Genomic DNA, 70,139 nt, shown 5'->3' with positions numbered 1-70,139 from the left:
TCAGGATCAAGAGATGATACCAGTGGTCTAGATGAAAGAAATGTAATTCCTAAATTTCGATTATGCAACTGATGGACTGTGTTCTCCCAAGCTAGTGTCTTATCAGTGAAAAGCTCTATGGAAGGATATTTATCTGCTTGGTCCAAAGCATTTTTCTCTAACCAGTCAATAATCAACTGATATTCCCTAATATAGCTTTCAGACTTGTACAAATTTTCTATAACATCTTTCTCAGAAATATAATTGCTATTCGCATGTTCATCATGTTCCATTTGAGTAGACATACTGGCACTGGTTATACGATTTTGATAAAGACAATATATCAGTCTCCAGATATTTCTTTCACTTTCTAAAGAGGTTTCCTCTTCTGCTATTTCAGTATTTTCAACTTTTGACTGCATACCTACAAGAAACTATGTTTCAATATAGTGTGTTTGATACATTGACATATTATCATTGATATATCACATATTAAAATAATATCACAGGATGAGATAATATATGAAATGATACCTCTTATTATATCCAATGTGTCAGTACAATTCTGTATAAAATCTGCAATAGTGTCAAATACTTGCGCTTCAGAAAAATGTGCTTGCATGCTCTGTAAGAAATCATAGTAGAGCTTAGTCTTGGCTTCTCGCCATGGTTCATTTGCTTTCAAAATTATTCCAGTTGCTGTGCTGTTTTCCATCATTTCTCTGAAAGCGATATCATTATTTAACTTCAGAAACGATGTTTGATGAATATTTTGCTGACCCAACAACCGAATAGACTGATTAAGGTTGCTTTTAGTATCATTTAATATTTCCATTTTTTAAGTATTATAATATACTGTTGATAATCAATAGAAAAATCCTTTAATTAGTATATAAAAACTATAAACTTTGTAGAAAAAGATGCAATTATTCTACAAGAAACAAATACACAAATACGCGCGCTTCCCGTCGCATGTGTTCAGTTGGCTTTGGTTGGCTTGTTCTTTTTCAAAGAACTAAAGCACAGTATACAGTAACGACAAACTTTACGTCTCCAAGGCTAGACTGCACATGCGCGGCCGTGTTCCAAAATTCACTGCTAATACTGAAAATATATAGTTTGTGTCACGCAAACTATAACTTTTCAGCGCTGGCAGTGAATAGCCAGTAAACACGGCCCTAATAGCGTTATAGATATCTTTTTTATCTCCTTTCTCGCAGAAAAAATATACTATATGTCTCACTCTAACTTATTACACTTAGTTCAGCAGTGCAGCTAAAAAGTGCAGACCATCTTTCTGTCACAATTGTTAATTTCAATTTCTGTTCTCTTTCTCTCTTTTCTTCTTTCTATATATTTATTTAATTTTTTTCAGAGTACAATTCATTAAATGTTGTATTAGGTGTACAAATGAATAATCCAAATTATTTTAAGCAGTTATGACATTAATTTTAAATTGAATAAATTTTCCCGCTCTTTTGTGATTATGCAATGTTGACATATAGTTATTAAAAAGAACATATAGTTTGGCGAAAGGCCCAACATAACCTTCAAAAGTATTCAGTTCAGTACAGTCGAAAATGGCAACAGATAAGGTGCATATCCGACACTGCATTCTTTACGAATTCCAATAAGGAAAAAATGCTGCAAGAGCGTGCGAATTGATTTGTTCCTTTTTCGGCGAAAGTGTTGTATCGTACGATGTGTGCGCATTTTGGTTTAAGCGGTTTAAAAGCGGTAATTTCAGTCTAATTGACAAACAATGTTCTGGAGGCCCTCCAAAGTGCGATAATGACGACTTGGAACAACTCGTTGAGAATTCGGCACAAACATAAAAAGAGCTTGCAGAACAGTTGGGAGTAACGCAGCAAACGATTTCCAAATGCCTACATGAGATGGGAAAGATCCAGAAAGAAGGAAAATGAGTTCCGCATGAACTCACTGAAACCAACAAAAATCAACGAGTGGCAGCGTGTCTTTCTCTTCTCAATAAGTAGCGTCGAAAGTCTTTCTTGTGGAAAATCATTACAGGCGATGAGAGATGGATACTCTATGACAATCCGAAACGCAGAGAGTCATGGGTAAATCCCGGCGAATCATCAAAATCGGTCGCAAAACCCAATCGCTTCGGAAAGAAGGTTCTTCTCTGCATTTGGTGGGATATCAAGGGTGTGCTTTATTATGAGTTGTTGGAACCGGGTGAAACAGTTATTGCCGACTGCTACCAACGTCAATTAATCTGCTTGAGTCAAGAATTGGAACGAAAACGCCCATATACTGGCAAAAGAGAATGTCCAGTGAAATTGTTGCATGACAACACCAGGCCACACATTGCTTCCAACACAAAAGACACCATAATGAGTCTTGGCTGAGACGTCTTGCAGCACCCGACGTATTCAACAGACATTGCTCCATCCGATTATCACTTGTTCCGGTCGATGTAACACGCCTTGTCCGATATGCACTCCCAATCAGTGGATGAGATCCGAAAATGGCTTGACGACTTTATCATGTCCAAAGACATAACATTTTTCCGAGATGGAATTCATCAGCTGCCTGAAAGATGGCCTAAAGTTATAGAAAGCAACGGCGAATACTTTGAACAATTTAATTTACTTTCTTTTAAAATAAACCTTGAATGTAGCTGAGAAAATTGGATTATTCATTTGTAAACCTAATAAATGCTTTGAACACCGTATAATAACCTTTTTTTAGCATTCAAAGCGTTTATAGTCTCAAATAGACCCTGCTTGCTATTGGTTAGGTTAGGTAGCGAGGTTGCGCATGTGCAATTCATTTTTGAAGATGCTAACATCAAAGGTGCCGACAGAGAGCGTCGCTACTGTGTATACTATACTACTGTGTGACTAAAGTCTATTCTTTTTAGCTGTAATAGACTACGTTTATACGGCTTCTAACTTCGACTTAAAAACGCTAATGTTATGGGCCAGAGCACAGATTTCTGCATAATACATAATACATAACACATAAAAGAATAAACACATAAAAGAATAAACCAATTGGTTTTCTTCATTTCTCTCCTCAGAACAGAAATGAAGAATTCTGATTGATTGATTCTCTTATGCGTTGTGTATTATGCGTTATGCAGAAGTCTGTGCTCTTGCCTTGTAACTCTTACTTAGGGTGAGTTGCGTTTACACATTTACGCTTATCTTATTGTCACCAATCTGAAATAACATAACTTTCGAGTAAAGTGAATCAAGGATTTCCATTAGTACCAATATAAAAAGACGAAAAATTAAATGATTGTGATTGTATTTTGAATATAAAAGAATTAGAATATAAAAAGAATAGTATGCAAATAAATCAACAAATAAAGTGAATTTTTAGGTTATATTATGAATTTGAAAATTATAAAATATGTATAGCGTCTGTTTACACGTCTTCTTTACGTCGATGTAAAAACTCAGAAGGCCCATCTACAATGGCTGCAAGAATAAGGTTGTAAGCGTAAGCAGTAAAAAATGGACCAACCATAATCCATTATTCTTATAATAATCGATTGTGGTTGGTCCATTTCTTACTGCTTACGCTTACAACCTTATTCTTGCAGCCATTGTAGATGGGCCTTAAGCCTTTTCACCAAATGATTTTAAGTTACTACATCAATGTAATAACTTCGTCGTAATGGAGCGTTTACACAGCATCTAACGTCAGTAGTTATAACATCGATGTTACAACTTTAGCGTAAATTGGGCTGTGTAAACGTAGTCATAGTGTTGCATTGTCGGGGCTCCCAATTCGACACAGTACAATTAAACATAACCAATATGTGTAAAGCTTTTTCTGGTAAATTACTAGATCTAATTAATTATTTTTACTAGAGAGAAACCTACGGTGTACCTGGTATTCATAGTCAGGTCTTATATTGAAGATCGCCTTAAAGCTAAGACTCCATGCATGCGGTGAGCTGCGACAAATGCTGCGATGACCAATCAGGAGGGAGGCGCAAGTTCGGTTGCGGCAAGCTCCGGCATGCGTCTGTCTCCTGATTGGTCACCGCAGCCGTTTGCCGGAGCTTACCGCATGCATGGAGTCTTAGCTTAAGTTGATCTTCAGATACTTCGTAGCCAATGAAATAATTTGTACAGCATCTGAAGATAAATTTGAGACGGTCTTAAATATAAGATTCGACTATGAATACCGGCCTAAGAGCGGCTACCAAGCCGATTACGCTATAACGTTTTCAATCTAAATTTGTCTTCCCTAGAATATAATTCTCCAAGACCAAGTCGTTAGAGCTTACCAAATCTTTCCTAAACCTATCCAAACTCTACCTTTTTTTTGTTTATTGTAGTATATAAGAAATGGCGCTAAAATCGAGTTCATACCGCCTTACATGAATCAATATATTTGCATTAACGACTAATTTTATTTATTATTTGTACAAATTACACCTTATAGTAATATGTTTATATGAGCGGTAAGCTCCAAAACTGGACGGAGCGCTTATATTATAATTAGTGACTCATCTCGTATAACCAGAGAGAAACCTGAGAGCGGCCAATACGGCATTTTCTTTGACACCGACTTTCCGCACTGGGAAAGGACGCCATCTGCATCCATTTTGAGAGGGGAACTACGATGCTACATCCACTTTCAGGTCTCTGTGGTAAAATCTATATGTGGTAAAAGTCCGTGCTACATCCACTTTCAGGCGGTTTATGTCCGTGCTGCAACCATTGCCGGCCGCGGGGCCGCGTCCATGTAGCCGTCGTTCTGTCGCCTAGCCCCGTCTCTTTCGCCCCGAGGCCTCACCATCTTCGCTGCCAGCCGCGGAGTGTCTTCGCGGAGTTGTGTCTTCGCGGGTATAAATTTGCAAAGTTGCGCGATGTTGGATTAAACACTCATAAGACCAAGAACGCGACAAACGTAGATTCCGCCATGTTTTGGACATTCTTCACGCTTCTGCTAGCCACTGACTACGTTTACACAGCCCAATTTACGCCAAATTTATAACACATCGATGTAATAACTACTGACGTTAGATGCCGTGTAAACACTCCTTTACGACGAAGTTATTACATTGGCTGCGTTCAGCAGAACAAAGTGATCAGTGAGCGCTTAGTGATTCTCGCTCCTGATTGGTAAATACTTCTGGGTCTATGAAGAATCTAAAAGAATGCTCCAATCACAGACAATAATCACTAAACGCTCATTGATCATTTTGTTCTACTGAACGCGGCCATTGATGTAGTAACTCAAAGTCATTTGATGAAGAGGCTTAGAGTTTCTACATCGACGTAAGGAAGACGTGTAAACGGACGCAGTGTAAATATGACAATAATACCAATATAAAAATTGAATATCTTAACTTGATTGTAAAATTGATTTATGTCGTGAAAACTGTAATAACGGTCCGAGATCAAGCAAATGATTTGGTGGTGTTAAATTCAACAAATGTTGTAATATAATTTCTTTCTGACGCTTTCGCCGTTTAATCAAAATATTTCGTACATATAGTATATATTGCATTGTCATATTTTCTACTATTTTCAAATATATAGCAACAAACGAGCGTACGCTTTCCATACTTTCCATGACTAATTTTTTCCAAAATTGATAACCTAAAATTTTAATTTCATTTTTAGTTAAATATTATATTTTATTATATAAATTTTACTATATAGATATATACATATTTTATAATTTTCAAATTAATAATATAACCTAAAAGTTCACTTTATTTGTTGATTTATTTACATACTATTCTTTTTATATTCTAATTCTTTTATATTCAGACTACAATCACAATCATTTCATTTTTCGGCCTTTTATATTGGTACTAATGGAAATCCTTGACTCACTCGAAAGTTATTAAGTTATTTCAAATAGATAAGCGTAAATGTGTAAACGCAACTCATCTTAAGTAGGAGTTATAACATTAGCGTTACTCAGGGTCCGTTCCATTTCACGCATTAACTGCATCGAGAACCGTTCCGTTTCAGCTAATGGGTGCATTGGTGGCGTATAGAATTCCCTAGAATCCCCCCACCTCTATCGCATTGAGCACGCATCAGCTACTACAGCTCGGACTAGAAGCAGTTGATGCGAGCATGCGCAGATTAGTATTTATAATCTTTTATATAACCCTACTTAAATACTAACAACGTGACGTGACGACTGATATATTTAACGTACCGATATTTTTTGATTTTAAACATACAGATAATCACAGATACGTACAATGGACAAAGTCGATAAAGTTGAATTCCCCGTATTAGTGGATAACGAAATGATCACTATGTTTCTCGAAAAAGAGATCATGTTAAAAGCATCGAAAGGTAAAATTGAAATTTTAAAGTTTTAGAAACAATTCAATTGTATTTTTAAATTAATGCATGTGTGTGAATATTTTTCTACAGATCAAGATTTCTTGATAAAATATAGACTCACTACTACTACTGTTATTACTGCTGCTAATTCTGTTGTCATCATTCACTAATGAAAATAAGGCTATTGTTGTCAATGTTTCGATGTCCATTGTGACCATGGTAGCATCCATTTTTCCTTTCACATCAAACGCAAAAGTCGTTCCGTTTCCAAAAGCGCATAAGCGCATTAACGAAAATGGAACGATATCAATGCGTGCAACGCATTGATTGCGATCGATGCGCTCGATGCGTGAAACGGAACGCAGCATAAGTCGAAGTTAGAAGCCGTGTAAACGTAGTCAATGGTTGCGTTCAGAAAACAAAGCGCTCACTGAGCGCTTAGTAACTATTGGTCCTTATTGTTAGATCCTTACATTCAGACCAATAACGTTGACGAATTACTCAACCGTTGTGTAACCGTTGTGCTTTCTGAACGCAGCCACTGGCTGCGTTCAGTAGAACAAAATGATCAATGAGCGCTTAGTGATTATTGTCTGTGATTGAAGCATTCTTTTAGATTCTTCATAGATCCAGAAGTATTTACCAATCAGGAGCGAGATTCAGTGGAAAATGTAGTAATGTTGCCCAACTGTTGAGTTTGCTGAATGCAGCCAAAGTCAAGGCTATTGCCGGGGTAACGCGACAATTTCCCGAAAAATGGCGGAGATAAGATTGGTATCAACGAAAACCTCTAGACGACATAGTTTTAATTCCTATAGGTTAGTAATACTGTTTAAATGGTAAGCTAGTTTGTGCAAACTTTTTGACAAATGTGCGCACGTATCACAAATATTATGTTAAATTATAAATATAAAATATTTTATAGTGTTAAATAAAAATGACAAAATAAAAAAAAATAAAATTAAAAAACAAAATAAATATTTTTCGTGATTGTCATTTTGCTCTTCCGTGGCATTGACAGATGACATCGTTTATAATATTATTCTGCATATTTTCTTTATTTCGCCAAGATGTCAGATCAAAATAAGTGTAATAATAATATAAGGATATAACAGCCAAAATTATGTGCAGCAAATTATGAATAAAATACGAAGAGAATTATCTTATATGTGTGGCGACCAGCTCCCGCCATCTACCGCGGCGCCATCGGACCCGCTTCAGCAGAGCTGCCGAAAGCAGGTGCTGCAGCCGAGGACGCTTTTTTGTTTCTTCGTTCGGCCACGTGCGATAGCGCACGTGCCCAGTTCAACTGTTCCAGCGGTGCTACCAGTGCTACAATAACAGTCAGCTGTTGTCATGTGACAATCGCGCAGTTTTCTTGATTCGCGGGACTGAAAAGTGTTCTCTTCGCGATCGTCTAGCGTGGTCCTCAACGCGATCTTTTCGTGCCGGCTTAGCGCGACCCTCGCAGTCCGCGCGCCTCGTCGCAGCCACCGGTGTGCCAGCATCACCTTCGTCACAGGTTGTCGCCACTCGGTCGCCCAACGAAATGGCCGCTGGCCTCAACGCAATCGTCGTCGCCTCACCGCGGGTCGCCTCTCCACGGACACCGCCGTGCAGCACCAACCGACCGGGGCCCATCGAGCATCATCGCGGGACGGCCGCCGCAGCGCAGTCTTCCCCGGATTTCTCCACCCTGAGCCGGTGAGCGAGGATAGCGGTTGCGTGAATCCTACTTCCTCGCGTCGCGACAGCTCGCGCCTCCAGGTACTGCGTACGCCCCGCGCGGCGAGTGCGTTCCGCGAGTGTCACCACGTGTCACCCATTGCTAGCACGTGCGCGTATCGAGAATGCATCCTAGGGAGCTATCGCTTTTGTTCGCGCGATAATCGGGCATGCGTCACGCGCCTGCTGCCTCGTGCGCATCGCGCTTTAGTGCGCCGACTGTGCGTGCATGCTGCGCCATTTATATTGCCCTAGCCTTTCGCGCGCGTTTTCGTGCGCGCGCCTGCGCCGTTAACATGCGCCCTTCGCGGTCGCACATCGCGAGTGCCGTTACACACTCGTCATTGTAGCGCGTCTTCGAGAGCGCTTTTGTGTGCGTACGTCTCTGGCGTGCGTATTTTCCGGGCGTGCGTCACGTACCGGCTCTTCGCGTGCATTCCGCGTTCTTTTCCGCACGCAGACCGTTGCGCGTGCATTCTTGTGCACGCATTTCCAGCGCTTCGCGCGCGCCGTCGCACAGTGGAACGAAATGTTCTAAAACCGGACATTCGGACAAAAAATCAAATTTCTAAAAACTTCTAGGTTCGGTATGTTTTCATGTTCTGTACACTTAAATCTATTTAAAAATATCTTTGAAATATTAATTTTTATTAATATTCCTATTGACAGTATTTAACTAAGTTCACACTTGGAACAACTAATGAAGTTTCATCGATTCAGTACATATTGTTTTAGAAAACTTTCATATACACGCATATATATATAACAAATATATATCTTTTATAATGTTGTATGTATAACAGGTAAAAAACAATATAAATTTCTATATGGAATACAAACAGCTTTTGTACATGTCATTATAATCAAACAATGGTCAAACAAAATCAACAAAACCAAAAATTGTATATCTGACCATTCGTTTCCTACAACAATGTTAAAATGTAGTGAGCATTATAGGATAATGCTCAAGTTCTACTGGATGTAATAACATTTTGCAAAATGATTCTGTTATTAATAACGCAAATATCTTCTACGCATAAAACACGATTATTTTTTAAATAACAAAAACTATTTTTAATTTGTTTCACTGAAAGTGTAAACTCTTTATACGCCCTACTGTCGTAACAAGACATTTTTTTTGTTGCAGACCTTATGCTATTAAACTTATTAACTTTTGGGGTAAATATAGAGAATTTAGGCCTATACGCCTATTTTGATTTTGATGAGACTAGGCTTATTCGATGCGTTTTTGCACGAGAAACAACTTTTTCCTCTGGCAAAATCGGCGGTCTGCCCCACGAAGCGAAATATTAAACGTTAAAGTTGGCAATAGGGTAATTATGCACTTTAGAGGATGCAGTTGGTAAAGTGACGGCGGGGGGCGGAGCCCCCCGCCTTCTTAAAAAATAACCTAACCTAACCTAATCTAGGTTCACATTTATTTGTTCGAAAATCGATGTACCAGTATGATGATCTTCATTTTGTCTTTCAATGAAATTTTGATTAGATCTTAATTCTGCATTAAGGTCAGGATATATAATTCTGTGGGAGATATATTCGCCTTCTGGGATGCATTTTGAACAACCATAATAACCATTGAATCCTTTCGTACATGTAACAAAACATCGAGCAGGTGTATCACAAATAACTGCCCTAATTGTTATTTTAAAGCATAGATTTCTATCAAACTGGAAACCTTCATGCAAGATTTTATATTCTTCAATGAAGTCTTGCAGGAAAATTTCAATATAGCAAGCATTTTTTTTAAATATGTATGTTTCTGTGTATGTTATAATTACTAAATAATATTTTAAAATAAAACTCGCCAATGTTCCTTTAAAAGTATAATTATTTTCAATTAAAGTTTCTGCTTCTGTGAGGCAAGTTTCACTCTTAATTGGAAACATTTCTTCAATATTGTCGTATTCATGTAAATCGGATTGCATTTTTAACAACTCAAAATTTTTTTCCAAATCCTCTAACCTCTAAATCTCTTTCTCTTACTAAAGACATGAGGCCGTTCATTGATACTTTAAGGTTTTCTACTCCTTTTAATATTTCATTCATAACTGTACTATCAATATCTGAAATAATATAATAATTATAATAAATAATAATACATAAAGCTGGCGTTTCAAATTGATATTACCAAACAAACAATACAAATTTCTTTACTTTTTTCGTTATCGGGTGCTAAGATGGCAACATTTTATTTTGGGCTTTCAAATGATGATTTCATACCCATAGTTGAGCACGAAAAAGTTTTTGATGTACTAGCTTTAATATTCACGGCAGTATCTGGAGCTTGAGGAAGTAACGGTAAATTCGTTATTTTTGGTTTCATTCTTATCTTTTGTTAGCTTTCCTTATTACGAATCAGTTCCTCTTCACTATCACCGTTATCGCTAAACTGTATTTTAGCATTATCTCTTCTTTGTTTCTTTCTATCGTCAGTGTTGTATGGTAAGTCAACGTCGCTCTGATACTCAGCTTTCTTCAATTTCATTTTAGCATTTGAAAATGAATCTAAAAATTGGGAAAAATACGTTTTATTAGCGAAATTTATGTAAAAGAGAATACGAACAAAAGTTAAAAGGACATGAAAAGAGATCAGGATCAAAGAAAATAAAAAGATGAGAAATCAATGATTTCTATAAACCTGTTTTGTATAGAATAGTTTTAATCGGTTCTAATGTCCAATCGTCCTTTATAAAACTCCTAGTATATACGAGAGTGTCATATTCTTTATCCGATTTTGCTTTAGACCAGTATGCCAAGGTTTCACCAACAATAACCCAGTTATCCGAAATGATTTGAACTCCATTAAAGAAATTGACCACATAAAAAAATCTATTGTCCACAGTGTACAGGGTCTCAGAACTTTGGTACACGGGCTCTGTAGGGACATAGAGCTAAGAGAGGAACAAAAAAATCCTGTACCATAATGTGAAAATCGTAATAGTTTTTTAATTATAACAGCGCAAAGTTAGGCGTTTTCCACGCCCAGCGCGGCCTATAGACACTCCGCGGCAAGCTGTGTGTGTAAGGGCTCAGCGATAACACGTCTCGCGCTGACTGTCGCGATGACGTTTTGGCGCTTTGACATCGTGTGATAATATTATTTTATAATAAACAATTAAATATAATTTAACATCGCAATATCACTAACAAAACCGCAGGAAATACGACAGATAGCCGTCTAATTTTCGATTATTAATAAACTGACTTAATATATTAAATTGCTTTAGTTACAGGTTACGTTGTGGCGACGTGCAAAACACGTATCGTAAATTTTGTGACTTTGTGATCAAGATAGCACGTCTCTATCATGTATAATGCAGTCAGGGTTTATTCTTGTTTTTGCGAGAGGTCTATTGTGGTATTCGCGAGCGATATTTCGCCACGTTCGTGCGCTCGCCTTTCCAGATTTCGTGAGCTTGTTTTATCACGTCCTTGCCACGTGATCGCGGATTTCGATAGCGTGATCACACGACTGTCGCGGTCGTGATCACCGCGGTTTAGCGAATGTCCATCCCGATCTTCGATCGGCTGCCGCGCTAGTGAGTAATGGGTCTTGCACACTGGACGCGATGAGCTCATGAAAATTTATTTTGCTCTATTCATACTCAATGCGACGAGCGACGCGACAATAAGAAGTGCAGTGAATTAATTGTAGTTCAAAGTGTTTATTAAGGAAATATAGTAACAAAGAGAGCAATTTACATCAATAAGTATATATCTAAAATATAATTGCATATGTAAGTACTTTAAAAATATTCATATTATATTTATTGGACATATAATATTATTACTGTTGATTTTCGGACTGCTCTAATTCTATTTTCAGCATTTCTTGTATAATGTGTGTGTAATACGCATGTAATATTTCCTTTCTAATTTTTCTAAACGAGATTGTAAGAAATTGCAGAAAATTTGTTCTTCACTCCGCGGTTGCGTTATTTCAGACAAGAGTTTGTTAAATTATTCTTCCTTACGGATCAGTTTGGCATCTTCTGATTCTCTTGAATTGCTTTGCTTGCGTTTTCTAAAAGGTTCTGATGAAGTAGATACAGGGCTTAATGGACCAAATGAAATACTAGGCGAAGCTCTGTCTAATATAGTTGTCAATGGAGAATTAGATGCTGATAATGGTGTCCTACTACGTGAATTTGATGATAGCGAGTATGGAACTGGTGAAGAAATAGACTGTATAATTTTGGATTCTACAAAAAGAAAAAAATAGTATTAAAATTTTGATAATAAGTACAAAAAGTATTTTGTAATTGCTTAAGTACTACAGCTCTTTCACTATTTAAAGAATTAATAGTTGAAATGATTTAAAAATATTACTAATAAAATCGTTAGTAACAACTATTATTAGATTAATTAATTATTTTAAATTTGTAAAATTATTTTATGAATACCTAGAATACAAAATTATATAGAATTTTAGTACACATACTTTGCACTATTACATTTTCAGGAGGCTGCGAAGAAAATGGGCTGTTTGTAGATACTGTGATCGGTATAGACATAAAAGATGTTTCATTCTGCAGACATAAGTTTCCAGTCTCCAAGAATAATGTACTTAAATTGCTATGCGTTCTGTATCAAAAGAAAATAAAAACATATTAATTCAATTTTTTATAATTCGATTCAGAGAGATAACATGTTAACATTGAATATTTAAATAATTACGAAACATACTTTCAGAACTCCATTGTAGGCGTTAAAAATTCCATGAGATGATAAAATTTCCACTGATGCGATTTCTTTACAGCTCCACTTTCACTGGGAATGTATGTCTTTCTTTCCTGCTGCTTTCGACGGAATGTATCCCGAAGATTTTTCCATTTTTTCTGTAGCACTTTAGGTTCAATATCTATAATGATAAATATTACATAAAATGTACCTAACATTTATATTTTCCAAATTTTTAATAGAAACTTTATTTATATATAAAACTGTACTTACTAAGAATTTTAGATATTTCCTCCCATGCTCAGGAACCCGACGCACAGTGTGACAAATAGCCAATCTGAAGGGAGATAATTCTTATTGTGTTAATAAAGCTTTTAATTAATATTTAACGGTTATATACATAACAATAATTAAATATAAAATAAACAAACTATACAAACACATATAAATTATAGTTATTTAAATATTTTGGAACTTTGGCAATAATGTATGAATCATTTATGTTATTCGCTGTCTGTATCATCACTTAATAATATATTATTATTCGTAGTTTCTTCAAAACTATCTTCAGCTTCTGTAACTAACACTGACGGATTTGCTAACAGGTTTAAATACTTCAATAGATAACGGTGTGTATTTATTTGTTGTAGAAACTCTCAAAGAAATAAGAGGATCAGATGATACTAATAACATTGATAATAAGTCTCTTTTGTATGCCATTTAGATATTTTTCTAGTATTGTGCTTTCTATAACGTCTATAATCTTTATTTCTAGCTTCCAAAACTTCCTCAGACATTTGTCCTATCGGTAAGATACATGAGTTGATAATTTCTGGGCCATGCACTAAAATTTTATGAACACTTGTGGGCATATAATACTGTTACGTCCTAGAGGAAGAGCGCAACGGAAAGGCGAACCTCGTTCGTACACGTGTGCCAGGGAACGGGTCAGGAACCTGACGGGTCCCTTTACTTAGTCATTGACGTACGACGAGCGGTCCGTTTTTCGGTCAAGGACGCGAATCCCTTTACCGGGAATAGAACCATGAGTCAACTGTTGGAAGGTGGGGGGATTTTGAAATTAATTGAATGAAAATAGACAACAGATTTATTAAAATGAAGATAATAACAAATGACACAACGGCGCGGTTTAGCATATGACAATTTACGTGAATGATTGTATGTGTATGTGTATGTGTGTGAGAAGTGGAAGAAGAAGGAATGAAGAAGGGAAGGAATATGAATAGAGAGTTAGTCAGGTGCGGGGGAACGTGAATGGTCAGGTGAATTTAAGGAAGTGGATAGTTCAGAGAAAGAAACAGGGGAATAGGATATTGAAGGGATAGAAGGAGTGGACGTACGAGTAGGAGAAGAAGAAGGACTAAGGGGTAACCGTTGGAGTAGTAAAGGGGGTAAGAGTGTCGGGTCTGGGTGGTAATCGATTTCTAAAGAGACATTAATAATAGAACGGAGGTATTGAAATTGGTGTTCAAACTCATAAGGATCTCTAATCCCATACACCGTCTCAAAAAAACGGAGGACTTGTTGGATGGATATCACCGAATGGTAATAATGGCCCACTAAAACCGGATTTCAACAATGGCATAATTGATAAAAATGGCGATAAGGGAGGTAGAACAAAAGAAAACAACTTACTGCTGGTTCCGGTGATTACACGAGGAAAACAATAATTGGAAATAGTCCACGTGGGGTGCGTTTGCGGATGTCCAATTGATGATAGCCAATTCTTTGGTTGAGGAGGGTTGGCGAGACCTCACTAAGAATGATATTCACTGCGCACTTGCCACAGGTCACGTTTTCATCAAAATGTCTATATGTTCGGATATCTGGATATTCTAAAGATCTGAAGGGTTAATGCTCTGAATACTCGGATAATTTTAAAATCTGAGTCTGGAACTTGGATGCTCAAATCTGAATTCTAAATTCTGTATGCTCAAAAGCAGAATATCTGAGTGAGTTTGAGTCTGAGTACGAGTTTGAGTGCGAGTCTGACTTTTTTTTGTCTCGCGGAGGCGGATTACCGCGGTTTTTATACCGATGATCGGAGGCAGAAGCTATTAGGGTGGGTAGAGAGATGGCCTTTGAGGAAGGGGTGAATTGGGCTTAGTGGGAAAAAGTCTCAGCCATTAGAAATTAAGGATGAGGTTAAAAGATCTCGTGGGAGGCTTGGAGACATGAATATAGAAGGGCTAAGGGGTAGAGCGTGGATGTCTCTTAGTTAGGTGGATTGGCGGAATTGATTAGGCATGACAAGTGCGATGGTGGTGGATTCCTGTGAGAGAGAGATACAAGTGACCGGCTGGAAAAGTTAGAATGCCGTAAATCAAGGGTATAAGATAAGGTAAGGGGTTGGGATAAGATTTTATGACCATCAGTGAAGTAGGCTTTGTTGGTTGACTGATAGGGCACATATGGTTTTGGATTGAGAAGATGTAAGTTTCAAGTTTAGAGCAGGAATGCTCTGAGTTGCTTTGTTTTACTGAAGGTTTGTTAGCGCAGAGTTTCAAATTTTATAGCTAGGCTGACGGACACACTTGGCGAACACTACCCAGATATAAACCTTCAACGAAGACGTGTAGATTTTTACAACAGGGCACTGTTTCCTGTTATGAAATTTTCCTAAATCGCCTTTCATTTGGCGCAACGACTGTTTGCCAGATGTGTCTGTTTCCTATTTTATATATATACAGGGTGGACCATTTTAACCTTTAATGGAGAATAACTCGACCGGTGAGCGAAATAATGAAAAAAGTTTCATACAAAAGTTGTTGGACAAGGAGGGGGACGTATGACCATATCCTTGAATTTGATCTTGACTTTGACCTTAGGGGTTATTTGAAGGTCAAATAACATTTTTTAAATGGAATTGCCTATTTTCGACCCCGGATTTGGAAAGAGCGGGAAATCTTAGAATAGGATATGGTATGATCGATAAGATCAAATGTCATGTTTTGAGGTCATTTCAAAGTCAAAAGGAACTTGTACGTGTATTCATGCGAAAATCGTATACGGGGATTTCTAAATTATCTTCTACACTTAGCATTACCCAGAGACAACGACGTGGACGTGGTAGAATTCTGCCTCTTTCGGGGTGCTTGTTTAGAGTGAGTCCCCTTGCCTCTCACTATGCATACTTTGCTATTGTTAATCTAGCTATTCAAAAGGTTTTCGAAAGTTGCACCGTTAGCATTTATGCAATAATTGAGCCTTCTTTGGAAATGGGCCACTGTGCTGAGCAAGACATTTCGTGGAATCGCTTCACAAGCTCGTCTTATGCGATTTTCCATATCTTCTCTTGTTGTTGGTTCTTCTTTGAAAACAACTTCTTTCAAATAGCCCCAGAGATAAAAATCGAGTGACGTCAAATCAGGAGAACGAGGAGGCCATGCAATCGGACCCTCTCGACCAATCCATCGGTTCGGGTACCTTTCATCTAAAAACCTCCTGACTATACGTGCAAAGTGCGGTGGTGCACCATCCTGTTAGAAGAACATCTTTCGCCTGGTTTCCAAGTCTATGTTCTCCAACAAATGAGGCAATTGGTCTGTGAGCAAATCGAGGTACGTATTTGCATTCACAGTACGTTCGAAAAAGAATGGACCGACCAAGTATCCATTAACAATCCCGCACCAGACATTGAGGCTCCAGCGGTGTTGATTGTCAATCGCTCTATGCCAGTGCGGATTGGTATCGGACCAATAATGGCAATTATGCCGGTTCAACTTCCCTGTGTTCTTGAACGTCGCTTCATCGGAAAACATCACAAATCTAAAAAAATTAGGGTCCCGATCGATCTGCTGTAAGGCCTACCGGCAGAACTCGAGGCGTCGATCAAAATCGGCAGGTAATAATGTTTGGGTCAAAGTGATATGATAAGCATGGTACTTCCGAGCCTTCAAAATCCGTAAGATTGTGGACTTCGGTATTCCTGTGGATACCTCCAGTCTACGGCTCGAAATATGAGGATCGAGATAGACCGATGCCAAAATAGTCAGCACTCGAACGTCATTCTCGTCATATTCGTGATGACGACGTTGACGTGTCATTTGCCCAGTACGTGCCCTCGTGGTCAAATTTCTGATCGTCACGTTACACGGATGTCGTCTCCTCGGAAAGCGCTGAGCGTAAAGTGCTGCGGCATTCACATGTGGCCGGTAGGAGCACGCAGAGAAAGACAATATGTCCACGTCGCTTCCGAGTAATGCTCACATTAAATGATTACGCAAGTAATCGCGTAAACGCAAATACGATTGCAATAAAAGAAAAAAAAACTGTCTAGGAGGAAAAGTGTCTAGGAGGAAAAATTTATACTCAAGTTATGCAGCGACAAATTAGGGCACAGTTGGGTTGGGTTATGATTAGGAGAGATGTCTTGTAATATTACTGCTGACTATGCGCTGGCTGAAAAACAAAATTTGAGTCAATTCGAGGACTTTGTTTTTATTAAGCCGTTTCCGGAGTATTGAAATTTCCGAAGATTCGAGAGCTGTCGCTCCCCAATAACATGTTTGATGTCAATATTTTTCTGACTCAGACCGAAATTCACCAAATATCTTTAGTCAAATTATTATGATTAGATTTTTAATTGCATGGAATTTTTCGAACATTGCAGTATTAGTGTTTTTTTTTAACTCTGACCGGAAGTTCACTAAATACCTTCAATTATATTACTGTGGTTAGATTTTTAATTGCACGGAATTCTCCGGACGTAACAGTACGTATCATATTTTATTTGGTTATCATTCACGAGATGCGTAAGCTATAGATCAATCTTTGTTAATAGTTCCTCGGGATAGGATTCCGTTTATAGCATAACCGGATGAATTGGTTGTTAAAATAAATGGTTTTGAAAAATCGGGATATTGCAGGGCAGCTTCTTTATACAGTTTATTTTTCAATATTTCGAATGATTATTGTTGCTCTGGTCTTCATTGGAAAGGTATTTCATTTTATAATAATTGTGTTAAAGGTCTCGATTGTTATATATGACAGATAGTGCTGTCTATCATAGAATAGTTGATAGTGAATTAAAGGTATGAATACGGCCCTAAGTAACAAAAGATAGAGATGTAGAGGAAAAGCAAGACAAGCGTTGTTATTATATTCAAAGCCTATAAAATAAAGTACAGTATTATAGAAGACTCCTTAGTAAACTATTAAAAAATTCAAACACAACGTCGATAATTTAGAAATTTCAGAAATAAATTTCTTGTAATACCCTGCCAGTCCCAAAAATTGTTTAATATTTTTCGGTGTTTTTGGTATTGGAAATTCGCGTACAGTTTCTAGTTTTTTAAAGTCCTGTTTTACTCTTCCTTCGCTGCTCATATGTCCTAATTAATTGACTTCCCTGCGTAAAAATTAGCATACGTAGGGTTGTAATTTTAAGTTAGATTCTTTGAGTCGTTGCATTAATTTCTTGAATTTAAGTTTGTGTTCTTTTAAGGATGATGCATATATTACAATATCGTCCAAGTAAACAAATGCTTCTTGTCCCTGTATTCCCGATAAAACTATGTCCTATTAATCGTTAAAAAGTTGCAGGAGCATTCTTTAATCCAAAAAACATACGATTAAACTTATAATGTCCAAAAAAATGGTAAATGCGGTTTTGTCTATCACGTGGTTTTGTGCATCTCAATTTGATAAAATCCTGATGCTAAATGAAATACAGAAAAATATTGAGTTCCACCGAGTTAATCTAGGATGTCAATTATAGGTAACGGATAAACATCTCCAATAGTTTCATTATTTAAGAAACGAAAATCCAATATCATATGCCATCGCTTAATACCTAATTGATCTGCCTTGTTAGGCACAATCCAAATTGGAGTATTACACGATTGAGAAGGCCGAATAATACTATACGTTAATAATTCTTGCACTTGTTTATTTAGTTCTTGTTTATGGATTTGAGGAAATCTATATTATTTTATATTAATCGGATATTCGTCTGTAGTCGATATGCAATGTTGCAGTACGTGCGACGTCGAAGTCAATTATTTTCCGGGCAAATGGAAACAATCTTGTTGAGATTGTATCAATTCAATTATGTTATTACTTCGTTTATTACTTCGCTATTGTTTTTACTTCGTCTGTATTTAACGCGTACGCAAATGCATGCATCCCATTTCTGAAAAGTGTAATGATTTTCAGGTTGTGGCAACCTGAAAAATAGGAGCGAGGAAAAAAGAAATAAAGATATATTGTAAAGTATTTATTGTGGTTTATATTTTAATAATAGTACGGCGAATATGTATACTTGCGTCAAATATGAATTACAAATTTACAAGAAGAATATGTTGCGCCCGCTTATTCTCGAAACGCTACATTCCTGCTTCGTAACCGTGTTCGCGAAAGTAATTCCGTTGTAATCGGAAAACTTACAGTGACCTATACGATACGTTTTCGATTTAAATAAGATTTTCGCGGGGCGTGTTGAGTTTCTTCACCTTCCAGTTCATGTTTATCATCGTTTGTATTTGCTACTTGGTAGAAATTTTCTAGCTTGGAGTTGAATAAAGATACGAAGCGTTCACTGTTCACGTTGCAATTCCACGCTTCTTGAACAGTAAATGTGTCGCATTCCTGACACGATTCTCTTTGTTGCTACTGTTCCACAAGCGCCGCCACTTTACGCCGTGAGAGAGGGAGCGACATATACATTTTCTTTACTATTTTCTCATTATGAATGGTATGTATTGTACCGCACCGCACTGGATAACGATCGGGTGACTTGAGCGTTATGTCGTAAAACAAAATGCCGTCAAATTTATGCGCTAGGCTAATTATTCCTAGATTTGCCGAAAAAATAGGTATAACAAGCGCGCAGAAACTGTCATTGCGAACATAGAGTACAATACATTTTCAACTCGCATAAAACGGCTGGTCACGCAGCATTTTGATCGGCTTTACGCTCCGATAACAAATGTTAAAATGTAGCGTTTGGACAATATCTTGAATCATCACAACGGCGTCTACGGACAAACGATTCGGTCTTCTTTAACAATGCGGCAGTGCGAGTTGTTCCGCATGACACAATAGTGAATGAAAATGGCAATTCGTTTAATATGCTTTGCGATGATTCTTTTATCGTTTCTTGCAATAGTGATGACCATTTGTCCTTCGTTCGCTTTGAGCGCTTGATTCGTATGTAATGAATTGTTTGCGAGTCTTTATTATACCACGACATGCTGAGTTCTCTACTGTATATATTGACAATACCTTCGGATAAAAATTCATAAATTATAAGTTTAGGCGATTACATCTCGATACCTGCAGAATTTGATACGTCAAAACCGACTCTATTGATTAAACACCAGGGCACAACGTGACTAAATTGGCACAATAGATTCTCTAGAAGTTTTCGACAATGTTCCCGATTAGGCGATATAGAGATCGCACTCACTTGCTGCAAGGTATCCTCGTGGCACGCGCGTCGATATTTATCCAGGTACGCTTCGATGTAAGCCTCGGACTTTGCATTCGGACACTTGACGATCACTGCTTCAACTAACATTCCCCAAGAACGAGCGTTGTTATACGATGAGACGATAGCCATATCTTCTGTGGGTTTGTTGAAAAGAGGGTCACTTGCTTTCGCTACTTGTGGAATGTTTATAACGTTTTGCGCATTCAACTCACGTTTGAGGAGATTTTCATTGGATGTAATACTTAATTGCTTCATCCAACTTGTCGAAATCGTACCGATGTCCAAATTAACATAGTTAATATTATCGCACAATTGTGGAGGTTGTACCGATTGTAGTTGCAATAACGGCCTCGGCTGACTCATTGGCGATATCGAAGGTCTCTGCGCAATCAATATCTCTGACGGATACGGGTGCTTTGGTACAGATGGTGTTCACTGCAGCGCTTGTTCTGGTCGTTCTTGAGGAGGCGGTGATCCATACGTAAAATTAGGCGACGCGAATTGCTCGATTGACAATGATGCTTCGGCTAACAACGAAAATGACGCCAATGGTATTTCAGCCTCTTTATTTTGTGAAGCGATCCGAAATCCGTGCGCGTCACGCTTCAGCAAAATAGATATGTTATCGGTCAATATATCATTTGAGCATGCGGCAGACTTCGATTCGATAGAGTCGAGCACATCGTCGGAGCTAACGCCATTCTGCTGCTCAGTTGGCATCACCGCTTCAATAGCGACTTTTTGAATCAGCGCATCCACATTGGTAATATTTTCACATTTACGTAAATTGTCAGTCGTATCGACCCTCACGGTAGTCACTGATGTGATTTTTTCCACCGCCGTTACAATATTTTCTCTTTTATATTCAGAAAGCACGAAATTGCCATCATGTCTCCGATAACACATCTTTTCTAGATGCTCTATACTCGTGACGTTTGGCAGATTGCTTTTCTGCTTGTTCTTGCGGCGCTTTGTTATCGATTGAAGCTGGAACTGTCTTGTGTTCAAAAGTGACAACAGTTTCAGTTTCACTTGTCACGTGAGCACCTACTTTCTTCGCCGCTTCGACGTTGTCGTTTAATGTAACGGGTATTGTATCATTGTACACTTTAATATGCTCGAAGTTGGAACTGAAGTCATTTACCATTTTGCACACGTTGCAATTGTGAATCTCCATTGATATTTCACGAAAGTCGTCGAAGTCCTCTTGCAAGAAATATGTTAACATTTCATACCGAATATTAAGTTTATTGTTTATCTGACTCAATTGCTCACATATGCGCTTGTACACTCGTTGCACGTAATCGTCATGATGTTCGCGTATCCATCGGGCCCTAGCTGATACGTCTGTTTTATCGAAGACGTTACTGTGTCCTTCGCACATTGGAAATATAACGGCACCAACGATTTTTTTCGGCGTTACACGGGAACAAACATTTTTTATAACGAGTGATTAACAGTGACTGAATATATTCAGGTTGGGTAGAGAGATGGCCCTTAGAGAAGAGGTGAGGCCCTGAGGAGAGCCCAATGATGTCAAAGATTTAATTAGTAGATTTTTAGTATTGGTCCTGGTTGACCTTAGTGGGAAAAATTCTTAGCCATTAGAAATTAAGGGTGAGCTTAAAAGATCTCGTGGGAGGAGACGGTTCTTGAAGATATGAATATAGAAAGGCTAATGGGTGGAGCGTGGATGTCTCATAGTTTTGGGTGGATAGGTTATGATTGGCCGAATGGATTAGGCATGACAAGTGCGATGATGGTGGATTCTTGTGGGGTAGAGACATGTGTACAAGTGGCCAGCTGGAAAAGTCAGGATGCCGTAAATCAAAGGTTGAGATAAGATTTTATGACTACCCGTGAAGTAAGCTTTGCTGTTTGAATGGTAGAGCACGTATGGTTTTGGATTGAAAAGATATAGGTTTCAAATTTTTAGAGCAGGAATGCTTCGAGTTGCTTTGTTTTGTTGAAAGTTTGTTAGCGCAGAGTTTCGAATTTTATAGCTAAACCGACGGACACATTTGGTGAACATTATCCAGATGTAAACTTTGAACAGAGACGTGTAGGTTCTTATAACAGGACATTGTTTTCTGTTATGAAAATTTTCTGAATCGCCTTTCATTTGGCGCGACGGCTGTTCGTCAGATGTGTCTGTTTTCTATGTCTATTGTTATATTAGAAGTTTGCGAGAAAAAAGACATTTTTTTAATTGCCCGGAGTCCGCAGGATGTAATACCCCCTGCCTTAGACAAATGTTAGGGTCGCCAACATTTGCCTACATGGTGCACTACTATAATCGGATTAATCGTATTTAATTAAGTGTAGTTTGTAATATAACCGATTCGATTTCGCAGTTAAAATACTTATTTGGTAGCTGACATAGTCCTTAGGTTTTCGCAGGTGTTTTGTTTTATTGCCAGATAGCGCTGGGTTGCGGACGGATCCTCTTTTCCTTTTAGTCAGGTGGCTCGTATTTCGGGTTGCAGTATAGTTATACCTTTCCGTAGTTAGGTTGCCTGTTAGGTTGTCTCTTTAAATATGCTATAAAATAATCTGAAAAATACTTCGAGGAGATTGACGCAATACTTAATAGATCACGTGGTAGCTATAATTTTAAAGAACTTAACAATGATCATAATAATTCGTGTTAGTTTAGAAGGAGGAAAGAGAAGGCGACCACTAAAACCCCTTCCTTCTTTCTTTCGTTCTTCTATGTGTATATTATAGGAATAAAAGAAAGTATATTGAACCAGTATGAAATAGATAATAAAGGAAATTCATTGCTATCATTATTTTCCTTTTTTTTCTTTTTTTTTCTGAATTATTTTAATAAATGAATATAAAGGAGGTTATAATGTATAATATGATATACGCATATATAATCTATATAATATAATGCGATATGTAATATGATATACGTTTCTGTTACGTCCTGGAGGAGGAACGCAACTTGACGCTTGCTTTCGCAAGCTTCGACGTACTCGCAAGTCTGCGGTGCAGATCAAGGATCGGAATGACCCCTTTATCTGGCGCGTACGTCGGTGGTCCTTTATTTAGGTCAACGAACTGAATCCTTTTACCTGCGATAGGACCGTGAGCGACGGTTGAGGGAAGGGAGGATTTTTTGATTGAGAATAATTATTTGGAAAACGTGATTGGCTTACAATTACAAACAACTTGTTTTATTAGTGATTAGACGGATGTTCACAATGACATAAAATTTATAGGCTTTTATAATGTGTATGTATACACGTGGTTCGCACTCGCGCTCAGAACAATGATTCTTAATTACTCAGAACAATATTCCGATAGAGGAAGGTCTAGGGACGGAGAGGCACTAGGTGAGGGGAAAATCGCGTTGAGGTGAGGGGAAAATCGCGAAAATACTTCTGAGGCAGAGGGAGAACGAATAGGTATGAAGCCACGGAGTAAGGCCGCGTGGGAGCCTCGCGTTCCACCTTGTAGAGGAGAAGTTTGAGGGGAAGATATCGGGGATGGGCTTCAAAGTAGAGGAGGGCTTGTGGCAGAACTGTCATCTACTGGACCCAAGGATGTTGGAGAATACGAGATAGGAGGAGTTACTGGGGGAGAGTCAGGAAGGAACATGAGAGGAGAATCATAGCTGTGTTTGTGAGGAAGGATCCAAGTTTTGCGCCAAGAGCAGGAAACTGGTTTCACTAGGATCGCTCGCAATGTCCCAAGAGCGCACGAGATCGTTGCACAGAATAATTAACAACTGAAGAACTTTGATCTGCCTAAGTCACTAGTAGGCTTGGGTTATTAAGAGACCCTGAAGAGGTGCTGAAGAGAAAACTCTGTCCTGGCTGCGGCTCGGTCGAGAGGAAAAGTCGAAGTGGTATAGCCTTTTCATTTCACTAAAAACGTCACCTCGGTCGAGAGGGTGGGGTTTTGGAAGTTGCGTCAGGCTCCAAAGTTTATGTCCAAATATGGGTATAGGATTTTGTTGAAAAACTTTTCGGAAGTCGGTTTTTAGGGAGGCCTGAGATAAATATGGTAAAAGATCGGGTATCTGTGGCAGTAAAAGACTTCAAGGTTCCGCTAGGGTTAGTCAGAGATTGCGCGCAATAAAAATTTATGAATAACGTGGGAAACGCATGAGTTGCCGAAGATCAAATGTTAGTAATATCATATAACAGCATGAAAGATTGTCTGGTCGGTCCGTCTTCAAAGAAAATTGTTGCTCCGAACAGGAAGTTATTCAAGGTTATTTGGAGAGGAGATATATAGCTAAAATAACTCAGCGGATCTTTCTGACGGAAATAGGGAAACTCCGGTGATTAAAGCAGAGAGAAAAAAAGAGAAATCTGTGTGTGTGACGTCACTGTTCTCGGAGGGTCGCGGAACATGAACATTTGGTCGTATAATATAAAATTCAATCCGCCCTACTTGACAACGAATTCAGAGTACACGAAGTCCGCAGGACGTAACATTTCATATATATATTCTTTCATATACAGGGTGTTTGATAGCTGATCATGCAGACGAAAGTTGGAGATAGATTGGGTGTAGCCGAGAAGAAAAGTCATGTACCATAATGTCAAATTGCCAATAGTTATCAAGTTATTAATTAAAACATGTGAGCCAACGAGCGCGTAGAGAGCGGAGGGCGACCGCAGTAAGCACGTAGACATTTGATACAGGCGGAGTCAGCGAGTAACAGTAGGCGAGCGCGCGCGGCGTGGGTAACATAAACAACAAGTGGCGAGCGCGAACGACGAGGAGCGAGCGAGCGCAAGCGACAAGAGGCGAGCGAGTGCGACGAAGAACGAACGAGCGCGAACGACGAGGAGCGAGCGAGCTATAAGGAAATAGCTATAAAGAAAGAGCTCGCTCACTCCTCGTCGCGCGCGATCGCCTCTTCTCGCTTACGTTGCCCCTCGACGCGCGCTTGCCTACCGTCAGCATCAGCTATCAAACACCCTGTATACAAGGTGCACGATTTATCTAAAGACATTGAAATATCTCGAGAACTATGCATTGGATAAAAAAAAGTGGTTAATGAAAGTTGTTAGACTCGAAGGGGGACATCCAATGATACCAAACTCGACCTCCCACCCCACCCCGTGGGGGTTGGGGGCAACTTTGAAATCTTAAATGGAAATCCCCATTTTTTATTGCAGATGCGGATTCTACGCCACAAAATATGTAAATTTTGTCCGAAACTTTTTTTTTGATTCGTGATAGATGGCGCTGTAATCGCAAAAAATTATATTTTCCGCAATTCTCCAGAAATGATCATTGGATTGAGAAATAAAAAATACCTGTTCAATATTTTTAAAGAACATAATAAAAGTTATTAAAAAGATAAGGTTTATCAACCTAACCTAAAAGATAAGGTTTATCAACAAGTGCCAACAACTCGTGTAAACATGGTAGAACGGATAAGAAACGCTTGCGCTGAAACTCCTGCAGATATGCTTCTATCCTGTGTACAGTCATTTGAAAAAAGGATCAATAAGTGTATTGAAGTTGAAGGTAAAAATTTCGAACACTTACTCTAATTAATTGAACAGTGAGAGGCAAGGGGACTCACATTAAAAAAGCACCCCGATCTGTGAGAGGCAAGGGGACTCACATTAAAAAAGCACCCGAAGGGAACATAAAACTACTACGTCCTCGTCGTTGTTCCTGTGTAACGCTAAAAGTAGTTTCTCGGAAAAATTCAACGCTATCTATCACGAATGAAAAAAATTGTTTCAATAAAAATTTCACGTACAATCTAATTCTGCAATGAAAAATGTGGGTCCCCATTTGAGATTTGAACGTTATCACCCACCCTACCCCGAGAGGATGGGGGGGCGAATAACTTTTATTATGTTTTTTAAAAATATTGAACAGGTATTTTTTATTTCTCAATCCAATGATCATTTCTGGAGAATTGCGGAAAATATAATTTTTTGCGATTACCGCGCCATCTATTACGAATAAAAAAAAAAGTTTCGGACAAAATTTACGTATTTTGTGGCGTAGAATCCGTATCTGCAATAAAAAATGGGGGTTTTCATTTAAGATTTCAAAGTTGCCCCCAACCCCCACCCCCAGGGGGTGGGGTGGGAGGTCGAGTTTGGTATCATTGGATGTCCCCCTTCGAGACTAACAACTTTCATCAACCACTTTTTTTTATCCAATGCATAGTTCTCGAAATATTTCAATGTCTTCAGATAAATCGTGCACCCTGTATATGTTCATATATACAGGGTGGTTAATTATAAGTTGCCAACCCGAAATGTGAAAGTAGATTGGGTTAAGATAAACATAAAAGTCCCATACCGTTTTGCGAGATTCGCAATAATTATCGAGTTATTAATGACAGAAATCTGAGGAATGGGAGCGCGCCGACATAGATGATTGGAGAAGCGTTGCAGCTACTCAGGCCACAGCACGGCCCACACGACCTAGCAACTGTTGGCGGGGTGCGGCGAGACGTAGGTTCGGCGAGATAAAACAACGAATAGCAGCACATTGTCTTTCCCCTCGCCGTGCACCGGCAACAGTTTCTGGATCAACTGGGCCGTGCTGCGGCCTAAGCAGCTGCAACGCTTCTCCAATTATCTATGTTGGCGCGCTCCCATTCCTCAGATTTCTGTCATTAATAACTCGATAATTATTGCGAATCTCGCAAAACGGTATGGGACTTTATGTTTATTTTAACCCAATCTACCTTCACATTTCGGGTTGGCATCTTATAATCAACCACCCTGTATATGAAAGACATATATATATATATGAAAGTATAACTGTATATAAAGATGTATAAAAATATATAAAAGTATATGAGTATACAGAAGTATATAAGAGTAAATACTGAGTGATCCGAAATTCCCGCATTCGGAGCACAGGACATGATACTTTATGCTAAAAAAAAAAACAACTTTTTTCTTTAACAAAATTGCGTCCAACAAGTAGTTTTTGCAGGAGAGCGTGTTAAATTTAACGAATAAGCGCTCTTGTCTATATAGCGCTCAGGGCCGGCGCGCGCGCTTCACTCGCGCGTACCTAATCTGTGATTAGTAATCATAAGTAGTGTCTTTTAAGACGCTTATACGGTTCTGTTGTGATTAGTTTACGATATTTTAAGACTGTGCTTAAGACAATTTTAAATAATAAGAATCAATTATGAATAATACCGGGATTTGACCTACTTTCGTATTTGTATTACTTAAATAATAAAAAGTTAATAAAATAAGTACTGCCTTTATTTCTTACGTAATAAATGAATAAAATATTTTCTGGTTGCACAATATTATCTAAAAATAAAGATAAATGTAAACAGTAATATGTTTTGCGAGCTGTGAGCGTTCTATTATTTCAAATATTGCACAATTACGTGATAATTAAATAGTATCATTAAACTTAAAGATTAATTTATTGATCAAGCGTATATATAGGAGTATAGATATTTGTAACAGTGATTAAAAGTAAAATATTTGAATTAACGTCTTTTAAGAGCTCTCTTTTTATTTTTTATAATAGAAAATACAAAGAACTTATTTAAAATTCAAATTGTATAATATACTCACGTCACGTCTACATTTACTTATTATTGCTTATACGCGTTAGCCTTTCAATACGTACTTTCCTTACATGTTTTAATTATTGCGAGGAATATTGCTATAGCCTCAATGATTTATTTTCTTAACCAACTTGACCATTGAGGCTATAGCAATATTCCTCGCAATAATTAAAACATGTAAGGAAAGTACGTATTGAAAGGCTAACGCGTATAAGCAATAATAAGTAAATGTAGACCGTGACGTGAGTATATTACACAATTTGAATTTTAAATAAGTTCTTTGTATTTTCTATTATAAAAAATAAAAAGAGAGCTCTTAAAAGATGTTAATTCAAATATTTTACTTTTAATCACTGTTACAAATATCTATACTCCTATATATACGCTTGATCAATAAATTAATCTTTAAGTTTAATGATACTATTTAATTATCACGTAATTGTGCAATATTTGAAATAATAGAACACTCACAGCTCGCAAAACATATTACTGTTTACATTTGTCTTTATTTTTAGATAATATTGTGCAACCAGAAATATTTTATTCATTTATTACGTAAGAAATAAAGGCAGTACTTATTTTATTAACTTTTTATTATTTAAGCAATACAAATACGAAAGTAGGTCAAATCCCGTATATATTCATAATTGATTCTTATTATTTAAAATTGTCTTAAGCACAGTCTTAAAATATCGTAAACTAATCACAACAGAACCGTATGAGCGTCTTAAAAGACATACTTATGATTACTAATCACGGATTAGGTACGCGCGAGTGAAGGCGCGCGCGCCGAAACTATTCCCGAGCTCACAAAGCCAGATTTTGCAATCAGGCCGTAAATAACATATCATAAAAAATAAAGATATCCTACACAACAATATGACGTCTAAAAGACGTCTTAAAATTTTTTAGACGTCTTAAAAAGTTGTCAGAATGACGCCTTTATGACATCTTTAAGATGTTTTATGCCTTTTAGACATTATTTTAAGACGTCTTTAAGACATTAATTTAAGACGGCTTTTAGACATTAATTTAAGACGTCTAAACGACGTTTTATTTAAGACAATTTTAAGACATTCATAATCTAATAGTCGGTAATATAGGTAACTGTAATTTTAATAAATAATCGTAATTTTATATAATAAAATTTAATTTTATTTAATAAAATGTGATTTTATTTAATATAATACGTAACATGCAATACATGATATTTATTAACACAAATTAAACACAAATTAAACATAAATTAACACAATTAAATACAAATATATATATATATTATTTATTTTTTAATGCGTATCCAATTCGGTCGGTTGAATGCCGCAGCCACTCCTGAATTACTTTCTGCACCTCAAAAAGAGTGCAAATTTTTGAATCTGCAACATATCCTGAAATAGATAATATCATTTTTTATAAATAACATATATATTGTCTTGCATCTTGATATGTAATTCACACAACAAAATCATAGATTATAGCATGATCAACTGAGGCGATTCGGAACGCATCTCTAAAGGATATTTTTGAAGTATATTTGAGCGCTAACACCCAAGTAGGACGGTGACACCTTAATGACACCTTATTGATCACAAAAACATCATTAAAACATCATTTGATGTCACCGTGCTATCTGGAAAACTACCCAACAAACATATGTTTACCATTATATAATAGGTGTATCCAGAACCAATCATTGAGCTCTTGTATTTGATTGATATATTTTTTCATAAACTTCTCCTGGAACTTAATTCTCGAAAATATATTGTATACGATATTTAGTAAAAAGCTGTAGTAAACTTAACATAAACTATATGTTTTTTATGAAATATCGTATGCGATATATTTTCAAGAAGCCCTTGAACTTTCCAAACTCGTCTCAATCGAACACACTATAAAGGCCCTACAATTATCTACAATGATTGTAAGAATATAGCTATAAGGCTATAAAACGCGAAATAAATTATTTTCATTCGCCGACAGCTTACAGACTTACAGCAATATTCTTACAGTTGTTGTAGACAAGCTTTAAGTTTCAGTCTACCACCTCGCTTTACCCCTAGTCTATATTCGGTGATTTAAGCCTTAATCCTTAAAAACTGACCAATCATAGTCGATTATTACAAGAAAAATCGACTATGATTGGTCAATTTTTAAGGCTTAAGGCATAAATCACCGAATAGATCAAAATTTAAGCTTCAAACTTAAGTTGTTGTAAGCAACTGATCAATCACAGCCAATTAGGGCCATGACACACAGAAAAACATAAGTAATAAAACGTAAGTAGGAAAAAAATTACCCAATCACGATAGATTTTTTTTAGATCGTAAAAAGCAATAAGACGTAAGCAGTAAATAAACTGACCAATCACAGTCAATTATTCTCTTAAGTTTTAAAATGGCTTCCTTAAGTTTCGACTGTGATTGATCGATTTTCTTACTGCTTACGTTTTATTGCTTAAATTCGTTTGTGTGCTATCCTCTTTATAGCCATTCTTTTATGGCCATTGCAGACGGTCCTTAAATCCCAAAATAGACTAGGGATTAGAGATTGTGGATTGAGGATTAAAGATTGGAACTTAATTAATTGGAATAAAGCAAAGCAAGACCGAAATTCATTGATTCGTCGAAATTTAATCTTCAATCCACAATCCTCAATCTTTAATTCCTACTCTAAGCCCTGGCTTACAATCTCGCTTTAAGTTTTAAGCCTTAAGCCTTAAAAATTGACCAATCACAATCGATTTTTCTAATAATTGACTGTGATTGATCAAAAAAATTATGTCTTACAGTGAAAATTACTGTCCTATAATAAAAATTACTATGTCTTATAATAAAAATTTACATATATATTGCAATTTTACATTTCAGTTCATAAGATTAAAAAAATTTTTTTATTCTTTTTTTTATCACTGTAGGACTTTAACCGAGATTTCTAGCTTTTGAGTCATTTGTCTTCCTTATTATAGCAAATAGCAAAGTAGCAAGTAGCAAAGTGACGTCATAATGACGTCCGATTTTGGTCAGAAGAAGACCAATTAGACGTCATAAATTTGGTCCTGTAAGACCCGAAAATGACGTCAAAATGTCACATCCTCAGGACGTCATATTTTGATGTCGTACTGATGTCATTTTCTGACGTCTTATTGACGGCATTTTCTGACGTCTTATTGACGGCATTTTGTGACGTGTTATTAACGGCATTTTCAAACGTCTAAAGGTTTATTTATGGAGGCCGTAACCGTTAACTTATGCTGTAAAATTTATCAATCGAAGTCGATTATTCTTGTAATAATCGACTGCGATTGGTCAATTTCTTACAGATTACAGCGTAAGTTAACGGTTACGTCCTTCATAAAGCTGGGGACACACACTTTCCGTAATCGTAACCGTAAGGTTTCGACTAATCGCGTTGCTCGATTCGGCAGTCCGTAACCGTAACCGTAACCATAACGTAGTGGTCGAAAAATTTCAGCATGTTGGAATTCTATGGTATGTTTCTTACGGATAGCCAATCAGATTGACGTTGTCTGACGTCACAGTCAACGAGGTTGTCTGACGTCACAGTCCGGCGCGATCAAGAAAGCATTCTGAGATAAGTGTATGGATCATTTGTATTGCCACAAAATGTATACAGACTCCGAAGATATACAAGATATAAGTGTGATGGAAGTAGCATCGGATTTAGTATTCAATTCGATACATACGACCGAATTGAATACTGAAGCCGATGCTACTTTCATCGACATCGTGAGAGGTTATCCTCATCTTTATGCAAAGAACTTGAAAGATTTTAAAGATAAAAATGTACGTGAACGCTCATGGGAAGAAATAGCATCCGTTCTAAATTGTTCAGGTATGTGTAATTATATAAATTCGCAACTAAAATATATTTACGAAAATAAATACGTAAAATTATTTAAGTGGAAGATTGTCAGAGGCGATGGTTACGCTTGAGAGAAAAATTTGCAAAAGAGCGAAAGTTACGGGATGCAGAAACAAAGAGTGGTAGTGGAAGTATTACAGGAAGAAAAGAATGGGCTTTGTATCAAAATATGATGTTTCTTTCGAAACATGTTCAGTCAAGAAAGTAAGTAATGTAGCTAAAAAATATAACAAGTATTCATGAAAGTATTTTTGTTCTTCAATGTTTTAGAACCTATACAAACTTACAGTCCGCTACACAACGACCGGTGATTAAAGCACACCCAGTATCGTCTTGTATTTCAAGTACTCAAAATCCTTAATCTCCAATATCAGTATCATTATCACCTTCCTAGTCACCATCAAATTCTGATAGCATGCTATTCTCTTCAGTGTTGCCTGCAAGTTCCCGAAATACCCCACCACCTCAAATATATACTCATCAACAATCACCAATTTTTCTAAATTCTCCACTGCCGAAGAATTCTGCATTTCATATAATACATAGCTCAACACCATCACCTAGTGACGGAAATGGTCACAATTTAACTATTTCTTTGACATCTCCACAATCTATTCTGACTCCTCAATCCTCTAAATGTGAAAAACCAACAAATCCAGAGATATCTTCACAAACATCAGAACAAAACATTTCGATACCTAAAAGAAAATGTAAGTAATCTATTTTTAATATACTGGAAGCGATATAATATTTTTTATAGTCTAATTTAATCTTGTATTGTAGCAGAGAATATGTAACAAGAAGAGAAGAATCATTTTTTGCCCGGATGGACCCAAAGAAAAAAACGCTCTGACGCTGTTGAAGCAAATTTTTTGAAAGTATCATCGGGATTAAGTTCATATCTCAGAAATTCCCAAGATACAACATCAAATGCAAGCGATGTAGAGTTATTTGGAAAATGGATTTCTTGTGAATTGGGAAAATTGCCTGAAATGGATAAGAAACAAAAAATGGAATAAATTACACAAATTATATTTACATCATAAGTGTTTTATGTATTCTACAGATTCGTTCAACAAAATAAATATTTAGTTTTTGAAATATATAAATATATTTATTTAATTTTAGAAATTTTTATGTACGTTATATGAGATTTATTAACATTTTTTATCTTTATGAAAGAACTTGAAGATTTAAAAAAAATGTACGTGAACGCTCATGGAAGAAATAGCATCCGTTCTAAATTGTTCAGGTATGTGTAATTATATAAATCGCAACTAAAATATATTTACGAAAATAAATACGTAAAATTATTTAAGTGGAAGATTGTCAGAGGCGATGGTTACGCTTGAGAGAAAAATTTGCAAAAGAGCGAAAGTTACGGGATGCAGAAACAAAGAGTGGTAGTGGAAGTATTACAGGAAGAAAAGAATGGGCTTTGTATCAAAATATGATGTTTCTTTCGAAACATGTTCAGTCAAGAAAGTAAGTAATGTAGCTAAAAAATATAACAAGTATTCATGAAAGTATTTTTGTTCTTCAATGTTTTAGAACCTATACAAACTTACAGTCCGCTACACAACGACCGGTGATTAAAGCACACCCAGTATCGTCTTGTATTTCAAGTACTCAAAATCCTTAATCTCCAATATCAGTATCATTATCACCTTCCTAGTCACCATCAAATTCTGATAGCATGCTATTCTCTTCAGTGTTGCCTGCAAGTTCCCGAAATACCCCACCACCTCAAATATATACTCATCAACAATCACCAATTTTTCTAAATTCTCCACTGCCGAAGAATTCTGCATTTCATATAATACATAGCTCAACACCATCACCTAGTGACGGAAATGGTCACAATTTAACTATTTCTTTGACATCTCCACAATCTATTCTGACTCCTCAATCCTCTAAATGTGAAAAACCAACAAATCCAGAGATATCTTCACAAACATCAGAACAAAACATTTCGATACCTAAAAGAAAATGTAAGTAATCTATTTTTAATATACTGGAAGCGATATAATATTTTTTATAGTCTAATTTAATCTTGTATTGTAGCAGAGAATATGTAACAAGAAGAGAAGAATCATTTTTTGCCCGGATGGACCCAAAGAAAAAAACGCTCTGACGCTGTTGAAGCAAATTTTTTGAAAGTATCATCGGGATTAAGTTCATATCTCAGAAATTCCCAAGATACAACATCAAATGCAAGCGATGTAGAGTTATTTGGAAAATGGATTTCTTGTGAATTGGGAAAATTGCCTGAAATGGATAAGAAACAAAAAATGGAATAAATTACACAAATTATATTTACATCATAAGTGTTTTATGTATTCTACAGATTCGTTCAACAAAATAAATATTTAGTTTTTGAAATATATAAATATATTTTATTTAATTTTAGAAATTTTTATGTACGTTATATGAGATTTGATTAACAAAATTAAATATGATATATATTATATATAATGTATGAAAATATGTATGATCATTAAATATTTTATACAGAAACATATCATCTCTTTTTTATTCTCGGTTTGTTCCTCTTCTAATGTAATCGTATTGCCATGGAATCTCTCCAACTGGGGTTACAAAGTAATCTGATAAAATATCGCGTAGTTCCATTGCGTTTGTGTTCGCTCGATGTGCACCAGTAGGTCGTAACCGTTGTGTTTGTACCTGTTCATTCCTCCAAGTTCCTTCAATTACTAGACCGTCTTCTAATTCTGAATCGATGAAATGTGATGGACAGTATATACGTTTTTCTGGCATATGTTTTTCATCATCTGTCTTTAAAAAATTATGAAGACATATAGTACTAATTACAATCTGGTCAACAGCTTTTACATCTAAACAAATTGTTCGACGTAAAATTCTCCAACGTGCAGAAAGTATTCCGAATGCGTTCTCTATCGTTCTTCTACCACGAGATAATCTATAATTAAATAATTGCTTTTTCTCTACCAATTTCCGTCCAGCGTAGGGCCTCATAAAATTTTTAAAATTAGTGGGAAAGCTTGATCACCGATAAAAAAATATGGCGTTGATTGATTACTACCAGGAAGTTGTATCTGTCCTCGTGGTATGTTTAATGTTTCATTTTTAACTGCTTGGCCTATTTCGGATGAAGCAAATATGCTCCTATCGCTAATACTGCCATTAGCACCAACGTCAATAAGAGTAAATTTATAATTGGAATCGCAAGCAGCCATTAGGACAATGCTGAAAGTTTTTTTATAGTTGAAATAGAATACACTTCCAGAATTTGGTGGAGCTTGGATGTTTATGTGTTTTCCATCGAACGATCCAACACAATTTGGAATATTCCAATGTTCAAGAAAACCTGTGGCTATTTCTTTCCATTTTTCTGACGTTGGAGGGGTCAGATATAATGGGATCAATACTTTGTTTAATATGGTACAAGTATGCTTAATGACCGAAGATGCTGTTGATGCTCCGATTCTATATGCAAAAGCGATAGAAAGCAGTTGGTCACCAGTAGCCAGAAATCTGTAATTATGACAAACATTACTCAGTTTATCGTGCTTTGTATCGTATATATTGATCAGCTAAAAAAAATAATACATGCTCCATATTTGGCCTGCGGTAGTTGTAAGTACAAACTAAAGCGAACTAAAGCATTCAAGTTACCACTCTACATTTTTAGTTTCAGTTCTTTTATACACTACAATACACTATACACACTTTTATACTCTTTATACACTATTCTACAAATAGTGTATAAAGATAGATACAATAGATACAATCTATTCTACAAAATAATGCACACTTCTGGTATATTCTGTGCAAATAACATAAACGAACCTATTATCAATGCAATTTTAAAAAATATACGTTATTGAATACATATGATTTATCTCAAAGTCAGAGACAATCGTTGTTCTGGGCATAAAGCTCTCCAATTTTCTTTCCTCAAAAATGTTCAACTAATTTCAACAATAAATAAAAAACGTCAACACTCATTCGAGTATACCGAAAAAACATTTCCGTGTCATCTTTTAGCTCTTGAAATAGAGCATTAAAATCTCCTTGCTGGTTACGGTTTTTGTTGATACTTCTAACCCACCATCTCCGATTAATCCAACGTTTAGCATAATTTCTTCTATGTACAATGTACTCATACATCCAATAATAAATATTAAATAATTTTATTACTTCCATCTATTAACAACGAATTCTATTTAATCTTTCCTTTACTGAAAGATGAAATATTTCATTTAATCAGTTTATGTGTGTTTCTTTATTATTCCAATTATGTCGATTTGTAATAGAGTATTTAATGCATATATTTATACATACCCAAAGATAATATATAATAACAATATTACCTTTATAACGTAATTCTGCAGTATTGGTTATATATTGCGGGTATTTTACTTTACTTAAATGAAGTCAAAGGTCCGCCGTGGTTGCGTGGCAACGCTGCGTTACGGAAACATTATGTGTTTTGCAGACTCCTACGTTACATTTAAAGTTACGGTTACGGAAAGTGTGTGTCCCCAGCTTAAATGGGCCTTTACCGACGACAAAGGAAGGACTAATGTTGACGTTCAGGAGAACCTATCATTTAGTAAGTAATTCATGATTATTGCAATAAGGCAAATATAATATCTTCTATAACATTAAACACACACAATGATTTATGACAGGTAAATCGTTGTATATGTACAAAGTCCTTTTTCTTAAAAATATATATAAGATATTATAGTTTATCTTCTTACAATAATTATTAATCGCTTACTAAGCACTAAGTTATGATGAATGCAACCAATATATAAGGAAAATTTTGTACACATTTTAGAGATATAGCAATTTTTTTCATTTATAAGATCTTGTGTTTTTTAATCACAAATAATATTTATTCTTTTACATAAAATATAGTCATTTTTTCAAAAAGAATTCTTGTTGAACTGTCTATGCTATCTGGGTATTTATTCTATATAGCCTAATTATTCTATATCTTAGACTATTTATATATTACCCTATTTGTCTAAAACTATATAAAAAGAAATATAATTATATGAACATAAAAAATACATATTTAGTTCTTTGGCAGACATCGAGATATCTATTCATTTGAATAAATAAATTTTCTTTTTATAAATGTCACTAATTAAGTAACGTTTACTAAACAAAAATAATATTTTAATATAATATTTATTAATATAATATTATATTATAATTATATTATATTATATTATATTATATTATATTATATTATAATTATATTATAATTAATATAATATTTTAAACCTTTTTATCAATTAAATGTCACATGCAACTAATAATCCTTTTCTTGTGGTTGATAAACTTCATTTAATTTAATAAAATTTAATAAAAATTTAATTTAATAAAAAATAATAGAAAAAATTGTGTTTATTTAACTGAATGGATTAAAGGAAAAGAAATCCAAGAATTATTTTCGTCAGGAAGAAGTAGACATTTTGCTATGACATCTTCAAACGGAACTGTCACAAATTCATTCGACACATCTTTTATACGAAATATATCTAAAATTTTTGAATCATAGGGATATTCATAATATGAAACATAAGATAAAAATTGTCTTTTATAGAACAATAGAATATTATCATGGCATCTAAATAATATATTATAAATTTTTATTACTTTTCCTTCTTTGGTATAACAATAACAATCTGCATTACGATATTGCCACACATAGAAAATAACATTTTTATATTTAATTTTTCGATACATTTTATATTGAAAAATAACGTTAGCAGGAAATGGCCCTGAATTATGTTCTAAAAGAAGTAAAGGAACATCTTGAATTTCTTGGTGCAACACGTTTTGATTGCAATCTATTTCTTTTAAACGTCTAATAATTTGCTGCAATGGTTTATGGGAAGATCTAACTAACTTTTTTAAAGTCTGCAGATAGTTTTCAAAAGGGAACGCTGAATAGTTATCTAACGGTCCAAATTTTTCAACATCATCATTTAAATGACACAATATATGAACGTTGTAAATGAGAAAATGAGAGCCATAAATTTTTTCAGTGTTTTATGAACATAACTAAAAGCTCACCAGCTAATTGAACGCCTAACTTATCAATATGTTTCTTAGAACATAACAAAACAATACTGCAATGAAATAATAAAAAATTTTCATAAAGTGCATTAGGTAAAATACCTTTCAAACCTAAAGGACTTAAATAAAGTAGAAACATTCTGAGTTCTGTAGCTTTCCAGCGGGCAAGTTCGGCTAAACTTCGAGGTTTTCTATTAAACTTGATAACAATGTATGATCTATAACTCATTAATCTCTCAGATAAAACATTAATTAATTGACCGGATAAACGTATTTTTAAATCACCACTTATCTAAGTATTCAGAAGCTTTTTCATTACAACTAAACACACTGCGTGCATGTAATCAATAGGAAAAGTTTTGATTAAATCAATTGGCAGTGTTGATAAGGGAGAAACACTAGTATGATGATCTTCATCAATAAATAATCGGAAATTCGAATCTGTTCTTCTTTGAGCTATAACACTTCTATAGATAATTCTACGTTGAACATACTCTCCTGCTTCAAAACATTTATCACAAGATGAATAACCGTTATGTGACTTTGTACATTTTATGTAAGCTTTAGCTGGAGCATCACAAATAAAACTATGAACTTTCACAGTATACAACTTATTTTCAAATAAAAATCCCTCCTGCAGTAATTGAGACAGTTCGTTTATAAAGTCTTCTAAGAAAATATTAAGCGATGAAGGTTTAGAATTACCACAGTAAATAGCTATGACGAAAGGTTTTTCTTCAGGACAATTTTTTATTAAGCCTAAAATAGGCCATAACTGAGTATTTGAACTTTTAAAAAGAGGAAGTCCATCTATGTTAAAGCTAATATTTACTTCATTGTTTCGTAACTGTAATGGTGTACATCGAGAAACGAATTGTTTCAATGACTGTCTCAAACCTATATAACATAATTCACCATTTTTTAACTGCTTACTTGGCATATGTAAATTAGTATTTAGTAGAATACGGCTATCTAATGGCAAATTTGAATGGAAAGGACATAGAATTTGTAATAGGTGATTAAGGGCAATTTGAGGAGTTTTATGTTGCACAGTCCAATTTCTCAAGTGGAAGCACAAATTTTCCTCGACATTATCTTCAGATATGTTTTCAACTACAGATTCATGTACTAAACTATTAGGGGTGCGTTCCAAAATCCCACCTTGGTTACCATAGGTCGTTCCAAAACCCTCGGTACGACTACGCGGTTAGTCTATAGTAACCCTACATTACCGTTCCAAAACACTTATTTGGTTGACCACAGAGGTAACTTTATGACCTCCCAAAATCGAGAGGTTATAATAGTTACCAAGGTATAGTGCGGGAAAAATAATTCAATTAGTGTAACGAATTTTCGGTATATTTAAATAATTTATAAATATAAAACCGTTATGGACCATAATTTTGTCCTTGAAAAAAATCGCCATTGTTTAATAGTTGACGAGAATCAACAAGTGAGCAGAGGCGAGAATGATGGACTTATAGTTTACGATAATAAAAGTAAGTATTTGAAATATAGGTTATGAATAAAAAGATTTGTAATTTTTTTCATTTTAGAATTTATTTTACTTGTATATATATATATTTAAGGTGAACTACTTTCTGAATTGCCGTTATCATCAAAGGTGGTATCATTTTTTGGCCTTTCCTTAACAAATGGAACTGGGGGATTGAAGGATGAAGAGAGAATGCAAATAAATAACTTAGGTAATATTAATAGTTTATTATTTATTTTTGAAATGACATCAATTTTTATATATGAAATTATGTAAATATTATTCGTAAAATAATTGTTTTAGTTTCAGTTTGGGATTCAAATGCTAATGAAAATAGTAACACTGATTTATTAAATTTGTGTTCAGATACATCGAAGAAGCAAGAATATAATATTGGCTGTGATGAGCAGAAATCAGCGATTGGTAAGTGATAAGTGATTATTGGATTTGGTTGATAAATACTTTTAGATTTATGTAATATCTAGAAGTATATATGAATTAGATTTATAAATCAGTAAGATTTCTATCAGTAGCTGCTAAGATTTCTGTTTCAGCCATAATTTAAATATTTTATTATGATTTATTTAAATATTTATTTTGCTTTCCAGCTGTATGGAACGATAAAGCTGTTAAACTCCTGTTTACTTTGTATAAAGATCATCAAGATGATTTTAAGAGTACTTCTATTAAAAACAATTCAGTATGGGATAAAATTGGAAATAAAATGAAAAGTGAAAAATATAATTTTACAAGGACACAAATAAAAGATAAATGGATAAATATGAGAAAACACTACATGCGAGTCAAGGATTATAACAAACAAACAGGAGCTGAACGTAAAACTTACCGATACTATGATGAAATGGACAAGTTATATGGAAACAAACCCAACGTGAATCCTATTGCTATTGCATCAAATATGAGAAAGAATATTGAAGATGAAATTACACTTTCATCTTTAGAAGATAATACAACAGATGATGATCAACGTATTCGGAAGAAAAGTAAAGTCGAACGTCAATTATCTTCGTGGTCAGATAAATTTATTCTACATATTAAGGAACAGAAGGATCGACGTGAACAGCGGCATGCTGAGAGAGTAGCCGCTATAGAAAATGCAACGAAATCGTTCTGTGATACGATGGAAAAATTAATTGATAAATTGTAAACTGTTTAAATTTTTTTCCAAGATATATTTTTTTATTAAGTACACGTCATTCAGAATTAAAAGCATTATTTTTTTTTAGTTTTGTTTAAATAATTTTATTTTTACGATAAGGTATTATGTTGCTCATATTGATATTTGTTTGACTGTGATCAAATCTTATCTAGATTTTATGCTATATAGAATAAGAGAATAAGAGAGAATAAGAGTTAGTTAATACAATATATATTTTTTCAAAGGTGTAAATTGCCAGATTGATTTGTTATTGTAGGTTTTGTTTATTATAAATTTTACATGTATGTTTAGTTTATCATATGTGAGTGGAAATAATACTTGGAAGGAAAAATGCATGTTTAAGTTGTCGCAATTTGTTTATTACACATCAGCAATCTTTAATAGTTCTATTTTTTGTCTAGTAACTTTAACTAAGGAAGTATTTGATGTTATAGTTTATATAGAGCATTCTTCTAAACAGTATATTTCGTTGTTATTATATATTCATTCCTTGTTACTTAAATATATTCTAATATTGTCTATAACTATTTCTATAATAATAATAAAACGTTTAAATAGATTAGTATTCTTTTATTATCTGAAGTATTGCAATGTAAAAAAATATATATATATTAAAGTTATATATTTTTTACAATGTTTAGTAATTATTTAATATTTTAATCCAACACAGGTAATATTTCAGCTATAATATCTCTTTTATTAATTCCTTCCATGTCTTCTTCCTCATTGTATCTCTCATTATTATCTTGCATGAAAATTTCATTATTTACTGCTTCGTCTTCTAAGATATAATCATCAATATCTTCGTCTACATTGTTAATACATATATTGTGAAGAACGCAACACGCTATAATGGTTTCTGGAATCAAATCTACGCGATTCATATATAAATATTTCAATCGTCGGAATCTGCCTTTCAACAGGGAGAAAGCTCGCTCAATGACTTGTCTAGCTGCAGTACAATGTTTGTTGAAATTTTTTTGTACCTGAAGCAAAATGAAAATATAATAAATGATTAAAGAACAGCTGACAAAATATTTTTAAAAACAATTTTAGTTACTTTTCCGTTTTCTTACCCTCGTAAGATGACCATTGTCTTTATATGGAGGCAAACACCATCCTAAAACAGGATAAGCCTTGTCGCCTACGATGAACTCTTCACCTGGGAAGAAGTTGTTCCTATTCCTACGGACAGCATGCCATAGATCACTATTTCTAAATACCCGCATATCTCCCACAGACCCAGGATATCCTGTGAAGCAATCAATGAATCGTAGATCTGCATCGCATACTGCCTGCAAAATAACTGCGTATCTGCATTTGCGTGTAATATATGCTTCAGGGTCAACCTAAAAATTGAAAATAATATTAAAAAAATATATATATATACCGAGCCAAAATGATATATAAAAAATTATACTTACTTTCGGGGCAGGAATTTCAATATGTGAGCCATCTATAGCTCCAATAACACTTGGAAGTCTTGCAATTTTTTGGAATGCGGCTTTTGTATTTAATAAATTATCGTCTTTTGGCCAAGATATAATCTCAGCTGATAATGTATTTAAAGCTTTCACCACTCTTCTAACGCAATGAGAGAGTGATGATTTTCCCAAATCAAACTTAACTCCAATAGATCTAAAACAACAAAAATAGTAAAAAATGTATACAACAATAAAAGATATAAATAAAATATAAAATAATAAAATTCAAAACCAATATTTACCTATAGGAATCTGGAGTAGCCAATAGCCAAAGAGTAGCTAATAATTGTTTCCGAATTGATATTGTTGAGCGACCAGTAGCTTCTTGCTTTAGTAACATATTTCCTAATATATTTTCAACGTAATCAAAAACTGCTGGTTTGATTCTAAAATGTTCTTTGAACTGTTTTCCACGGAATCTTGGTATTATAAATTCTACAAAACCTTCCACACGAATTGCTTTCCTTCTTTTGCCAAGCATTCTTAGATTTCTCTCAATATTTATAAATTCAAATACCAAATCTTCATCACTTCCACCATCACTATCACTTTCCATATCTTTTAAAATATTACAAAAATGCTGACTAACAGCAAAAGCTCCCAATATAGCCCGTTTTCTGTTTTCCGCCATAGTTGTATGTACCACGTTCGTTCCAAAACGACTACTACCTTGGTTAACCACAATCCCTTCCACTCCCAGAACTAGCGAGGTTACTAAGGTAGGATTTTGGAACGCACCCCTGATTGTCCAAATTTAACTTTTTGCTTGCACACTTTACAGACAAGTAAATTAGCGAGAGCAGAGAAAACACTGATAAATTCAATAATTCGATAACACATGCTAGGGTTTACAATAACATCTCCCGCTGACGCCTTCAATTTTTTTGCAGACGCGCTAGCTTCCTCGCTCACTTCCTCATCGACTTCCACGTTCGGTACACTCGTAAACTGATTGTCTTCAAATCGCCGATGACGAGCCCGGTTAAGACGACGGTTTGGCTCATCCTTTGTAACTTTACGCATCATTTTTGTAAATAATATAAAACAAGCGATAATTAAAGACTGCGACACAGCAAAGAACGATATACTGTTAGTGAGTTGTCTCTCAGCTGTTTGTTTGGAAACAAAATATTATGGTTATACACATTATATAGGTCGAATAAGTTACAATATTTTCTTCTGAACAATAAAAGTGCCATCTACTACTCAGAAAGCAAACTAATAAGTATTTTTGCACAAGAAATCGAAAGGTAAAGGCCGGAAAGCGTGCGCGCTCATATACCTGCTTTTCGTACCATTAGAGCGCATCACTTTGATGACTTCTTAGGGACCTTTAGGATTTGATTTTGGTTTTGAAACTTTGGAAATACATTCTTCAGATGGTAAATAAATTTTTCAATCAATAAAAAAAAATGCAAAAAAAAATGTTTACATGAAGTTCCCCCCTTAAAGAAAAATAGAAACCGATATGAAAATTGTGGTTACATAAAATATTTACCTTCCAATTCAAAATTTATTTTCAACCATGCTTCTTTGACAGATAAAGGACTTCTTTTCTTAACAGGGATTGTGACATTCCATAAACATGGCCTGGCTCGTACAGCTTCTATCAGTACTTCATCATATGCACTCCACAGTTTGTCCTGTTTATTCTTAACACATTTTTTTCCTGTTGAATGATCTTCCACATAGTTTTCTGTTGAAGCTGTATTAGTACAATAACAATTATTTACTATTCATTTTTTTATATAAATTATATAAGAAATATATTATATATCTTATTATATATCTTATATATTATATAAGAAATAAATATTGTTAAGAATGTAAACTAACCTCTAAATATAACACCTGCATCATCTACAAAAATATTCTCTTTTGTTATATCAATATCAGCAAAGCATGAGTGATTTGTTACAATGAAATTTTTCTTTGGAAGAAAATAATTGCAATATTTGCACTTGTAACGCTTGAAAAAAAAATATTTTACTGTTTATTTCAATATTAACAAAATAATATCACTTTTTCTTTATACTTACATCACAAAGCATTAAACTTTCATCCTCCATGAATTCCATGTTTATATTATAACTCTTATTATCAAAACTAACTTTTCTAGTTGAAGTTTCGATTACTTTTTCTGATGTATTCAAACTTTACGGTTATATGAGTATGGCACGTATGCGGGAAAAGTTAGAAAAATACGGGAAAGCGTTGATTGGCTGTTCGAATCACGCATCCTCCGTCCCGCATGTTCATTTCCGTACCATGTGATCGTACTCTTAGAGGGGAAGATGTCGGGGATGGGCTCCAAGATAGAGGAGAGCTTGAGACAGAACGGTCGTCTACTGGACTCAAGGACGTTGGAGAGTATGAGATAGAAGGAGTTACTGGGGGAGAGTCAGGAAGCAACATAAGAGGAAAATGCGCAGATCTTAAAATGTTTGGTTCGTTATGGCGGATAACGCAATCTGGACGATCTTGTAATACAAGTACTAAAGAGGCGATTTCAAAATCCTCGCGGTTTGTACAGTTTTCCGTGGTGGTTATCTCTGACTGTGATTGAGAAGATTGAGCCACTGAAATCGGATTTAACAATTAAGGAGGGATGCCAAGGGGAATAGGGAGAAGAAGGAAAAAGGAAGGCAAAGAAAAGAGAGAAGAAAAGATAAAAAAAAATAAAAAGAAAGAGGTCATTTTGGCAAAAGAAAATATAAATAATTTACTGCTGGTTTTATGATGCGAGTCGACAATGAAAAGTGTAATTGCTGGGGTGTCTGTGAGGATGGACTCAAGTTTGCGCGAAAAACAGGAAACTGGTCTCAGCAGGGTCTCTCGCAATGTCTCAAGGACGCACGAAATCGTTGCACAGAAGAATCAACAACTGAAGAACTCTTATCTGCCTCACTAGTAGGCTTGGTTATTAAGAGACCTTGAAGGGGTGTTGGCGAGAAGACTCTGTCCTGGCTGCGGGTTAGTCGAGAGGAGAAGTAGAAGTGGCATAGCCTTTTCATTTTACTAAAAACGTCACCTCGGTCGAGAGGGTGGGGTTTTGGAAGCTGCGTCAGGCTCCAAAGTTTATGTCCAAATATGGGTATAGGATTTTGTTGCAAACTTTTCGGAGGTGGACTTTTAGAGGGTTCTTAGATAAATATGATAAAGGATCGGGTATCTATGACAGTAAAAGATTTCAAGGTTCCGCTAGGGCTAGTCAGAGATTGTGCGCGATAAAAATTTATGAATAACGTGGGAAACGCATGAGTTTCCGAAGATCAAAGGTTAGTAATATCACATAATAGCATGAAAGATTGTCTGGTCGGTCCGTTTTCAAAGAAAATTGTTGCTTCGAACAGGAAGTTATTTAAGGTTATTTGGAGAGGAGATATATGGCCAAAATGACTCAGCGGATCTTTTCCGACGGAGATAGAGGAAACTCCGGTGATTAAAGCAGAGAAAAAAGAAAGAGAAATCTGTGTGTGTGTGACGTCACTGTTCTCGGAGGGTCGCGGAATATGAATATTTGGTTGTATAATATAAAATGCAATCCGCTCTACTTGACAACAAATTCAAAGTACGCGGAGTCCGCAGGACGTAACACACTATTATAATCTATATAAACTATCTAAACTATATAATCTATATAAACTATAATCGGATTAATCGTATGTAATTAAGTGTAGTTTGTAATATAGCCGATTCGATTTCGCAGTTAAAATATTTATTTGGTTAAAATATTTATTTGGTAGTTGACATAGTCCTTAGGTTTTCGCAGGTGTTTTGTTTTATTGCCAGACAGCGCAGGGTTGCGGACTACGGATCCTCTTTTCCTTTTAGTCAGGTGGCTCATATTTCGGGTTGCAGTATAGTTATTCCTTTCCGTAGTTAGGTTGCCTGTTAGGTTGTCTCTTTAAATATGCTATAAAATAATCTGAAAAAATACTTCGAGGAGATTGAAGCAATACTTAATAGATCACATGGTAGCTATAATTTTAAAGAACTTAATAATTATTATAATAATTCGTGTTAGTTTAGAAGGAGGAAAGAGAAGGCGACCACTAAAATCCCTTCCTTCTTTCTTTCGTTCTTCTGTGTATATATTATAGGAATAAAAGAAAGTATATTGAACTAGTATGAAATAGATAATAAAGGAAATTCATTGCTATCATTATTTTCCTTTTTTTCTTTTTTTTCTGAATTATTATAATAAATGAATATAAAGGAGGTTATAATGTATAATATGATATACGCATATATAATTCATATAATATAATGCGATATGTAATATGATATACATTTCTGTTACGTCCTGGAGGAGGAACGCAACTTGACGCTTGCTTTCGCAAGCTTCGACGTACTCGCAAGTCTGCGGTGCAGATCAAGGATCGGAATGACCCCTTTATCTGGCGGTATGTCGGTGGTCCTTTATTTAGGTCAAGGAACTGAATCTTTTTACCTGGGATAGGACCGTGAGCGACGGTTGAGAGAAGGGAGAAATTTTATTGAGAATAATTAGTAGGAAAACGTGATTGCGTTATAATTACAAATTGCTCATTTTATTGATAGCTACGCGGAAGTTGATAATGAAGTATGTCCGTTGGAATTCATGAGGTTTTATAATATGTACATTTATATACGTATATATATACAATCGCGGTTTGAACGGCGGTTCTTGGTTATCCTGAAGAATATTCTGATACAGGAAGATCCGATGACGGAGAAGCACGAGATGAAGAGGAAGATCGCGGTGATAATGCTTCCGAGGGGGAAGAGTGACTGGGTATGAGGCCGTGGAGTGAGGCTGAGTGGAAACCACGTGTACGCCTCGTGGAGGTGAGGTGGAGGAGAAGCTATCGGAGAAGGACTCCAAAGTAGAGGAGATCGGTCGTCTATGGGACTCAAGGATGTCGGAGAGTAAGAGATAGGAAGTGGACATCCAGGGGGAGATTCAGGAAGCAAAATTCCGTATTCGTTATGTTCGACTGTGATGGAAAAGATTGGGCCACTGAAACCAGATTTCACGATTAAGTAGGAATGCCAAGGGGGATAGAAAAAGCAAGAAAAAGGAAAGGAAAAGAAAAGAGAGAGAGAAGAAAAGAAAAAAAATGAAAGAAAGAGGTCAATCAGGCAAAAGAAATTATAAATAACTTACTGCTGCTTCTATGATATGTGTCGAAGATGAAGAGAGTAATTGTTGCAGGTCTGTGGGGGTGGATGACCCAAGTTCTGCGCCAAGAATTAGGAGCTGATTTCAGCTGGATTGCTCACAATGGACTAAAAATACACGAGATCGTTGCACAGAATAATTAAAGACTGGAGGAACACTAATCTGTCTAAGCCACTAGTAGGCTAGATAGTTAGAAAGACCCTGAAGGAGTACTGAAGAGGAGCTTCTACTTTGGCTGTTGGTCTGACGAGAAGTGTCCTAGCCTTTTCGGCTTAGTCAAATCGTCACCTCGGTTGAGAAGGTGGGGGTTTTGGAAGTTGCGTCAGAGATCTGAGGTTTATGTCCAATATGGGCAATAGGACTTTGTTGCTAAAATTTTCGGAGGTGTGGTTTTAGGGATGCTTTACAGCATCTCAAGAATAAATATTGTAATAGATGGGGTACCTATGGCAGTAAAAGATTTCAACTTTTCGTTAGGATTAGTTAAAGTTGATGAGCAATAAAATTTATGAAGGGACGTGGAAAAGGCATGAGTTCTTGAGGATCAAAGGCTAGTCGTGTCATGTAACAATATGAGAGATTGACTGGTCGGTCTGTCTTCAAAGAAAATTGTTGCTCCGAAGGAGCTAGCCACGTGAAGGTAAGGAACAAGCTAGCCTTGGGCAAGTTATATTAAATCTTCTTGCATAAATTTAATTAATAAAATATTTGTTACATATTTTTGAAAATTTTAAGATTAAGTAATCTGTATGAAAACACAAGAGAAAATTGCAAGATTAATGGACTTTGTAAAACAAAATTCGTAAAAACTGCCAAGGATAACAATACAGCATAGAGATTCTTCGCAAATCTTTTGCTTATGTGTGTATGAATACACACGTGTATTTTTATATTATAAAAATTTCTTTTATTTTACCACTCTTCTTCTTCGATCTCCTCTTTTACATTTTTATAATTATCGAAAAAGTCATTTATATTAAATATATCGTATAAATCTATATTATATAGTTCACATAAATATTCGTCAATCATACCATAAATCATTTAATTCTTCTTCGTTTCCTTCTTTTTCGCCTAGTCGATAATAATATTTGGCTCTGCGTTTAATTATATCGAAGTATCCCGGCAGTCTTACACTTGTCTTAAACTGAATAGCTCCATGGCACATGCACTGAAAAAATTAATATTTATAATATTATTAATAATTATTATACACAGAATTATTATACACAAGAATGCTACTTACTACAATTGCCGTGACCATGGCCTGGTGCTGGGCAACTAGTTTTCCCGGCTCTTTATATTTAATTCCGTGCCTCTGCGACCGGACTTTTCGCCTTTCGGTTATAGAAAAATAACCCCTCACCCATTTTGGTGGGGTAATATTTAGCTTTCCGCATTTGCATAAGCACTGAAAAAAGACAAAGTATGAAATATTAGAAAATAATGCACACGCGTACAGAACTTTCAAATTACACTTTTTACATTACACTTACAACTATATACTATTGCGTATTCTTTGAGCTTATATCGTATTACGTCCTGGAGGAGGAATGTAACTTGACGCTTGCTTTCACAAGCTCCGATATACTCGCAAGTCTGCGGTGCAGATCAAGAATCGGAATGATCCCTTTATCTGGCGTGGACGTACGTCGGTGATCCTTTATTTAGGTCAAGGAACTGAATCCTTTTACCTGGGATAGGACTGTGAGCGACAGTTGAGGGAAGGAAGAATTTTTGTTGAGAATAATTAAAAACGTGATTGGTTTACAATTACAAATAACTTGTTTTATTGATGATTAGGCGAAAATTCACAATGAAAGAGAATTTGTAAGATTTTATAATGTGTACGTATATATATATATATATATATATATATATATATATATATATATAATTAGAGCAATTGAAATAAATTGCATGGTAATGTGCCGTATCTTGAAAATTAACAACTTTTTCTATCAGATATCGTGATTGTGGCAATACAGGAACCTCAAAGATATTATTAACTAAATTTATTAAATTACAAATTGCAGTGAAGGGTAACATATATGTATAACTAAATTTTAAAATCAGTAACATAAGTTCGCCAGGACTTGTTCTCACCGGAAATGTTATCTTACCGGAAATGCAAAAAGTCAGCATTTGATATAAAATCTAAAAGATTCCAAGGATTTTTCGTTGAGGCAAAACTGCTACTATCTTCTTCATTATAAAATGTGCACTAATCAGGAAAACAAAATGTTTCAGATTTTTCAGATTGTATCTACAAGAATAAAATTATTGTAGAGTTTAAGTATACTTAATACTATTAAAACATTTATATATTTGTATTAAAAAATCTAATATTTGAGCACATATTTATAATACTATGTTATATATTACCTTAAATACATTTTTATGAGTTGTTATTTCCCAAGCGATATCCATGTTATTAGAATCGTCCAATGTAAAATATTCTCCTTCTTCATTATTTCATTCCTGTTATTTATATTGAAAATAATAATATAATATATAATAATATAATACTATAATAATAATAATGATAATTTACATTAAAAATAAAAATATAATAATACATTTATAGTAAATTTGTATCGCATAAAATAAATTATCTTGTCACTCGGGTAAATCGCGTGGCTAATATAGCCTTTTCGGAAGGCTCGAAAACTAAGACGGGGGAAAATAACCGAGTGGAGTGTTTCGGACTGTATTAGATAGAGATCCAATAATTTGAATTTGGTAAAAACTCAACTGTATTTAATCACAATACTTAAAAGTCTTAATATTCTAATGGATCTGATCTTTCGCGGAATCGTCTCACCTTTTTCTATATAGAATAATACTTAACACACATAAGAAATTATAACATCAGAAACAAGACGCAGAGGCTTGTCGCGAGGTAAACACGGATCTATTTTCGCAATACTAAGCAGCTATTCGAGATTTCGCATGTTTATCAGCTTGTTGCATGACAACAAACTATTGACAGTCGGTGTCACTTCCTGGTTTTAAATTCTGCTATAGCTTAGCCTTTGCATTGCGAAGCGATACCGAAACACAAATTAATGTTTACTATTATTTACTAACAAATTAATTATTATCTTATCATGTCTTGGATGTCTTGTAGCATATTTTTTAGCCTGGACTTTTGTGAGGCGCTAATTCATTTCATCACCTTGCATCAAATATATTTTTTTGGACTTAATAGTTTTCTCCATTATTTAAAACAATATTCTGTCACAATATTTTTCAGAAGTACACTTAATGCTACAAACAATATATACAGTTGCAATTGCAAAGAAATGTTACAATTTAGGATATCATAGAATTAAATTATATTACATAGTTATGTATGAATATACTTCTAATATTATAATATGTTCATTATTATAAAAGATTAACACAATATAAAAATATATTGTTATCATTAATATTAGATTTTTCAGTAATTTTGTATAACAAAAACAATCTCATTGTTTACCTTCATCTTAATCCCAGTAAGCAAAATACTAACAGAATGCGCGCAGATTGACGCCAATTTCGATCAGATCTCCACATCAAAACCATAGCCATCTGTGTCCTCATTAGGCTCGTGTTTTGTCGACAGGACCTGTGTGACAGGCTGTGCGAACAGATTGTCGGCAGAAACCGCGCAGGTCCTGCTGCCAAACTACACGTAGAGTCTGCGCGTAGAGTTTGCTCAGTTTCTGCCGCCAAACTGCCGTCAAATTACTGCAAGTCTTGCGCGGTTTTTGTTACAAATCTGCCGTCAAATATCTGACAACAGGATCTGGCGCATATTTGACCGCAGATTGGCGGCATAATTTGATATAACAGATTCTGCGTTAAATTTGTTGCCTATTTATCATCAAACCATGATAGCAGGCTTTGTTCGAAATCTGCTCGTGCAAGTTTGGCTATCTGGGATATATGTTATTGAGGTTATGTCTTTTTAGACATCATGATATTATCTTTGTTATCTGGTATAGGATATCATAATATTAGTATTATCTTGATATTATGTACAATGAAAACAAATAGAAACTTGTATGATATATTTGTATAAATTATAATTACCAAAAATCAGTAATAGCTTACCGGAAACAAAGATGTCAAGTGTTCATTCAATCTTCAGAAAAGTGCGTTATTGAATTAATATCGAGTCCGGTATACAGGTCGGATTCTAATATTCTATGGTTGCTGCATCACTTCAAAACATGGAGCTAAGGGGAGCGAAAGCATTCTTTTGCGAGATCAGATTTTTCCACGTCTTAAGATTCTTTAGCTGAAAGAAAATTCAATTCAATTCAATTCAATAGATGGCTCTGTATGTGTAAGCCACTGCTCCGACGCTCTCTGGTTAGTATCCATGTATGAAGATTTGTTGTTGATTACAGCGTCTGGTTAGTTTCCTCTAGGAATTTTGCAATTTCCGCAAAACTAGATATGAATTTGTCATTAAACGTCAAGTTTGCAATTTCATCGTTGCTTGTAATGTCCCCTATTTGGAAGAGTTTGAGTGCCAATCGATCGGAATTTTCTGTAAATAAAGGACATCTAAAAAGTATGTGCTCCACGTCTCTATTAATCCAACCACATTCACAAGCGGAGTCCTCCACGTTAAGTTTCCCAGTTAGATGTTCCGTGACACAGATATGTTTAGATCTCATCCTTACCATCAGTGTAATAGTTCTTTTTATGTGGTTCAAATTGGAGAACCAAGGTTTAGTAGATAATTGAGAAATTCCATTTCTATACCTAGTTCCTTTGAGTAAGAATTCTCCTTCCAGAAATTCCAGGACGTGTTCATGTAATTTCCTTTTGAACTCATCGATAAGGTCATCCACAAAAGGAGATGAAGTAAGCTCGTTAGGAGGTTCTGTGCTTCTTGCTCCCAGACTAGCCAGAACATCTGTTATCTCATTGCCTGGAATGCCTTTATGACCAGGAGTCCAGAAAAGAGAAATATCTAATCCCTTGATAGAAGTTTTCCATAAAGCGAATTTGATGGCCAGGATAATACCTGAAGCCTTACCCTCCGAGTCGTTTGAGTCAAGTGTGCTAATGGTGCTAAGGGAATTAATAAAAATGCTGGTTTTTGTAAGATTTTCTTCTGTGAAAGTGTTAACCGCGCGAAGAATAGCCAATGCCTCAACGCAAAAAATACTGCCCGAATCAAAGGTATGGATGGATATGCGGAACTCAGGAGACGGGATATATACACCAAATCCAGCATTTCTGTTCTCAAGGACAGAGCCATCCGTGTACACTTCTGCGGATAGGTTCAGGTCACGAATGATACCGCAAGCACGTCTTTGAAACCCTTCAACCGACAAACGCTTATTATTGGAGTCAAACCAAAGATTGCCATTTCCATTTCTCTTGTTAAATCTCTTGATATCATCAAATAGATTAACATTGATGCTAGGTCTAAAAAATCTAAGCTTGAAGGGGTATTCAAAGGAGGAGGGAAGTTGATGATTTCTTATTATCCTAAGTTTTCCCTGTAGTGCTAGAACGTTAGACAGAAATGACGGGATTGTGTTTAACTCGTTGCGAGCATCGTCTCTTCTGTAAGCAGAGGCAAACCAGTCGTCAACAAATCTGATCAGCGGATTCTCCGGCAGTGTGTAACTTTTAATAAAGGCTTTCATTTCTAAGAATTTCCACCTGAACACCAGCGGCCATTCAGCTATTTGATCTAGTAAGACATTAGTTGGGTTAGATCTCATAAGACCAAGAATTACTCGAACACAGCTATATTGAATTCTGTCTAATTGCATAATCGACTTCCTAGGAACTTCCGTAAGCACAATATCGTCCCAGTTTAGAAATGACCTAACAAGGCCTTTGTATACTGTCAGCAGGGTATTTGGATCCGCACCCCATTTAATTCCAGAGAAAGATTTGATCAAATTGACTCTTTTCTGACCTTCAACCTTGATTTTGTTGCTATGGTGCTTCCAAGTAAGATTTGAGTCAAAAACGAACCCCAGAAATGTTACCCGGGGAGCAAGAGGAATGACAGAATCTTCAAGTAGTAACCATAAATGCTCGCTGTTGACTATAGCCTGCAGGGTGCGGAACCTCCTGCTTTGATCGAAAATGCACCAGTTGGTTTTCTCAGTGGAGATACTCAGATCAGGTTTTGAAAGATTCATACTGAGGATTTTCAGGTTAGCGTTTAGTCGGTTAACAATGAAGTGAATATCTCTGTGTTTGGTAAATATGACAAGGTCGTCCGCGTAAGCCATAATTTCAATTGAGTCATCCAAGCCCGAGTGTATGTTGGCTATATATAGATCAAATAATAACGGGCTTAGAACTAATCCTTGGGGTACCCTCAAGGAACCCGTACGTGAACCGAGAAAATGCCCACCAAAGTATCCAAGAATGTTGCGATTTAATAGTAGATGCGATATGAACTCGATAATCTTGGATGGAATGCCAAGGTCCTTGAGAATAGTGAATAGTTTAAATGGGTTGACGTTATCAAACGTACCTTTAAGGTCGATAAAGACCGCTCCCACCAACAGCTTATTGAAAAAAGCATCATTTATGAAGGCCTTTAATGCTAAGACACTATTGGCGCACGTCGCCCTCTCCTAAATCCGTTTTGATAGTGTGGAAGCACAGCATGCGCCTCACACCACCATTCCAATCGATTCTTAATAAAGCTTTCAAAAATTTTGAGAAAGGAATTGGTTAAAGATATAGGACGTAGTTTGATGGAATGCGGTTTAGGTATAAAGACCATATAAAAAAGTTTCCAGGAGGAAGGATAAATATCCCTATTGAAAAATTTATTGAAGATTCTAAAGGTAGCCTCAAAGCACCATGGAGGAAGATGCGATAATATCCGGAAAGAAAGGAGGTCGGGTCCCGGAGCTTTGTTTATTTTTTTACTAAGATTATGCTGTACTACTCGGTTAAATTCTTCCTCGTTGAAGTCTTCATTGAGGATTTGACAGTCACGGTTATGAATAATGTACGGCGAAGAACATTTTAGATCTTTATTTTTTATATTGTCTCTAGTAAAAGACGGAGTAGCTAAATTAGGCTGCTGAAGAAGGCTGCAAGAAACAGCTTCTTGAAACGTATTGTTAGCAATCTCCAAACATCTATCAGAATGCTCAAAGTTAGTATTGGAAATAGGTTCTTTCTTTTTGAATGCCGAGACTATATTCCAAACTTTCCTGATATCAGTGTCTTTATTCAAAGAGGCACAAAACTCTTTGTACTTTTGATTGCGAATTTTTCTAAGTTGTTTTTTGACAGACTTACATATGGCGTTATATTTACCCAAATTTTCTCCGGTAGGGTGCTTCTTACATTCGTGAAACGCATCAATCTTTGGTTTGGCTATCTTGGCACAATTCTCGTCCCACCACGGGGAAGGAGGTCTGCGCAAATAGCCCGAATCCCTTTTAACATGTGCTCCCGACGCACATAGAGAATCAGTCGTTAGTTGTACAAGATCTTCATATGCAGAGACTGGGCTCGAATGTCTGCCGTCTTGCAAGAGATCTTCATGAAGAGAAGTGTCGTTCATGCGTAGGTTGAAGTCCTTCCAGTCTACTTTGGCGATAGAGAAGTGAGGTCTACAAACAAATTTACTGGCTGTTAAATTAGTGAAGGAAATATTTATGGGATAGTGATCACTACCGAATAAGTTGGATAGAATGTCTCAGTTAAGAATATTGCACAGCGATGTTGAAACTAAAGTAATGTCAATGGCGCTACTGCTGGCCATATCCGCATAGTGCCACGTTGGTGAGCCATTTTTGCATATACTATACTGAGAATTAGAGATTATATCATAAAAGTCGTTACTGGAAAAGACGCGGAAAAAAGGCATGAGTTTTTGAGGATCAAAGGCTAGTTGCGTTATATGACAATATGACAATATGAGAGATTGACTGGTCGGTCCGTGCTCAAAGAAAATTGTTGCTCCAAACAGGAACTTATTTAAGGTTATTTGGAAAGGAAAACGTCTGGCTACAGTAACTCAGCGGATCTTCTGACAGAAATAAAAACAGAGAATGTTACGTCCTAGAGGAGGAGCACAACTTTCCGTTCGCGAGTAAGGCGAACCTCGTTCGTAACCGCGTGCCAGTGAACGTGTCAGGGACCCGACGGGTCCCTTTACTCGGACACCGACGTACGACGAGCGGTCCATTTTTCGGTCAAAGACGCGAGTCCCTTTACCGGGGATAGGACCATGAGGTAACTGTTGGAAGGTGGGGTGATTTTGAAATCACTTGGATAAGAAATAAAATATGAACAAATTTATTAAAATGAGTAAGATAACAAAAATGATATATGGTGCGGTTTAAAATATAACAAAATGGTATTACGGCGTGGTTTATGACAATTTACTTGAATGATGGTGTGTGTATATATGTGTGTGTGTGTGTGGAATAGAAGAAGAAGGAATGGAAAAGGGGAGGAATATGAATAGAAAGTTAGTCGGGTGAGGAGGAACGAGAGCGGTCAGGAGAATTTAAGGGAGTGGATAATTCGGAAAAAGAGACGGGAGAATACGATATTGAAGGGATAGAAGGAGTGGAAGCACGTGTAGTAGAAGAGGAAGGTGTTGCTGAAGATAATTGTTAAGGAGGAGGGTAGGGAGATATAAAGGGGAGTGAAGGGTTTGGGTAATAATTAGCCCCTAATGCAATGTTGATTATCACTCTAAGATAATGAGCCGCGCATTCCAATTCGTCAGGGTCCCTTATCTCGACAATCGAATCCAATAGTTGAAAGACTCGATGGATAGATGGCAAATGATAATGATGGCCCACTAAAACCGGATTCCGTAATAGCGGATGGAATTAACAAAATGGTAGTAGGGAAGATGGAAGTAAAGAAAATGAAACTTACTGTTGATTACTGGAATGCGAGAAATGCACAAAATAACCGGTTGATTGGTGGCTCCTGCTCAGTTGATTGACCTGCTCAGGGATGGGTTGTGCGACTCCCTTCTGATTGTCCCTTCTGATTATGGCACAATAGCACTGATTCTAATTTTTAATTTTTCTTTTTCAAAAATAGGAAAGAGGACGTAAGAATATGTGTGCTGCCGAAACAAGAAACCGAATATGAATTTGAGTCTGAGGACGCGTTTTTGCAAGTCTAACTTCTAGAATCTGAATAGCTGAATGAAAGTGTGTCTGACTTTTTTCTGTCTCTCAGAGTAATGTCGCAGTGGCGGATTACTCCGGTTTTTATACCGATGATCGGAGGCAGAAGCTATCAGGGTGGGTAGAGAGATAGCCTTTGAGGAAGGGGTGAATTGGTCTTAGTGGGAAAAATTCTCAGCCATTAGCGAAGTTAAAAGACATCGTGGGAGGAGACAGTTAGTTTTTGGAGATATGAATATGGAAGGGCTAAAGGGTGGAGCGTGGGTGTCTCATAGTTTTAGATGGATATGATATGATTGGCTGAATGGATTAGGCGCGACAAGTATGGTGGGCGACAAGGTGGTGGGTTCTTGTGAGATAGAGGAATGTATACAAGTGGCCGGCTGGAAAAATCAAAATGCCGTAAATCAAGGGTTGAGATAAGAGTTTATAACCATCGGTGAAGTAAGCTTTGTTGGTTGACTGATAGGGCACATATGGTTTTGGATTGGGAAGATGTAAGTTTCAAGTTTTAGAGCAGGGATGCTCTGAGTTGCTTTGTTTTACTGAAGGTTTGTTAGCGCAGAGTTTCAAATTTTATAGCTAGGTTGACGGACACACTTGGCGAACACTACCCAGATATAAACCTTCGAGATGTATAGATTTTTACAACAGGGCATTGTTTCCTGTTATGAAATTTTACTGACAAGGGACATTCGGCAACGCGGAAATTCAAAAAAATCTGAAACTCTGCATAATTGTAGAGCAGATATACCTAATAACAAAACAATTTTTCGTTGGTGCCCAAAAACGGTTTTAAGGGTGGAAACAACCCCTTGAACAAAGTTGATTTTTGTCTTTCTAAGCGAATATTATCGAAACTATTAAAGATATGAAAAAATGTTTTAGACAAAAGTTTTATGGTTTTAAAAGTACTTTATTATGCTATATTTAGATTTTTAAAAAATGTAAAATTGTGTATAAAATACCCCCCCTCCTTCTCTTTTTTCAAATTGTTAAAATCAATTGTCCAACCAAAATAAAGCTTATTTTATGACAAATTCAACCATATATAATAACATTATGTTTGGAAAAGGCAATATTGAAAAAAAAATTAAAAATGCTCTTATATATATGCTACGCGTACCAAACTTATGGGTTCGCTGCTTGACGATGGCATTTCTTTCTGCCTCATAATTACTGACTGTAAAAGGTAAGGAAGGAATAAAAACAGGTAATCTAAGAAAAGAATAAAGTTGATGTTAAGAAGTAAGTTGAAGAAGAACAGCATGATAAGGAGGACGCAGAGAGAGTGTATATAACCCTAATATAGATAATCTTTTAAATTCAATTGTAAAGAACAAATAAGGAAATGAATGATATGAAGAAAAAAGGAGAACACACACGGATTTAATAATGAAAAATATAATTTATAAATTTATTCAGTGTACATTTGTGTGTATGTGTTTTGCTTCATTCAGTATATAGGTTTTATTAATTAAGTAGTCGATATAGATATTCGAGTGAAAGATATCTTATATTTTGGTATGGATTATAATATATACAAATTTTACAGGAATTGAGGACAGTAAAATATTATTTATTCTATATAATTATTACAATAATGATATTGCTCAAAGAAATGTTCAAAACAAAAATATTGCTTGCACCATGCACAACGTATAAAAGCCATTTTACCACAAATGCTACATTTTGGTATACGTTTTTCTTCTTTAAAATAACAATAATCGATTGGATTATAAAATTTTTCAGGCCGTGTTGATAAATAACCACTTTTATACCAGCTATATCTAAATAAATTTCGAAATCTTGGAGAAGACAGTTGATTGTGTGTTAAAGATTGCAATTTTATTATGTTATTACGTAAATGTAAATTTATGTCATAATTATTTATAATAACACTATCAGAAAAGCTTCGAACAAAATTTTTCCAGATTCTGAAACCAAAAACATCTAATGGCTGTATAAAAGCAGTTGTTTCTTTTGGTATTGTTAGAATATTTACATGTTTGTCTTTTGGTACAAGTTCTTCCAATTGGTTCGGGCAATGTCCTGTCCATGAATCAAGCAGTAGTATACTTTTCTCTCCAGTGTTTGGTAGATACACTTCTTGGAACCAATTTTTGAAATGTTCAGTTGTCAATTTCCCTGATTTTGAAGCTGCAATGTAAATATTCACTGGTCTAAAAAGAGTTTGTTCTACTTGTGGTCCAAAAACACCAGTAGATTCTTTTAATACTATATACAAAGGCGAAAGGAGATGTCCATCTGCAGATATAATAGGCATAATGGTGTAGCTATGAGTCATAGCAGATAAAGATTGGATAGTAGCTCCAACTGTCTTCACTCCTACATTAGCTAATGTTCTTCCTGCATGTATTTCTAAATTAAAGCCACTTTCGTCCGCATTATAAGTTGATTCAGCACCGATTACATTAATATGTGGCTTTACTGTATTTACAAATTCCTCAGCGTTTTGACGTATAGTTAGATCAGTTAAATGAGAAGACCGCGTTTTAAATGCAGTTATTTTACGTGATGTAATACGATGTGCCTTTTTAAAATTCCATATCCACCAATTTCCTGCTTTAAATGAAGAAAAATCCACTTGTTCCTTTGCTTCTAGTGCCCATTTTCGCAGATTTATATCATGAATAATAAGTCCTCTATTAACAACTTCTTGGAATTTTATAAGAACATATTCAGCAATAACTACAAGTTTGTCTGTATTTGAACCCCCACGCATTACATGTTCTTGCCATCTGTGCAATTGTTGAATAGATTTTACCTAGAAGAAAACAAATTTCAATATTAAACAATTCGAATTCAAAAATAAAAGAAGTTATATACGAATTAAATGTTCACGAAACATCAAATTGTAAAACTTAAAATAAAAAACAACGCGACTCTAACTATATAATTTACAGCTTTGGTCATAAGTATAAAGCATCTCTAACTCATTGTATTTTCCTAGAAATCAATGCATATACTCATAGTAAATATATAATCTCTTTACAATAAATATTATATTAATATTTTATAATATAATGTGTATATTATATTTATGTATATTATATTTATATTATAATTTATATTATATTAATATTATATTATATTACAATAAATATTGTAAAATAAATATTATTTTCCACATATTCTTATATTATATTTTTTTATTATATTATTTTTCCATATACTCGTACTATATTATGTTCTCCATATATTCATATGGTATGTTTTTGTTACACAATTTAAATAAATTTTTTGGGATGCTTTATACTTATAGTCAAAGCTGTATGTACAATGACCGACAATGATGCGTTCCGCGAGAGGGGAAATAGAGTTCTCTCTGTCGCGGAACGAATCACTGCCGGTCACTGTACACCGTAAAAGCCTCAAGTATTTTACTATATATTATTCTTCTTATTTTTTAATTAAACTTTACTTTTCTAAAACGATGTTGTACAGAAGTAAAAGATAAATGTCCTTTCTTTCCACTCTTCCAAAATTCGATTGCCTTTTTCTTATAATTTAAGTTTACATTTCCACCTTCATCATCCACAGTGCAAACTTCATTTCCATAATTATCTTCTTCAGCATCAATATCGTACACATCTACAAATTGTACGTCATGCGGTTCTGGTGGATCGTCAAAATCAAGTCCCCACTCATGTTCGATCGTAATATCGTGATGTATAGCACTCTTTATTAAATCAGTAATTGTATCATGGAGTTCCACCTCTTGATGATTAACAGGAGTTATTGTAATATTTGTGAAATGAAATGTCGCAATTAACAAATTAATAACATTAGCTGGATTTATTACTGACATTATGATACAAATCTTAAGGATATTTTAATTAAACATTTCTCACAGCAATAATAATATACGTACTGCTTCAATAACTGCTTCAATAACACTGAAATGTATTCCAAAATGGACAGCTTTTATATGCAAATGAATGAAGATAACATATGTCAATATAATGAACCTTGATTGCACTGTACTTGATAAAGAGTGCTATTTTGGTCGCACAGTCATAAAACTTGTGACAAATGTTTTGCATGTTGCCATGATGTACACACACGTGCGCACGTACAAAAACACACATACACACACACACATATTTATTTATATTTACGCGTGTCGTTTAAATTAATGAAAAAGGTAGCCGCAATGTTGGCAAAATAAACGTCTATTACGTGAAATTTTATAATTTATAACATTTTTAAATATTAGTGACTGTATCCTTATCATGCTATTTTTCTCCTACTTACTTCTTAACATCAACTTTATTGCTTTTTTAGATTTTCTATTTTCTTCCTTCCTTATCTTTTACAGTTTGCAATTATGAGGAAGATTTGAGGAAGAAAGAAATGCCATCGTCAAGTAGCGAATCCTTAAGTTTGGTACGCGTAGCATACATATAAGAGCATGTTTAATTTTTTTTTCAATATTGCCTTCTCCAAACATAATGTTATTATATATGGTTGAATTTGTCATAAAATAAGCTTTATTTTGGTTGGACAATTGATTTTAACAATTTGAAAAAAGAGAAGGAGGGGAGGTATTTTATACACAATTTTACATTTTTTAAAAATCTAAATATAGCATAATAAAGTACTTTTAAAACCATAAAACTTTTGTCTAAAACATTTTTTTATATCTTTAATAGTTTCGATAATATTCGCTTAGAAAGACAAAAATCAACTTTGTTCAAGGGGTTGTTTCCACCCTTAAAACCGTTTTTGGGCACCAACGAAAAATTGTTTTGTTATTAGGTATATCTGCTCTACAATTATGCAGAGTTTCAGATTTTTTTGAATTTCCGCGTTGCCGAATGTCCCTTGTGAGTCGCCTTTCATTTGGCGCGACGGCTGTTCGCCAGATGGGTCTGTTGCCTATTTTATATGTATATATATATATATATATTCCTATTATATAGTTATATTAGGCGAATAGAAGTTCGAAAGTAGAGAGAAAAAGAAAAAAAAAAGAAAAAAAGATTTTTTAAATAATTGTCCGGAATTCGCAGGACGTAACAAGAGAAAGAAAAAAAAAAGAGAAATCTGTGTGTGTCACTGTGTTCGAAGGATTGCGGAACATGTTCGTCATATATGAACCTTTGGGCCCATATGAACATTTGGACGTATAATACAAAATTTAATTAGCCTTACTTAATAAAACTTGATAAAAGAATTTAGAGTATGCGGAGTCCGCAGGATGTAACATTACAAAAATAATCGGCTATAATTGGTCAGTTCTTACAGGTTACAGTTTAAAACACATATTGTAGACCAGGCCTAAATATTCGACAATACAACCATAACTGCATTAGCACCGTCGAACACTACTTAAATATATACTTAACTAATATATTAGGTGTACCACTTTACTTCCGCCGTTTTTCTATAGATGGCTTTAGCGGTAAGTAGTGGTCGAAATAAATAGATCATAGACGTCATGCAATAAACTTGGGCATCTGTCAACATAATCCCATAGAAACATTAGTCGATTTGTGTCTGCATCATAAAGTTATTCTCGATTGAAAATGTCAGTTTACGAGCCAAATTCTCATCATTTACGGGAGGTTTTAATTTTCTGCTTCAATATGAAGAAATCTGCAGCTGAGGCTCATCGAATGCTCTCAAATATTTATAGTGAGGCCGCTATTAGTAAAAGAACGTGTCATGAGTGGTTTCAACGCTTCAAGAACGGTGATTTTCATGTCGAAAACCGGCATAGCGGTGGAAGAGAGAAGGTTTTCGAAGATGTAGAATTGGAGACATTACTTAATAAAGACTCGTGTCAAAGTCAAGAAGAATTGGCACGATTATTGGGAGTGACTCAACAAGCAGTTTTAAAACGCCTCAAAGACATGGGAATGATTCAGAAGCAAGGAAATTGGGTGCCGTACGAGTTGAAACCGAGAGATGTTGAACGGCGTTTGTTTGCTTGTGAACAGTTGCTTGAAAGACAAAGACGGAGAGGATTTCTGCACCGCATTGTGACTGGGGACGAAAAATGGGTTCATTACGATAACCCCAAGCGCAGAAAATCATGGGCATATCCCGGCCATGCTTCCACGTCGACGGCCAAACCGAATATTCACGGCTACAAGGTCATGCTCTGTATTTGATGGGACCAGCACGGCGTAATATATTATGAGCTATTAAAACCGACTGAAACAATCATAGGCGATCGTTATCGAACGCAACTAATGCGTTTGAGCCGAGCATTGAAAGACAAACGGCCGCAATACAACGAGAGACACGATAAAGTGATTTTGCAGCATGACAATGCTCGACCCCATGTTGCGAAAGTGGTCAAAACATACTTGGAAACGTTAAAATAGGAAGTCCTACCCCATCCGCCGTATTCTCCAGACGTTGCTCCCTCTCTCTCTGACTATCACTTGTTTCGATCAATGGCACACGGCCTGGTTGACCAGCACTTCCGGTCTTATGAAGAAGTAAGAAATTGGATCGATTCGTGGATCGCTTTAAAAGATGACCAGTTTTTTCAACACGGGATTCGTACGCTGCCCGAAAGATGAGAGAAAGTAGTGGCCAGCGATGGACAATACTTTGAATCTTAAATGTATAACCAGTTTTTTACAATAAAGCCTCGAATTTCGGAAAAAAAAACGGCTGAAGCAAAGTTGTACACCTAATACATATACAGGGTGCACGATTTATCTGAAGACATTGAAATATCTCGAGAACTATGCATTGGATAAAAAAAAGTGGTTGATGAAAGTTGTTAGTCTCGAAGGGGGACATCCAATGATACCAAACTCGACCTCCCACCCCACCCCCTGGGGGTGGGGGTTGGGGGCAACTTTGAAATCTTAAATGGAAACCCCCATTTTTTATTGCAGATACGGATTCTACGCCACAAAATACGTAAATTTTGTTCGAAACTTTTTTTTTATTCGTGATAGATGGCGCTGTAATCGCAAAAAATTATATTTTCCGCAATTCTCCAGAAATGATCATTGGATTGAGAAATAAAAATACCTGTTCAATATTTTTAAAGAACATAATAAAAGTTATTCCTCCCCATCCTCTCGGGGTAGGGTGGGTGATAACGTTCAAATCTCAAATGGGGATCCACATTTTTCATTGCAGAATTAGATTGTACGTGAAATTTTTATTGAAACAATTTTTTTCATTCGTGATAGATAGCGTTGAATTTTTCCGAGAAACTACTTTTAGCGTTACATAGGAACAACGACGAGGACGTAGTAGTTTTATGTTCCCTTCAGGTGCTTTTTTAATGTGAGTCCCCTTGCCTCTCACAGATCGGGGTGCTTTTTTAATGTGAGTCCCCTTGCCTCTCACTGTTCAATTAATTAGAGTAAGTGTTCGAAATTTTTACCTTCAACTTCAATACACTTATTGATCCTTTTTTCAAATGACTGTACACAGGATAGAAGCATATCTGCGGGAGTTTCAGCGCAAGCGTTTCTTATGCGTTCTACCATGTTTTCACGAGTTGTTGGCACTTGTTGATAAACCTTATCTTTTAAGTTAGGTTGATAAATCTTATCTTTTTAATAACTTTTATTATGTTCTTTAAAAATATTGAACAGATATTTTTTATTTCTCAATCCAATGATCATTTCTGGAGAATTGCGGAAAATATAATTTTTTGCGATTACAGCGCCATCTATTACGAATAAAAAAAAAGTTTCGGACAAAATTTACGTATTTTGTGGCGTAGAATCCGTATCTGCAATAAAAAATGGGGGTTTCCATTTAAGATTTCAAAGTTGCCCCCAACCCCCACCCCCAGGGGTGGGGTGGGAGGTCGAGTTTGGTATCATTGGATGTCCCCCTTCGAGACTAACAACTTTCATTAACCACTTTTTTTTATCCAATGCATAGTTCTCGAGATATTTCAATGTCTTCAGATAAATCGTGCACCCTGTATATAAATTATTATATTCGTTATCTTTCACTATTTTTGTTGACAGAAAATTACGTAATTCTTCCGCCATTTTCTTTTCTTAAGGAGGTGGGTGTAACGTTTCCAACCTAAATTTTTCCTCCCTAGATATAATTTCCCAAGACCAAGTCGCTAGAACTTACCAAATCTTTCCTGAACTTATCCAAACTCTACCAAATTCACTGATAAATCCTACAGTAGCGTCCTCTATGAGCATTTCTGCCAATCCCCTCTCTCTTTCTTATTCAATATACATTATAAAAATAACTTTATTCAAAATAGCAATCAACGCGTGACCCTGCCACTATTCTTTCAGTAATGTCATTTTTATTGCTATTATTGCTATTATCATTACTACTATCATATTACTATCGCTATTACCACTATTATATTACTATATTATACATATATATTGTTGTGCCCGCGCGTAAAAGAAATAACTCGGGATAAACTAAACGAGAAAAGCTTTATTTACAGCCAAGAAAAACGGATCTTAATCAATCTCAAAATAATCGCACGAATTCGCTTTACGTCCGTACGCCGTGACAGGACTAGAGCGACTCTATGTTCTAGTTGTTAGTAAACAAACTCCTTGACAACGATAACAGCTGTCAAACACTGTCTATATGCCTTCTTCACAGTCTTCTCCCAAGAGCGTGGGAACAACACGTTCCCCAAAGGCGTGGGCACAACAATATTATCACTACTATACCAATATGTTATATCACCATTATATTATTATATTCCCTAACAGCACAGATGTCCAGAGGACGTTCAGTACATCTTAATAAGGTCCATACCCAGATAGAACATAGAAGTCATAATGATATTATAATGATGTCAATATGACTTTATTTGTCACTTAAACGTCACTGACAATAAATGACACAAAAATGATATAAAAATGGCAAAAGTATATATATGCTACATTATAAATATAAACACTTTGAAATAATCATTTTAGTTTCTGAGATATTTATATCGCTTGACTATATCGTTACAGTTGTGTTAACAATAGAAATAATTAACAATATAAACAAATATAAATAATATGTAAGAAAGATGATGGCTTTGTAACCAAATCTTGGAATTTCGTTTATCGTAATATTCTAATGACATTCATAAAATAACACATGCGATATTTTTAAAAATCTTTGAGGTTTGATGACGTTATTATCCTCAGGAATCTTATATGTAACGTAAACTGTAGATTTTCGTACAAAACATTGTTCATATAACATATATGTATATTAGCCCTTATGAAAAAGAAACCCTCAATTTTGGATGTTAACACTCAAAAAACGCTTAACTTTGGATGCTAAACACCGATAAAAAACGCTCAACTTCGAATGTTATACACTGAATAAACGCTCAATTTTGGGTGTTATACACTGAAAAAACATTCAAATTGGGTGTGATTTCGGATCGTCAATTGAAGGTTACACTCAAATGGGGTTAACGCTCAACGAAAACTCTCAAAATAACACCCAAGAAAACTCTCAAAATAACACCCAAATATTCACATTCACATTTTTTACCCTGTATTTCTTATCCATACGTACACAAATACGTGTATAAATACATACACAAATACATGTACATTGCGACGCTATTTTTCTTCGCCTGCAAATTTCCGCCGGTCCTAGCATCACGGTCTCTCACACTCGAAAAATGTTGGGCGCCAGGTGCGGACATCCGCACCACTCACCAACTCGAACAACCAAAAATCCACGATCGCAACGCGGAAGTCCGACGGGACCGGTAGCTCGTAGGGAAGTTTTAAGTTGGGAGACAGGAGGGGTTCGGTCGGAATCGGGGAGAGCGAAAAGACGACGTAATTACTAACGGAAAATCTAATTTATTGTCTCGGGAGTCGGTACGCTCCGCGGGACGATATAATTTTACTCCACATGCTTACTCGCAAGATTGTTACCGCTCTGCGCAACATGACAAAAAGCTGACGGTACACGAAACGTTCGGAACACTGGAAGTTTTCAGGTGGACGGTCTTACAGTTTCGGAAACCTCCCGGCGGCGTAGTCCTGATCGGTCGTCGGTCGGTGCGATTTTTCCCTCCGGTCGCAGGTCCCAGCGGTCGCCTCTGCGCTCGTCGCTCGGTCACTCGGTCGCTCCAGGATCTTGTCCTCTCGCCGGGTAACGCACTGAATTCTGTCTCGCGTCTTGCGTTTACTCGCGGTATTTTTTTCCCTTTTCTTTGCTGACAATATCTTTGACTATCGTTACTCGGTAACGGGGGGTATACTAATCTCTTTCCTCCGTAGAGAGCGGAACACGAAAACTGATCTTTCGAGAGCGAAAAACGAATCTAGTCTCCATTTCTTTCTGTCTTTCCTTCTCTCCGTTTTCGGGTGGTTCCTCTTTCCCCCCGTTTCTCTCTCTTCCAACGGATCGGGAATCCTTCCGCGAATCGGTATTCGAGATCCGCGTAACGAACGTTCTCTCTCTCTTTCTTTGTCCCTCGCTCCTTTTCTCCGTGTTAGTCTTGCCTTTGTCTGCCGGAAAGCGAGCCACGCGTCGCGGTCGTGTTCGACGGTATCGCGTCTCGCTCCTTCCGTCTCCTTTCGTGTTGTCGTACAGAAGGCTTGTCTAATACCAAACATGGCAGCAGGTAGTCTATTTCGGGACGACATATATTTTCTAATGAGAAACGAGAATTGAGAGCAATCACCTGATCGACACGTGCCTGGCGATGAGCGAAGTCCTCCAATTCCTTCCTGCTCCTCCGGTTTTTCTGGTCGGCTCGGAAGGTTCAGGGGCACAAAATTGCGGGACGCGAGACAGTCTCACCTGCGCGCTCCTAACATTAATGAATGTTGCACAAATTATAATGGTTTTTCGGGGAGTCAGTTCGAACTCCCCATTGACCGCGCGATAATTTCTTCCTCCCGCGTCGTGACTGCTGTCTCGTCTACTGGTGACGGGCGCCTCCGCGGCTGCCACGTCACAACATGTCCAAAAAACATTTTAGAAATATGATATCTCTAAAATGTTTTCCGAACATTATATACAGGGTGGGCCACCGAAAACGAAACAAACGTGTTTTTTAGTATTTAATTTAATTAATTTGAAAAACGCTCAGACAAGTCAACTTTAGTTTTAAGGAGGACATGTTAATTGGCTATTTTCGTTCATCAAATTTCAACCCCATAAGATAAATTAATTTCACCATAAAAATTTTAATTAAAAATGGCAAGTGGTATCTCGCAACATATCATTTGAAAGCGCATTAAATTCTCTTTACAATAATGTTTTATTTTTTGAATTCCGATCATTTTTTCCCGAGAAAATTTGCTCCAAAGAAATAAGAAATTTACTAAATTAGCAATTTGCATGTTAACGTAGTAAATGTTGAAAATGACCACCACCAGCTTTCATACAATAATAAAGATTTTGGTCAAAACGTTGTCGCACATTCTGGAACATTGTAGAATGATTTGACGGCATTCGTTGACGATACATTGTAAATCTGTTAACGAAGCTGGCTAAGATGCGTAAATTTTACTCTTTAAGTAACCCCATAAAAAGAAATCTAGCGGAGATAAAACTGGAGATCGTACAGGCCATTCAATAGGGCCTCTGCTTTCAATCCATTTACCTGGAAATCTTTGATCCAAATACCGTCGAACAGACAGTGCATAATGCGGAGGAGTTCCGTCTTGTTGGAATACCAACTGATCTTCAAGATAATGCTCATCATTCTCGATAATATCAGTTAACATTGGATCAATGATGTCTTCCGATAATTCCAAATACATCTCTGCGGTCAAATTACCAAATAAAAATAAAGGACAAACGATTCGATTACCAAAAATACCAGGCCAAACATTTAATTTTTCTGGATGTTGGGTATGTACTTCGTGAAGTATCCTCGGATTAGAATCTGCCCAATAGCGACAATTATGGCGATTGACTATGCCATTTTGATAAAAAGTGCATTCATTGCAGAAACAAACATTGAAAAAGAAATTTGGATTATTAACCGCTCGTGCACTTACGAGGGCGGTCCGATAAGTACTTAGCTTCACCGCCCGATGGCGCCACTATCGCAAGAGAAATTTACTATCGTGTAGTACATCCTCGTAGACGGCTACTAAAGAGCCTGAAATCAAAGAGCCGCAAACTGCCTCCACGTTTTTGATTGGCTGTACTATATGACGTCAGAATACGTCATGTTTGCGAGGAAAAATCGTACAGTTCGCTAGCTGTCTGCTAGATAAGAAGGTTGCGAGGTTATTTTACATTAAATCTTTTGAAACATGTTTCTAATGTAAATACATTGTCTAAAAAACTTGCTGGAATTTGAACATAACCTTTTACAAACTTGTTTTATTGTATTTCCTTAAAGAGATTTGATGGCTATTTACTGTCGCATGAAACATTTATAAGAATAATTTCAAATTATGTAATTACTTTATTATTTTTGCAGTATTTGTAGTTATGTTGCGGTGTTTAAATATTGATTTGCATCATGGTACGAGTATGTAGTGCAAATAATTGTTCAAATAAGTATAGTACTGGGATAAAGTTCAGGAGGTGCCCTTGTATTCCTCATCTGCAGCAACAATGGTTAGAAAAATTAAACAGAAGTACTATGGGAAATGAATTTTATCTTTCTGAGGTATGAATGCAATTATAAAATTATAAAATAGTTGTTTCCTTTAGAAAATATATATGTTTAGATGTTATGTCATAAGATTTTGTTTTATGGTTCTTATCTTATATTGTAGGAACATTTCAGCAGAGAAGATTTACAAACAAATACTCGAAGCCTTATTCCTATAATTTTTTGCAACTGCTCAAATACTTGTAGGTCACAATCTTGCAACAGCTTGTCACAATCTTGCAACAGCTATTCTGAAGAGATTCATTCAAATGCGACTAAAAATTTTCACTGGTCATGAAGAACGAAAAGAATCCGGTTCAGAATTTGGTAGTTTCAGCATGGGCTCGCGTTTGTTAGGCAAAAGCATGAAATAAAACTTTATTATTAGTCAGCAGAGACTTCCAACGATATTGAGTAAAGTAATTCTGTTTTTATTTTTAGTATGTTAGTCTAATTGTTGTCACAAGAAATTTCTATTGAATGCAATAACCCAGATAGAACACAGTGTTAGCAAAATATTTTAGAGATATAGATGTGAAATATTATATAAATATTGTAATGTCCGAGATTCTCAGATATGAAAAAGATTATAATAAATATCTAAAAATATTTAAGAAAACCATTTTTCATTAATATTTTTATGAAACAACTTATGACTTATAAATCGATTTATGAAACATATTTTGCAGACATATTTTTACATATTTATTATAATTGTTTTCATAGCAGAGAATGTTGAACATTACAATAACTATAAAATATTTGATCTATATTTCTAAAATATTTTGTAAATATTATGTGCTGTCTGGGAACCTACATTTTAGTAACAGCAATAATAATATAATGTAATTATTAAAAGATAATTATGTTCAATACAATTATTATAATATATAATATAATTGTTATAATATATAATTATTATAACTGTTTTCAATAAAACTTATGTTCGTTCTCAAACGATTATGTAAATTTATTTCAATTTTATTTGAATAATCACACTAATACATTTACGAGATTCAGATATTAGTTTCGAACTTCGCGCGAAGGGACGCCATGTTTGCGAGGAAAAAGATTCCCCTGCCTAGCAGACAGTTTGCGGTTCTTTGATTTCAGGCTCTTTAACGGCTACTGTCGAAATTTCAGCCGAATCGGACTCGTAGTTTTGTTTTGACCGCGTGTGGAAGCGGGCGTCATGATATTCCTTTATTCTATAGATTCTTTTATTCCCAGACCGGACATCTAATGAATGTATGTTTCACGTCCAATTTATATCCGTATGTCCGATTTACGTCCGTGGACATAAATTGGACATAAAAAGATGTCCTTACTTGGACATCGGACCTGTAGGACGTCCGATATACGTCCATCGGACGTCCATGTCCGAAGTTGTGACAAACGTACGTCCTATGGACGTCTTTTGTAAAAAAATGGACATATAACGGAAGTCC

At 35.6% G+C, this 70,139-nt stretch overlaps 5 protein-coding genes and 1 pseudogene across 11 annotated transcripts in view; 3 read left to right on the top strand and 3 right to left on the bottom strand.

Annotated features, from left to right (window-relative positions):
• The window catches only part of Nup107 (nuclear pore complex protein Nup107), a 3,527-nt gene extending 2,527 nt beyond the window's left edge, over nt 1–1,000 (bottom strand). The window contains exons 1-3 of one of the 3 annotated variants that reach the window (XM_011137766.3): nt 928–1,000; nt 514–701; nt 1–403 (exon numbers count right to left, since the gene is read on the bottom strand). The exon at nt 1–403 is cut by the window's left edge and continues 82 nt beyond it. In XM_011137766.3, the coding sequence (XP_011136068.1) occupies nt 1–403; nt 514–701; nt 928–953 (617 nt within the window). In that variant the 5' untranslated portion in view covers nt 954–1,000. Of the gene's footprint in view, nt 414–513; nt 893–927 lie in introns of those variants that run through there. The other 2 variants (XM_011137765.2, XM_019840493.2) reach the window with 2 other exon arrangements.
• An 8,510-nt stretch (nt 1,001–9,510) lies between these two features.
• On the bottom strand, nt 9,511–11,106 carry LOC112588717 (uncharacterized; annotated as a pseudogene).
• A 19,499-nt stretch (nt 11,107–30,605) lies between these two features.
• Nucleotides 30,606–32,645, top strand: LOC112588707 (transcription factor Adf-1-like). 2 transcript variants are annotated; one of them, XM_025299399.1, is made up of 4 exons: nt 30,606–31,540; nt 31,609–31,774; nt 31,860–32,280; nt 32,354–32,645. In XM_025299399.1, exons 1-3 carry the CDS (start codon nt 31,288–31,290, stop codon nt 31,879–31,881), a joined length of 441 nt encoding a protein of 146 aa, XP_025155184.1. In that variant the 5' UTR covers nt 30,606–31,287; the 3' UTR covers nt 31,882–32,280; nt 32,354–32,645. The 2 variants fall into 2 exon arrangements, with proteins under 2 accessions (XP_025155184.1, XP_025155183.1); XM_025299398.1 differs by having other exon boundaries at nt 31,038–31,540; nt 31,841–32,280.
• Nucleotides 32,646–38,807: 6,162 nt separating this feature from the next.
• LOC105181165 (uncharacterized) lies at nt 38,808–40,827 on the top strand. 2 transcript variants are annotated; one of them, XM_011137760.3, is made up of 4 exons: nt 38,808–39,147; nt 39,238–39,354; nt 39,510–39,566; nt 39,752–40,827. In XM_011137760.3, exons 1-4 carry the CDS (start codon nt 39,039–39,041, stop codon nt 40,309–40,311), a joined length of 843 nt encoding a protein of 280 aa, XP_011136062.1. In that variant the 5' UTR covers nt 38,808–39,038; the 3' UTR covers nt 40,312–40,827. The 2 variants fall into 2 exon arrangements, with proteins under 2 accessions (XP_011136062.1, XP_011136061.1); XM_011137759.3 differs by having other exon boundaries at nt 38,814–39,147; nt 39,447–39,566.
• A 152-nt stretch (nt 40,828–40,979) lies between these two features.
• On the bottom strand, nt 40,980–43,181 carry LOC105181180 (protein ALP1-like). Its single transcript, XM_011137785.3, has 4 exons — nt 42,050–43,181; nt 41,748–41,961; nt 41,400–41,672; nt 40,980–41,309 (listed from the first exon to the last, which is right to left on the bottom strand). The coding sequence occupies exons 1-4, from the start codon at nt 42,436–42,438 to the stop codon at nt 40,980–40,982; spliced, it is 1,206 nt and encodes a 401-aa protein (XP_011136087.2). The 5' UTR covers nt 42,439–43,181.
• A 24,989-nt stretch (nt 43,182–68,170) lies between these two features.
• Nucleotides 68,171–69,427, top strand: LOC105183627 (uncharacterized). Of its 3 annotated transcripts, none has more exons than XM_025299402.1 (3): nt 68,171–68,309; nt 68,515–68,706; nt 68,816–69,427. In XM_025299402.1, the coding sequence occupies exons 2-3, from the start codon at nt 68,557–68,559 to the stop codon at nt 68,987–68,989; spliced, it is 324 nt and encodes a 107-aa protein (XP_025155187.1). In that variant the 5' UTR covers nt 68,171–68,309; nt 68,515–68,556; the 3' UTR covers nt 68,990–69,427. The 3 variants fall into 3 exon arrangements, with proteins under 3 accessions (XP_025155187.1, XP_025155186.1, XP_025155185.1); XM_025299401.1 differs by having other exon boundaries at nt 68,171–68,317; XM_025299400.1 differs by having other exon boundaries at nt 68,171–68,355.
• Nucleotides 69,428–70,139: the final 712 nt, after the last annotated feature.

Source organism: Harpegnathos saltator, unplaced genomic scaffold (genome assembly GCF_003227715.2).
Source record: "Harpegnathos saltator strain DR-91 unplaced genomic scaffold, Hsal_v8.6 scaffold275, whole genome shotgun sequence".
Taxonomy (NCBI): domain Eukaryota; kingdom Metazoa; phylum Arthropoda; class Insecta; order Hymenoptera; family Formicidae; genus Harpegnathos; species Harpegnathos saltator.
Note: the sequence above shows the minus strand (reverse complement) of the source record. Positions and strands in the feature narration are given on the sequence as shown.

Bases quoted from the DNA above. Each gene is read 5' to 3' on its own strand.
- LOC112588707 (XM_025299398.1), top strand. From the start codon at position 31,288: ATGGATCATTTGTATTGCCACAAAATGTATACAGACTCCGAAGATATA. The intron at 31,541-31,608 runs GTATGTGTAATT...AAATTATTTAAG, and splicing joins ATCCGTTCTAAATTGTTCAG to TGGAAGATTGTCAGAGGCGA. The intron at 31,775-31,840 runs GTAAGTAATGTA...TCAATGTTTTAG, and splicing joins AAACATGTTCAGTCAAGAAA to AACCTATACAAACTTACAGT.
- LOC105181165 (XM_011137759.3), top strand. From the start codon at position 39,039: ATGGACCATAATTTTGTCCTTGAAAAAAATCGCCATTGTTTAATAGTT. The intron at 39,148-39,237 runs GTAAGTATTTGA...TATATATTTAAG, and splicing joins TATAGTTTACGATAATAAAA to GTGAACTACTTTCTGAATTG. The intron at 39,567-39,751 runs GTAAGTGATAAG...TTTGCTTTCCAG, and splicing joins TGAGCAGAAATCAGCGATTG to CTGTATGGAACGATAAAGCT.
- LOC105181180 (XM_011137785.3), bottom strand. From the start codon at position 42,438: ATGGCGGAAAACAGAAAACGGGCTATATTGGGAGCTTTTGCTGTTAGT. The intron at 41,673-41,747 runs GTAAGTATAATT...TTCAATTTTTAG, and splicing joins TTGAAATTCCTGCCCCGAAA to GTTGACCCTGAAGCATATAT. The intron at 41,310-41,399 runs GTAAGAAAACGG...ATTTTGCTTCAG, and splicing joins ACAATGGTCATCTTACGAGG to GTACAAAAAAATTTCAACAA.
- LOC105183627 (XM_025299402.1), top strand. From the start codon at position 68,557: ATGGTACGAGTATGTAGTGCAAATAATTGTTCAAATAAGTATAGTACT. The intron at 68,707-68,815 runs GTATGAATGCAA...CTTATATTGTAG, and splicing joins ATGAATTTTATCTTTCTGAG to GAACATTTCAGCAGAGAAGA.